General features: G+C 51.2%; 2 protein-coding genes and 2 long non-coding RNA genes across 4 annotated transcripts in view; all 4 read right to left on the reverse strand.

Annotated features, from left to right (window-relative positions):
* Positions 1 to 8,793: 8,793 nt before the first annotated feature.
* On the reverse strand, positions 8,794 to 16,251 carry LOC140599932 (uncharacterized). Its single transcript, XR_012003012.1, has 4 exons — positions 12,221 to 16,251; positions 11,337 to 11,442; positions 10,610 to 10,764; positions 8,794 to 9,258 (listed from the first exon to the last, which is right to left on the reverse strand). It is a non-coding gene; the product is annotated as an uncharacterized lncRNA (long non-coding RNA).
* An 11,649-nt stretch (positions 16,252 to 27,900) lies between these two features.
* Positions 27,901 to 34,524, reverse strand: LOC140593735 (double homeobox protein 4-like protein 4). The gene is made up of 6 exons (XM_072718807.1): positions 34,368 to 34,524; positions 33,278 to 33,343; positions 32,397 to 32,551; positions 31,513 to 31,618; positions 30,796 to 30,950; positions 27,901 to 29,443 (listed from the first exon to the last, which is right to left on the reverse strand). The coding sequence occupies exons 1-6, from the start codon at positions 34,522 to 34,524 to the stop codon at positions 28,556 to 28,558; spliced, it is 1,527 nt and encodes a 508-aa protein (XP_072574908.1). The 3' UTR covers positions 27,901 to 28,555.
* A 13,547-nt stretch (positions 34,525 to 48,071) lies between these two features.
* On the reverse strand, positions 48,072 to 52,760 carry LOC140599933 (double homeobox protein 4-like protein 4). The gene is made up of 4 exons (XM_072766431.1): positions 52,580 to 52,760; positions 51,696 to 51,801; positions 50,967 to 51,121; positions 48,072 to 49,614 (listed from the first exon to the last, which is right to left on the reverse strand). The coding sequence occupies exons 3-4, from the start codon at positions 51,015 to 51,017 to the stop codon at positions 48,727 to 48,729; spliced, it is 939 nt and encodes a 312-aa protein (XP_072622532.1). The 5' UTR covers positions 51,018 to 51,121; positions 51,696 to 51,801; positions 52,580 to 52,760; the 3' UTR covers positions 48,072 to 48,726.
* Positions 52,761 to 68,989: 16,229 nt separating this feature from the next.
* LOC140599934 (uncharacterized) overlaps positions 68,990 to 69,406 on the reverse strand; it is a 7,873-nt gene continuing 7,456 nt past the window's right edge. The window contains exon 4 of the long non-coding RNA XR_012003013.1: positions 68,990 to 69,406. This exon is cut by the window's right edge and continues 434 nt beyond it. This is a non-coding gene — a long non-coding RNA (uncharacterized lncRNA).

Genomic DNA, 69,406 nt, shown 5'->3' on the forward strand with positions numbered 1-69,406 from the left:
GTGCAATTGTAAATGGGATTGACTCCTTAATTTCTCTTTCTTCAATCTTATTGTTAGTGTATAGAAATGCCACTGACTTCTGGGCATTGATTCTGTATCCTGCCACGCTACCAAATTGCTGTATGAGTTCTAGCAACCTTGGGGTGGAGTCTTTTGGGTTTTCTATGTAGAGTATCATGTCATTGGCGAAGAGAGAGAGTTTGACTTCTTCTTTGCCAATTTGAATGCCTTTAATGTCTTTTTGTTGTCTGATTTCTGAGGCTAGGACTTCCAGTATTATGTTGAATAGCAGTGGTGAGAGTGGACATCCCTGTCTTGTTCCTGATCTTAGGGGTAAGGCTCCCAGTGCTTCCCCATTGAGAATGATATTTGCTGTGGGCTTTTTGTAGATGGATTTTAAGATGTTGAGGAATATTCCCTCTATCCCTACACTCTGAAGAGTGTTGATCAGGAATGCATGCTGTATTTTGTCAAATGCTTTCTCTGCATCCAATGAGAGGATCATATGGCTCTTGGTTTTTCTCTTGCTGATATGATGAATCACATTGATTGTTTTACGAGTGTTGAACCAGCCTTGTGTCCCAGGGATAAATCCTACTTGGTCATGGTGAATAATTTTCTTAATGTACTCTTGGATCCTATTGGCTACTATCTTGTTGAGGATTTTTGCATCGATGTTCTTCAGGGATATTGGTCTGTAATTCTCCTTTTTGCTGGGGTTTTTGTCTGGTTTTGGAATTAAGGTGATGCTGGCCTCATAGAATGAATTTGGAAGTACTCCCATCTCTTTCTATCTTTCCAAACAGCTTTAGTAGAATAGGTATGGTTTCTTCTTTAAACGTTTGATAAAATTCCCCTGGGAAGCCATCTGGCCCTGGACTTTTGTGTCTTGGGAGGTTTTTGATGACTGCTTCAATTTCCTCCCTGGTTATTGGCCTGTTCAGGTTTTCTATTTCTTCCTGTTCCACTTTTGGTAGTTTGTCGCTTTCCAGGAAAGCGTCCATTTCCTTTAGATTGCCTAATTTATTGGCGTATAGCTGTTCATAATATATTTTAAAAATCGTTTGTATTTCCTTGGTGTTGGTAGTGATCTCTCCTTTCTCATTCATGATTTTATTAATTCTAGTCTTCTCTCTCTTCGTTTTAATAAGGCTGGCTAATGGTTTATCTATCTTATTAATTCTTTCAAAGAACCAGCTCCTGGTTTTGTTGATCTATTCCACAGTTCTTTTGGTCTCGATTTCGTTGAGTTCTGCTCAAATCTTAATTAACTCTACTCTTCTGTTGTGTGTAGGATCTATTTGCTGTTCTTTCTCTGGCTCCTTTAGGTGTAAGGTTAGCTTTTGTATTTGAGTTCTTTCCAGTTTTTGAATGGTTGCTTGTATTGTGATGTATTTCCCCCTCAGGACTGCTTTTGCTGCATCCCAAAGATTTTGAACGGTTGTATCTTCATTCTCATTAGTTGCCATGAATCTTTTTAATTCTTCCTTAATTTCCTGGTTGACCCTCTCATCTTTTAGCAAGATGGTCCTTAACCTCCACGTGTTTGAGGTCCTTCCAAATTTCTTGCTGTGAATTAGTTCTAATTTCAAGGCATTATGGTCTGAGAATATGCAGGGGATGATCCCAATCTTTTGGTATCGGTTCAGACCCGATTTTGACCCAGTATGTGGTCTCTTCTGGAGAAAGTTCCATGTGCACTTGAGAAGAATGTGTATTCAGTTGAGTTTGGATGTAAAGTTCTGTAGATATCTGTGAAATCCATCTGGTCCAGTGTATCATTTAAAGCTCTTGTTTCTTTGGAGATGTTGTGCTTAGAAGACCTATCGAGTGTAGAAAACTCTAGATTGAAGTCACCAAGTGTAAGTGTATTATTATCTAAGTATTTCTTCACTTTGGTTATTATTTGATTGATATTTTTGGCAGCTCCCAGATTCGGGGCATATATATTGAGGATTGTTAAGTCCTCTTGTTGGACAGATCTTTTAAGTATGATATAATGTCCCTCTTCATCTCTCACTACAGCCGTCGGGGTAAATTTTAGTTTATCTGAGATAAGGATGGCTACCCCTGCTTTCTTTTGAGGACCATTTGAATGGTAAATGGTTATGCAACCTTTTATTTTCAGGCTGTAGGTGTTCTTCTTTCTAAAATGAGTCTCTTGTAGACAGCAAATAGATGGGTCCTGCTTTTTTATCCAGTCTGAAACCCTGCACCTTTTAATGGGGTCATTAAGCTCGTTCACGTTCAGAGTTACTATTGAAAGATATGATATCTATTCAGTCCTTGTTTTTGTGGATTGTTCCACTGGACTTTTATTTATTTATTTATTTATTTATTTATTTATTTATTTATTTAATTTATGATAGTCACAGAGAGACAGAGAGAGAGAGGGGCAGAGACATAGGCAGAGGGAGAAGCAGGCTCCATGCATTGGGAGCCCGACGTGGGATTCGATCCTGGGTCTCCAGGATCGCGCCCTGGACCAAAGGCAGGCGCTATACCGCTGCGCCACCCAGGGATCCCTGGACTTCTCTTTAAAGGGAAATTTTAAGAGTCCCCCTTAAAATTTCTTGCAGAGCTGGTTTGGAGGTCACATATTCTTTCAGTTCTTGCCTGTCTTGGAAGCTCTTTATCTCTCCTTCCATTCTGAATGAGAGCCTTGCTGGATAAAGTATTCTTGGTTGCATGTTCTTCTCATTTAGGACCCTGAATATATCCTGCCAGCCCTTTCTGGCCTGCCAGGTCTCTGTGGAGAGGTCTGCTGTTACCCTAATACTCCTCCCCATAAAAGTCAGGGATTTCTTGTCTCTTGCTGCTTTAAGGATCTTCTCTTTATCTTTGGAATTTGCAAGCTTAACTATTAAATGTCGAGGTGTTGAACGGTTTTTATTGATTTTGGGGGGGGGGGATCTCTCTATTTCCTGGATCTGAATGCCTGTTTCCCTTCCCAGATTAGGAAATTTTTCAGCTATGATTTGTTCAAATACATATTCTGGCCCTCTGTCCCTTTCGGTGCCCCCGGGAACCCCAATTAAACGTAGGTTTTTCTTCCTCAGGCTGTCGTTTATTTCCCTTAATTTATCTTCATGGTCTTTTAATTGTTTGTCTCTTTTCCTCAGTTTCCTTCTTTGACATCAACCTGTCTCTATGTCACTCATTCGTTTTTCCACCTCGTTAACTCTCGTCGTTAGAACTTCTATTTTGGATTGCATCTCATTCAATTGATTTTTAATTTCTGCCTGATTAGATCTAAATTCTGCAGTCATGAAGTCTCTTGAGTCCTTTATGCTTTTTCTAGAGACACCAGTAGCTTTGTAATAGTGTTTCTGAATTGGCTTTCTGACATTGAATTGTAATCCAGATTTTGTAGCTCTTTGGGAGAGAGGACTGTTTCTGATTCTTTCTTTTGAGGTCAGGTTTTCCTTCTAGTTATTTTCCTCTGTGTAGAGTGACCAGAAACACGTTTTATTGGGAAAAGGAGAAAAGGAGAGAAGAGAATGGAGAAAAGAAAAAGAATAAAAGAAAAAAGCAAAAAAGATAAAAACAGGAAAAAAGAAAAGAAAAAAAGGGGGGGTAAGTAAACAGAAATTAGAAAACAGAAAACAAGGGGTAGTATCCTGGATTCTGTGTACTGTAAATCCCTTGACTTCCTCTGGAACTTTCCAGTGTTGGTTGGTCAATAGTTTGTTTTTCCCCTGTTGGTCTAGGTGGTCTTCTGGGGGAGGGCCTGCTGTTCTGATTTTCAGGTGTTACCATTTGGGGGAGCTGCTCAGTCCCCTGCCTGGTGCAGGTCTCAGTGAAAGATGTGTAAGCCGTTTATCAGGTGAGGCCACTGTGAGGCTCAGTTGGGGCTGTTTATCCTGTGAGGCCCCAGGAGGAACAACAACAGTGGTGGCAGCCAGCTTTGGAGACCTGGATTTAGCTCCTGCAGTAACTATGGAGCTCCCTGTCTGCAGGGGCCTGGATGCTCTGGGGGCACGGTTGCTGATCTGCTCAGCTCAGGGCCGCACTGCGGTAGGAGTGTCCTTGCTGTCCTGGGCCCTTCCGGCTTCTGCCTGTTCCGGGGGGAGCGCCAGATCGTGGGCTGTGTCCCCCGCGCCCTGTCCTCCCGGGCCTGCACTGCTGGAATCACGCTTCCGGCCGCGCAGCTCCCTCTGCACGTAGCCTCTGCCTGTGCCGCCCCTGAGCTGCTCCCGGGGCCACACAGGCCCTTCCACGCGGAGCTGCCACCTGAGCCCCTTGGGAGCTGCGCCCGGGTCCAGCCGTGTGCACGCTGCAGCCCTTTAGGGAGCTTGGCGCACTCTCCCCGGGGCGCAGTTGTTGTGTTACTGTCCCAGGGAGCCTGAGGGTATCCCCGCCCTCCTGGGGTCCTGCTCTAACTCCCTGCGAGTGCCTTTGAGCCCGGGAAGATTGGTGCAGCTCCTGCTTCTCCAGGACGGAGCTTTTCTGTCCTGGGGGCGCTCGCCCCAGCCGTAGCCCGGCTCCTTGCGGGGTCCCTCCTCCTTGGATGCCTTTTTTTTCTTTAATTCTTTTTCCCCCGTCTTCCTACCTTGATAGAACCGCGAACTCTTCTCACTGTAGCATTCCAGCTGCTCTCTCTTAAATCTCAGGCCGAATTCGTAGATTTTCAGGATGATTTGAAGGTTATCTAGGTAATTTGGTGGGGTAGGTGATTTGGGGACCCTACTCTCCCGCCATCTTGCCCCTCCAGATTCTTGGCCTGCTTTTAAAAAGAATCTAGATCCCAAAATAAGAAGGAAATTTAAAGTACAAGGAAAGTAATCAAAATAAGAGACATACAAAATATGTACATAACAATTAAAATTAGGAGTTTATAAAGAAGAAAATTAATAAAAAATAATAAAGAACAAAGTGCAAAGGAAGCTAGATCCTACTTTCCCGTAGAGCTGAAGCTTTGCAGGCTTCTGTGATCAGTACTCTTGGTGGGAGCCAGTGGTCTGTGCCAGTCTTCTGGGGGAGGACCCGTTCCCCTGATTGTCAGGTGCCCACTTGCCTTAGTGGAGATACCCCTGCAGGGCTCGGAGGCAGGGCTCAGTGTAAGCGTCTCTCGTCTCCACCAGGCGGCGACAAGCTGCTCGCTGAGAGCTCTCAGTGCTGATGGGTGGGATGAGTTTGGGGGCCCTGGTTTCCTTTCCTGGAGATGAACATCCCGCTCCCCAGATGCAGTGAGCCTTCACAGAAGAGCCATCAAGCCCTCTTGTCTCTGCAGTTTGTGTCAGAACCCTGCATTCACCCTCCCTGTGTCCGAGGTTTTTTTCTTTTTTCTTTTAATTTAATCTCAGACGCAGGACTGAGTTTCAAAACCCCAAAATATAGGGCCTCCCCTGTTGGAGACCTGTGCTCTTGCTGCCCGGGAGTGTCTCCTCCACTTCCGCATTAGGTGAAGCACAAGGGGACAGGGGCGGCCGGGAGGAACGTGTGCTGAAGGGACCCGTCTGGCCGGGCGGATGGCCGTTCATGGACATCTGGTCACGGTGGGCGGGAGCGCGTGTGTGTCAGGTGCGTGCGGGTGGTGCCTGTGTGTCGGTCCTGGGAGCCCCAGGGCTGTAGCTGAAGGGCACCTCATCTGCAGAGACGGAGGGAAGGCGTCTCCTGGGATCCCTAAGGATGACCCCGTGCATGGCAGCGGGCAGCTCTCCGACGTCCGTCTCCTGCCGGGCTCGTCTGCTTGGGGCTGCAGTGCAAGGAGCTGGGAGGGCGGGGGGCCCCCACCGAGGGCACCGCAGACTTTCCTGCGGGTGGTGTCCTAAATGCAGAGCCTTTCAGGAGTGGGTGCGCCCCCGAGGGAGCTCCAGGGGCCAAAACCTGATTGGAGCTGATGGCGGCAAAGGGCCACGGGCGTCGCTAAGTGCCCTTGCAGGGACTTTGTTCTGACTACGTTGTGGGTGGTCGGTTGCCAGGCAGTGCCCGCGGAGGTCTAGCACCAGGACGGGGAGCAGCCCTCCAGCAGCCCCGGGAGGATGTCTACCAGCCCCGTGGACCCTGGCCCCTAGTTCTCAGGCTGGGCCGGAACCATAGGATCATTTGGAGGATTCCCATTTGGGTGGACAGTGGGGGTGAGGTGGACCTTACCAGTTCAAGGCCCTTGGTCCCTGCCTCCAAGGCCACGACCCTCAGCCATCCTGCCAGCTCCCACCTGGACACCTTCTCCTCCAGGCTCGTTCCCAGCGTGGTGGCTATGGTTTGCATGGATGCCAGGGCCCCTGGAAAGCTCAGGGATAGGGATGGCCCAGGCCACCCGTGGGCGGGACAGCCTCCAGGGCTGACGTGTGGCCTTGAGACCCAGTGTGAGTGTAACCCCGGTCGTACCTCCGCGACATGGGTGTAGACGTGCCATGGCCGAGGGTCCAGGGACCTCTCCTCAACACACTGAGAGAGCAGTCCTCCCACCTCAGCAAGGGGGCCATGCTTCCCCGGGGTTTCCCTAGACCTAGTGAAAGCCCCATCTGTCCTGAGGCCACCCTCGTCAGACACCATGGATTCCGACGTCGCAACCCATTCCCTTCTGGGAAGCGGCCGGACCCACCCACTGTGTCTATGGAAACTATGAGTGGAGGGCGTCTAGCATCGGCTCTACCTATGGACAGGTCCACACAATCCCTTCCATGGAGCCAGATGCACATAGAAAGGGACATCTCGAGTGCCTGTGCAGCCCCGTCGCTTGGGTGTCCACCTGGGCTCAGGTCATGATCACAGGGTCCAGGATGGAGCCTCAAGTGGGGCTCCCTGCTCAGTGGGGTCCTGCTTCTCTCCTGCCAGTGCACGAGCTCTCTCGCTCGCTCTCTCTCACCATGCACCCCCATAAATCTCTAAAGCATTTCACAGAAAAGGAAATGCAGATACAGATAATGGTGGACACGTATATGTGCACAGAGGTGACTAGGGGAGGCAGAGAGGTTGGGGTATAAGGGCCACCTCTCAGAACTCCGCTTCCTCGCAAACGCTGAAACTTACGTGTTGGATCCGGAGGCCTCAGACGAGGATGTCAGCTCTCATCTCCAAGGCGTGAGGGCCATGTCAGGGGCATAGTAAACCCGAAGGGACCGACCCCGCCCCCACTCCCCTATTCTTCCAAATTTTCCACCGACATTCCTTTCCTGAGGTTCAATGACCAGACAATAAGTTGCAAAGGAAGCTCCCGTGACAGTGTGACCTCTGTGTGTGTCTACCTGTGAGAGAAAATGAGGTAGAGGGGTCAGGAGACAGAGATAGACAGAGAGACAGAGAGAGACAGAGAGACAGAGAGACAGAGTGAGAGACAGAGGAGAGAAAGAGAGAGAGATTTAGAGAAATAGAGGGAGACAAGGCTAGAGGGAGGAGGCGACCATGAGGGAGGAGTGGGGAGATTCACTGCCCGCCCAAGAGGATCGGGGTTAGGGGTGAATCAGGCCTCAGCTGACACCACCATGGCAAGATTGCGTGCGTGGAGTGTGTGTCCCTGGGCGTCCCCGTCGACCCCTTGGAGGAGTGCTCACACAAGCAGCGCCTCCATCCAGTGTGGTGGCTGTGTGTGGGGAGGGTGAGTGAGGCCTGTGCGTGTGTCTGTGCCAAGTTGGGAGCTGTAGGTGGGCGTCATAGTGTCTCCACAGCCCGTTTCGGGCACAAGCACGGGAAGCATTGCGAATGTTGCAAGACAGGCAGGAATGAAGGGAGACCGAAGGCCCAGGGGACAAATGACACCACGAAATGGCTCGGGGGAGGCAGAGAGATGTTTATTGTAGCCATGGGTCATCCCATGGAGCTTGAACAGCCGGGATGAGGTTTCCTCAAGTGACTCTTGGCAGGGAAGAGGGGTGACCCGGCTGAGGGAAGACCTGTGACAGGCTGACCGCTAACGTCTGCTGCTTCCTGAAGAGCCAGGGATCCTTAAGGATCCAGGGTCCTGCTGATGGGTCCCACAGAAGGAAAACACATGCACATGCACAAAGGCACACACACGGCTGAGGTTCTGGAACGCACCCCCGTGGGACCGTCTCACACTGACCGCCCCGAGTGCCTGTGGCCACCCCTCTGGCTGCCACTTGCTGACCGTTGGCAGTGCTCTGGCAAGATGCCAGGCCAAGGCCCCAGGACATTCCCGCTGTAGCCTGGGACAGGAGGCTGACGGGGGAGACCCCAGGCTTTGCCCCTTAGGCCATTCCCACCCTGACAGCCTAGATGCATCCGTGTCCCTGGGCAACACAGTCCAGACCTGGAGCATGATGGCTGCTCCTCCTGGCCTCAGGCTCCATCGGGCCCCTGGCTGAACTGTGGGTTCCCCCTCCTCTGAGTCACGCTAGGGCCCCATGTTCCCCTGGATGCCTGAATGAATGGGTTGGGCGTGGGGAGGACAGGGCCTCCCTGATCCTAGGCCTGAGGCCACAAGGAGTCCTGTAGCATTTCCAGCAGAGCGTGATAATCGTCCTCGCTGAGGGATGCTTCCAGGGGTCCTGGAGGTTCTTCCTCCCGCAGAGGCCCCACCCACAAGGGGTGTACATCTTCTTCCATCTCATCGGCTGAGAGAAGCTCTTGCAGGAAACTGGAGGTGTCCGTACACAGCTGGTGTTGTGGGGGCAGCGGGACACATGGCCCTGCAGGAGGGGGAGGCTGTTGCCACCAAGCGGGGCTCTCCCCGGGGGCGGGCTGCTGCCCTGTCCCATCCTGGGACCCTGCTGTGCCCATGACTGCCTGGGAACTTTGGCCCCTCCTCGGCATGGCCTGATCGGTGCCCGAGGGACCTGCATGACCCCAGTGTTGAGGGGGATCAGCAGGTGAAGGCCGCGGGCCAACTTGTAAGAGCAGGGGCGCCTTGCTGGGGTGCTCTTTCGGCTGCTGGCATCTCCCAGGGGAGGGGAGGCCAAGGTCAGCGTGACCTGGTGAGAGGCCCCCTCCTCGAGTCAGTCCTGGGCAGGATCGGCTCCCCAGGTCTCTGGGAGCAGCAGTGTTTCCTCCTTGCCCACCTAAGGTGGGTGGGACCAGGCTGGCCCCCGGAATCAGGCGCCCAAAGCCCCCACAGGAAACTGGAGGGACAACATCCACGGAGGAGACAGGAGGTGTCCCTGCAGCCTGCGTCTGCATGCTTGCCAAAGGATCAAAGGGAGCCAGATTTGGAGAGCTCCTGGGGACCCTCCACAGGTGGCTTTGGTCCAATGGGACCGTCCCGCGAGGACTGGGTTTGTGGTTTGCCGCCAAAGCATTCTCGGGCCCACTTGGGCTCTGCCCTGGGTGCCGAGCTCTTCTGTTCTGAAACCAAACCTGGGACAGACAATAGGGGTTGTGGCCATCAGAAGGAGGACGGGATGCCAAGTCGGCTTGCCCGTGACCTGCCCTGTCCCACCTCACCCACCGCACACACCCACCCCACCCTGTGCTCTCTCCAGGAAAGACGCAGTGAATGGTTGGGGCTGAACCTCAGGCCACGGCTGTCCCTACCTTTCCATGGGCCCTCGAAAACCATGTGCATGCCCTGGGCAACCTTGGCTACCTAGCCGGGAGCATACTGGGCCTGTGTCACTTTGCCTGGCAAGTGCTTCTGCCGCTCTTCGCTCCCTGCCCTGCCCTCGCCTTCTTTGCCAATTGCGGCCTGGGGATCAGCCGTGCCCTGAGTCCTGGGACCGAGACTCATCCGACGGCCTGCCCCACTTTACCCAGGATAGTCCACGTCCTGAGGTCTGCTCCCGGCTGCCTCAACACCTCTGCCCCCATCTACTCTTGGGTGTGAACGTGTGGAAAACCACATCCTCTGCCTCAGAGCCTTGGACTCATGGCTACGTGGTCGGACTGCAGGCACATCTGTGATGGGCCGAGCGAAAGGCGTGGGCAGCCAGTCTTCCACATCCAGAACAGCTACGTTTGCATCGGCCCTCCCTCCCGTCCTGGCTGGAGGAAAAGAGGAGCTCAGGTGAGCTCCTGGAGTTTCCCTTCTGATCCTGGAAAAGACGCGTCAGAGGAAAGCCAAGGCGTGCCCCCTGAAGCAGCCTCCTCACGCTCTTGCACCAACCAAGAGTCTTTCAGAGAATCTGCCTATATCTCCCTGAAGCTGCCTCACACCTCCCATCCCGTAAAGCGCTGTGTGCAGAACTAAGGCAGAAGAGCCGCACACAGCTGGGCTCCCTGAATCCTCTCCCTCACCTGGATTAGGGCCTGTAATCCCGGCTGATTAGGTTATCCACACAAGGTGTGGCTCCTGGGCAGGATCCGTTTTAGCCCCATGGTCCTGAGGCCCAGGGCAGCATCACACCGGTCTCCACACAAAGGACGGCAAGCCCACGCACACTAATGGCATCTTGGGGGCATACTCCATGGATAATTGGGCTGAGTTTGAAGCCGCTGAGACTATGGCTTCTCTCGAGAGGGGCCAACTTGGACATATTCCCACTTTGGTCCGGTCACCATTTCTACAAGCATGTGTGCTAACCAACATTGAGTTTGGAAATTCTTCCTTTGGACGGGTTCTTCCAGGCTTGGTCAACACTCTGCCCTTGGTGTCTCTGCCACACACCCCGCGGGTAGCCCCTCCCCAGGAGCCCACGTCTCTCCAGCACCATGGAAGGGATACCTTCCCTTCCACAGGGAACAACGCCCGTGACACTCTGTAAAAACTCACCTGAATTCTGGCTTCTGGAATGCCTGTTTTTCTGGCCAGGCTTTCCCTCATACCAATGCCAGGAAACCGCTCCTCCTCAAAGGCTTGAAGGAGGATACTGGTTTGGGATGCAGAAATGGATGTCCGTTTTCTCCTGCCTTCCTTCGGGACACGTCCTAAAGAGAGAACAAGGTTGGAGAGGAGGGCTCGGACGCCAATAGCACAGCCAGTGTGGAGACAGAAGTGGGTGTCAGGGTGTGTGTGATGGTGTGTGACGGTGTCTGAATTCATATGACTGCGTGTGTGTGTGTGTGTGTGTGTGTGTGTGTGTGTGTGTGAGATAGAGAGAGAGAGAGAGAGAGAGAGAGAGAGAGAGCTTTTCTCCATGTTCTCTGTCTTCATAGGCTCTCCTTCCCTGAGGCCAAGGAGACAGAGCCTGGAGTGAGTCCCAGAGCCAGCCTTTGAATAACAATGGTGAGCTGATGGAAGAAGAGGCCTGTGTCCTGGCTAGCAGGTTCAGGACAGGAAGATGCAGATACTTCCTGACCCAGAAACAGCCCGCCTGCTGCCTGCCCAGGAATGGCAGGCGGGGTGTCGCCATCTGGGGTCACAAGGGTGGCTAGAGCCTGAGAGCAGAGCTTGGGGTCCTTCCTGAGGCTTCTGCCACAGCCAGGTCAGCACACAGGTCACACTCCCTGTGTCAAGGAGTGGCTCAGGAGGGGACCCTTCTTGGGTGCCGGGGAGTCACCTGGAGGCTGTCCCTTTCCATTCGGTGGCCCTTCTCCTTGGGGAATTCTGGAGTCCAGTCGGCGGCTCTGCCTTAGCTGTCTCGTTCTCTGGTTTTGGACCCAGACCTAAGGGGCAAAAGAAGAAGCAACGTTCAGGTAACGCGGGAGGGCAGGAAACCCCACACATGTGGCAGGGACACGAGGCCCCAAGACCAACCAACAACCCAGGGAAAGCCAGAGCTGGCTTGGTGCCTCCAGTGGCACGTGCTATTTGCATGGCCCTCTGGTGTACGAGGAAGTAGGCGTTGGTCTAACCTGAGGAACGGGAACTGTAGGGAAACCTACAACAGATGGCATGGGGACAAGAGTCATTTCTTCTTTGGTCATCCGCATGGGCAGAGGATGGAGCTCCTGCTGAAGTCCCCTGTAGGGAGCTGAGGACACTTTGACTGACCAAGAAGACACTGGAAACGGGTGTCATTCTCCTCACCAATGGACCCGTGCGCAGGCTAGGCTTCCTCTCCACTGGAGGGAAAAGACAGGTGTGCCGTCATGGATAGGCATACGTGCGTCTCTATGTGTCTCTTCCCCACCCCTGTAGGAGGACTCACAGTGTTTCATGTGGGAAAGTGATTGGTCAGGACACAGGATCTCTGGGGACACTCAGCCCATGGGCATGGACCTGTCGTCAGGCCTCAGGCCTTGGGCCCCAGTGTTCCCTCGTCCCTTGAGTGAAGGTCTTGGAAGGACCTCCAAGGGCAAGGTCTCCTAGGGCCCGCACAGCCCAGGCCATAGGTTCTGAGCTCCCCAGCTGACCACGCAGAAGGACGGGCAATCACCTAGCCCCATGTGTGTGCATTCTTCCTCCCCCAGAGTCCATGAGAAAAGCACTGGGGCTGCCTACCTGGATTCTAGACTCGGAGATGGCCAGCTCTCGGGCCAGGTGTTCTCTGGCAGTGATGCCGGGGTAAGGGTTCTCCTGGAAGAATGCCTGCAGGGCCCCCTTCTGGCTTGCCGTCAACACGAGCCTCCTTCGTCGGGGTGCTCGTGGGAGTGGGCCTGTGTGGGGAAGAGAGCAGCGACGGGAGGAAGGCTTTCAGAGGAGCATCGACCGGCGATGTGCTCTCAGAGCCTCTGTGTCTGGGATGTCGAAAACGTCCCCATCCAGGGGCACCCATCCCTTTGCCACTCATGGACCCACCTAAGCCTGAGGGGGTTGTTCCACTGGACAACGGCAGGCCGTTCCGCATCTGCCCTTGGGAATGGGTGATTGTCAAGGATCTAGGGAAAGGGCAGCCTTGAGCTAGGTATGTGATTCCAGGCCAAGGTATGGAGAAGACCCTGGGTGGGGGTTCCGGTGGGCGTCGGGTTTGAAGAGGTGGTGGGGCGGGGTGGAAAGCCCGTCGGGAAAACCAAAGAGGACCATATGTCCACCAGGAAACCTCAAGGGAACATGCGAAAACCCATGCCCACCGTGGGTCCCTCGAGGTGAAAGTTCTACAGTGGTCAACTCGTCTAAGAAGTGATCCACCTTGACCCAATTTCTGCGCCCCGAGATCCAGCTGGCAGCCTTACAGAAGCGGGACTCCTGCTGGGAATCTCGGCCCAGTCCAGGGTTCCCTCCGCCGGCAGCCCTATGCAAGCCTCTCTCCAGCCCCTTTGCCCAGACCCCAGGGGAGCCCCGCCCTCCCACGGGCGTCCCAGCGATCCGGGTGGTGACTTCTCTTGTGCTTAAGCCTGGAAAGTCGTCAGAGCCCCTGGGGCATCCCCGCGATGGCCACTCACCGCCGGGGGTGCCGCTGGAAGCCATATGCTGCAGGAGGAGCTCGCTCTCAGGCGCCCGCAGGTCGACTGGGCAGGATGCGGCAGCGCGGGACTTCCCACGGCCTGGGTGGCCCCGCCCCAGGATGGCCCACCCCTCGGCCTTCCCACAGCTTCCTGGGTGGCCCTGCCCTCCGTGGGGCGGACCTCGGGGGGACCAGGGAGGTCTTCCGGGACGGGGGCCTCGGGACCACCCGAAGCAAGAGTTGGAGCTTGGCTTGCGTCGGATGGGTCCGCCCCCTGCCCTTGGGCTGACGGGCGCCTTCCCGGCACCCTCAGGCCGCTCGGGATCTCAGCTCTGACACAGAGACGCGCCCTGGAGGCCCTGTGCACCGTGTCTCTGCCCGGACCCCTTCGTGGCCCTCGTACAATCGCTCAGGATTCCGGCCCGAGGTTGTGGAACTCTGGCCGCCTTGGCCGCCCGGCACCAGCCTCCTGCTTCGCCTCCCTGGAAAGCCGTTTTAATTTTTTTCCTTTATTTTTTACTTGTTCCAGTTAAACTTGTGTGGTTTATTTCTTTTCACTTTGGTCATTTTTCATTGGGAGTGTTCCACTTTTCCTTTTTAGGTGTATTTGTAGCAATGACTTTGTAATTTCGAGATACATATGTATATATTTCTCCAAATTATATACATACATTCATATATATATATATGGATGTATTTTTTTAACAAACATGTACTTTGAGGTCCCCGTGGGTTTTGAACCCTGGGCCCGCCAATCTGGACTGGTCAGCCTCTCAGTTTGGTCTGGAGGCAGCCTCGGAATCTGGGGAAGCAGTTTCCAATGACACCCAGGCGCCTCCCAGGCGGCTCCCCGGCGGCTCCCCGGCAGCTCCTGTGAAGCCGCACTGGCCAGCCAGGCAGGAGACGGAAATCAGACCCCTTAGATAGGAGGCCTATGAGCGGGACCTTGGGCGCCAGCCATCGTCCTCCGTGTGCGGATGGGTGGCACCTCGATGGTTAGCCTGTGGGCACGAATGAGCAACAACCTTGAAGGAAAGAACGCAGAGCACCCGTGGACGTGGACCATTCGGGGCAAGTGCGTGTGTTACCACGTCCTTGGGCCACGGAGGCAATGCCCTCCGCAGCCTCGTACGGATTCAGGCCTACCCCGGGGAGAAGAATGCGGGCTCCGTCAGAGCTCCTCCTGTTGTGCTCAGACCGGCTCCAGCGGCTTCCCCTCGCTCTTGACCGCCCTCTGCTGGGCATGTCCGCAGGGACATGAGTGTCCAAGGAGAGCGTGGCTTAGTGACCTGGGAGACCCGGGAAGACGGGTCCAATCACCTGCAAAGCTCATGAAGAAAATCATATCCCCCTTCGAATGTGTACTTTTGTATCCTTCGCGTAAATACGTAGTTGTGCATTTCTGGTCTTGGGGTAGTTCTATTTTTAACCTGAGGAACCTCCATACTATTTTTGTATCGTGGCTGCATCTGTTTGCTTTCCCACCAGTAGTGTAGGAGGGTTCTCCTTTCTCCCCATCCTCACCAATAGCTGTTGTCTCCTGTGCTGTTTCTTTTAGCCATTATGGCAAGTGTCAGGTGATATCTCATTGTGGTTTTGATTTTGCGTTTCCCTGATGATGGGTGACATTGAGTGTCTTTCCATGTGTCTGGTGGCCATCTGAATGTCATGTTAGAGAAAATGTCCATTCGTGTCTTCTGCCCATGTTCAGTTGGATAATTCAGGTTTTGAATGTGGAGCTTTACATTTTGGATACTAAACCTTTATTGGATCTGTCTTTTAGAAATATCTTTTCTCATTCTGTAAGTTGCCTCTTAGCTTTGGTTGTTTCCTTCACTGTGCAGAGCTTTTTGTCTTGATGAAGTCCCAACAGTTTATTTTTGCTTCTGTTTCCCTTGTCTCAGGGGCATATCTAGAAAGAAGATCCTATGGCCAAGTCAAAGATGTCACTGCCTATCTTTTCTTCCTTTTATGGTTTCAGGTCTCACATTTAGGTCTTCAATCCCTTTTGAATTTATTTTTTTTATCCATGGTGTGGGAAAGTGTTCCAATCCCATTCTCCTGCATGTGGCTGTCTAGTATTCCCAACATCATTTGCTGAAGAGACTGTCATTTAACCATTGGATATTCTTTCCTGCTTTGTCAAGTATTAATTCAGCCCAGAGTTACAGGTTTGTATCTTGTTTCGGGTTTTCCATTCTCTTCTATTGATCTAGGTGTCTTCTTCTTGTGCCCGCACTATACTCTTTGGATCACTAGAAAACTGTAATATAACTTGAAGTCTGAATTTGTGGTGCCCCCAGCCTTGATTTTCTCTTTCTACGTATCTTTGGCTATTTTCAGTCTTTTGTGGTTCCATAAAAATTTTAGGGCTATTTGTTCCGGCTCTGTGAAAAATGCTGTTGCTATGTTGATAGCAATTGCATTGAATGTGCAGATTGCTTTGAGTAGTATAACCTTATTTGCAATATTTGTTCTTCCAGTCCTTGAACATGTAATGTTTTTGCATTTTGTGTCTGTCATCTTCAATTTCTTTCATCAATATTTTATAGTTTTCACAGCACAGGGCATTCACCTCTTTGGTTAGGCTGAATCTTATGTATCTTATTGCTTTTGGTGTTATTGTGAAGGAGATTGAATCCTCAATTTCTCTTTCCAATGACACCCAGGCGCCTCCCAGGCGGCTCCCGGCAGCTCCTGTGAAGCCGCATAGAAATTATTGTTGCATAGAAATGCAACACATTTCTCCACATTAATTTCATATCCTGCAAGTATTCCAAATTCGTGTTCATTTCTTGCAGTTTTTTTTACTTCTCGCAATTTTCTTGGTGATGTCTTTTGGTTTTCTATTTACAGGATAATGTTTTTGCCCCCTGAGCATGATATTGTTGTGGATATTTGGTATATGGCCTTTATGATGCTGAGGTATGTCCCTTCTATCCCTACCTTGCTGAGAGTTTTTTGTTTTCAAGAAAAAATGCTGTATTTTGTCAAATGTTTTTTTCTGCATCTATTGACAGATCATACGGTTCTTATCCCTTCTTTTATTAATATGGCGTATCATGTTTATTGAATTGTGAAAATTGAACCAGCCTCGCAACCCACGAATAAATCCCACCAGATTGTGGTGAATAATTCTTTTAATATACTGCTGAATTTGATTTGCTAGTATTTTACTGAGAATTTTCGCATCCATGTTTCTTTGGGAGTATTGGTCTGTCATTCTCCTTTTTCGTGTTTTTCTTTTTTTCTTTTTTTTCTGGTTTGGACCGACGTAATGCTGGCCTCATAGAACAAGTTTGGATGTATTCCTTCAATTTCTATGTTTTGGAAATGTTTGAGAAGAATAGGTATTAATTCTTCTTTAAATGTCCAGTAGATGCCCTGGGAAACCATCCTGTCCTGGACCTCCATTTTCTTAGGTCTAAAGTTAGGGTATGTAGACATCATATCGATGGATTGGTTTTTTTTTTTAAAGATTTTATTTATGTATTCATGAGAGAGAGGGGGAGAGCCAGAGACCGAGAGAGAGAGAGAGAGCAAGAGAGAGAGACAGAGACAGAGAGAGGCAGAGATATAGGCAGAGGGAGAAGCAGGCCGCACACAAAGAATTCCAAACTAATCTGAAGGCAGACACTCAATCTCTGAACCACCCAGACATTCCGGATCTTGTGTTTTAATCCACTCTGGTACCTTAGATCTTTTAATTGGGGCCTTTAGTCCATGTACATTCTGAGAGATTATTGAAACATGAATTGAGTGCCTTGGGGTGACCAGTAGTGTTGGTGTTTCTGGTGATGTTCTCTGGTCCTTTCTAGTCTTTGTTGCTTTTGGCATTCCCCCCCGCCCCACTAAAAGAGTCCCCCTTAAAAATTTCTTGCCGGACTGGTTTAGTGGTCATGAACTCCTTTATTTGTCGTCTCTCTGGGAAATTCTTAATCTCTCCTTCTATCCTGAATGACTGACAGCCTTGTTGTATAACGAAAGTGTGTGGCTGCATACTTTTCCCATTCAGTACATTGAATATTTCCTTCCAGAACTTTCTGGCCTGCCAAGTTTATATGGACAGATCTGCCCCCCTCATTGCCCGTCACCCTGTCACCAGCACCCCCCACCCTCCTCCCCTTCCACCACCCCTAGTTCTTTTCCCAGAGTTAGGAGTCATCTTACTTTTGCCTCTGTATTAGTTTGGAATTTACACACATCCGTTTCCCTTTTCTTCAAATTGGTTACTCAGATCTAAAATTAATCGAGAGCTCTCTTCTAGCCCAAGAAACACAAGAACCCAAAGGTTATTTTAATGTTGATCTTCTCTTTCTATAGTATCTTTGATTAATATTTAGATCCAAGTGGTTTTAAAACCGTAAATTTGAACATTTTTAACAGATTGATAAAGCTATTCATACATCCATTTTGCTCACCATTGTGTCTTGAATCTTCTGGTTTATATTTTTCACACTGTACTATCTGTATTTAAAATGTATATATTTTAAAAATATATGTATTTTATAATTAATCCAGATTATTTCTAGTTCTGTAAGCACAGGCAGGGGCAAGAGGGAGAAGCAGGCTCCCGCTGAACAGAGAGCCCCACATGAGGCTCCTTCCTGGACCCTGGGAACATGACCTGAGTCCAGGCTAACACCCAAGCAACTAGGCCACCCAACCACCTCAGGATGTCCCTTCCTATGTGCATCTGGCTCCATGGAGTGGGGAATGTGTGGACCTAGCTGTAGGTAGAGCGGATTCTAGACTCCCTCCACCAATAGTTTCCATAGACACAGTGGGTAGGTCCAGTTCCCTCCCCGGAACAGAATGGGTTGCAACGCCAGAATCCATGGTGTCTGGCCAGGGTCGCCTCGGGACAGATATGGCTTCAGCTAGGTCTAGGGAAACCCCAGGGAAGCATGGCCCACTTGCTGATGTGGGAGGACTGCTATCTTAGACTGTTGGGGAGAGGTCCCTGGACCCTCAGCTATGACACATCTACACCCACGTTGGGGAGGTACGACCGGGGTTGCAGCCACACTGGGTCTCAAGGCCACACATCAGCCCTGGAGCCTGTCCTGCTCTTGGGTGGCCTGAGCCATCCCTATGCCTGAGCTTTCCAGGGGCCCTGGCATCTGCACAAACCATAGCCGCCATGCTTGGAATGAGCCTGGAGGAGAAAGTGTCCGGGTAGAGCTGGCAGGATGGCTGTGGGTTGTGGCCTTGGAGTCAGGGACCAAGTGCCTTGAATCGGTACGGACCACCTCACCCCACCGACCACCCAAGTAGAAATTCTCCAAATGATCCTATGGTTCCAGCCCAGCCTGAGAACTAGGGACCAGGTCCACGGGGCTGGTAGACATCCTCCAGGGGCTGGAGGGCTGCTCCCGGTCCTGGTGCTAGTCCTCTGCAGGCACTGCCTGGTGACCGACCATCTGCAATGTAGGAAGAACAAAGTCCCTGCAAGGTGCACCTAGCGATGCCCATGGGCCTTTTCCGCCATCAGCTCCAATAAGGACTTGGCCCCTGGAGCTCACTTTGGGGGTGCACCCACTCCTGAAATGCTCTGCATTTAGGACGCTGACCACAGGGAAGTCTGCGGCCCTCAGTGGGGGTGCCCCGCCTTCCCAGGTCCTTGAGCTCCAGCCCCACAGGTAGGAGCCAGGCAGGAGGCAGACATTGGAGAGCCGCCCAATACCCTGCACGGGGTCACCCCTAGGGATTCCAGGAGACGCCTTCCCTCAGTCTCTGCAGATGAGGTGCTCTTGAGCTTCAGCTCTGGGGCTCCCAGGGCCGACATACAGGTGACACCAGCACGCACCTGACACACAAGCGTTCCCACCCACCATGACCAGATGCCCATGAAGGGCCTTCCGCCTGGCCAGTCGGGTCCCTTCAGCACACATTCCTCCTGGCTGCCCCTTGTCCCCTAATGCTACACCTACTGGAGAAGTGGATAATCCTTCCCAGGCCAGAAGAACACAGGTCTCCACCAGGGGCACCCCTAAATTTTGAAACTCAGTCCTGCGTCTTAGGTGAATTAAAAAAAAAAGTTTGGACACAGGCAGGGTGAACGCAGAGTTCTGACACAAACTGCAGAGACAAGAGGTCTTGATGGCTCTTCTGTGAAGGCTCACTGTAGATTGGGGGGCGGGATCTTCAGCTCCAGGGACAAGGAACCCAGGGCCCTTACACTCATCTTTCCCATCAGCACTGAGAGTCCTCAGGGAGCAGCAAAGTGCCACGTGGTGGAGGCCAGAGGTGCTTACACCGAGCCCAGCCTCTGAGCCCTGCAGGTGCATCTCCACTAAGGCAAGTTTGCACCTGACAATCAAGGACACGGGCCCTCCTTCAGAAGACCCACACAGACCACTGGATCCCACCAAGAGTGCTGGTCACAGAGGCTGGCAAAACTCAGCTCTACGGGGAAAGTAGCATCTAGCTTCCTTTGTATTTTGTTCTTTCTTCATTATATTTTATTTTCTCTTTTATAAAGCGATAATTTTATTTGTTATGTATATACTTTATATATTTCTTATTTTGATTACTTTCCTTGCACTTTAAGTTTCTTTCTTATTTTGGGATCTAGATTTTTTTTAAAGCAGGCCAAAATACACCCAGGATCTTGTTTTTTAGGGGGTTTGCTGTTATGGTCATTTTTGCTTCACATTTTGTTTTTTGTTTTCATTGAATTTCAATATAAGGACATTTAGTATAACACACAGTGCTCAACCCATCAACTGTCCTCCTCAGTGCCCATCACCCAGTTATTGCAAACCCTGCCCACCTCTCCTTCCACTACCCTTTGTTCATTTCGCTATTCGGGGTCTTTTTTGATTCCACACAAATCTTAAAATAATTTGTTCTAACTCTCTGAAGAAAGTCCATGGTATTTTGATAGGGATTGCATTATGTGTAAATTGCCCTGGGTAACATTGACATTTTCACAATATTAATTCTTCCAATCCATGAACATGGAATATTTTTCCATCTCTTTGTGTCTTCCTCAATTTCTTTCAGAAGTGTTCCATAGTTTTTAGGGTATAGATCCTTTACCTCTTTGGTTAGGTGTATTCCTAGGTATCTTATGCATTTGGGTGCAATTGTAAATGGGATTGACTCCTTAATTTCTCTTTCTTCAATCTTATTGTTAGTGTATAGAAATGCCACTGACTTCTGGGCATTGATTCTGTATCCTGCCACGCTACCAAATTGCTGTATGAGTTCTAGCAACCTTGGGGTGGAGTCTTTTGGGTTTTCTATGTAGAGTATCATGTCATTGGCGAAGAGAGAGAGTTTGACTTCTTCTTTGCCAATTTGAATGCCTTTAATGTCTTTTTGTTGTCTGATTTCTGAGGCTAGGACTTCCAGTATTATGTTGAATAGCAGTGGTGAGAGTGGACATCCCCGTCTTGTTCCTGATCTTAGGGGTAAGGCTCCCAGTGCTTCCCCATTGAGAATGATATTTGCTGTGGGCTTTTTGTAGATGGATTTTAAGATGTTGAGGAATATTCCCTCTATCCCTACACTCTGAAGAGTGTTGATCAGGAATGCATGCTGTATTTTGTCAAATGCTTTCTCTGCATCCAATGAGAGGATCATATGGCTCTTGGTTTTTCTCTTGCTGATATGATGAATCACATTGATTGTTTTACGAGTGTTGAACCAGCCTTGTGTCCCAGGGATAAATCCTACTTGGTCATGGTGAATAATTTTCTTAATGTACTCTTGGATCCTATTGGCTACTATCTTGTTGAGGATTTTTGCATCGATGTTCTTCAGGGATATTGGTCTGTAATTCTCCTTTTTGCTGGGGTTTTTGTCTGGTTTTGGAATTAAGGTGATGCTGGCCTCATAGAATGAATTTGGAAGTACTCCCATCTCTTTCTATCTTTCCAAACAGCTTTAGTAGAATAGGTATGGTTTCTTCTTTAAACGTTTGATAAAATTCCCCTGGGAAGCCATCTGGCCCTGGACTTTTGTGTCTTGGGAGGTTTTTGATGACTGCTTCAATTTCCTCCCTGGTTATTGGCCTGTTCAGGTTTTCTATTTCTTCCTGTTCCACTTTTGGTAGTTTGTCGCTTTCCAGGAAAGCGTCCATTTCCTTTAGATTGCCTAATTTATTGGCGTATAGCTGTTCATAATATATTTTAAAAATCGTTTGTATTTCCTTGGTGTTGGTAGTGATTTCTCCTTTCTCATTCATGATTTTATTAATTCTAGTCTTCTCTCTCTTCGTTTTAATAAGGCTGGCTAATGGTTTATCTATCTTATTAATTCTTTCAAAGAACCAGCTCCTGGTTTTGTTGATCTATTCCACAGTTCTTTTGGTCTCGATTTCGTTGAGTTCTGCTCAAATCTTAATTAACTCTACTCTTCTGTTGTGTGTAGGATCTATTTGCTGTTCTTTCTCTGGCTCCTTTAGGTGTAAGGTTAGCTTTTGTATTTGAGTTCTTTCCAGTTTTTGAATGGTTGCTTGTATTGTGATGTATTTCCCCCTCAGGACTGCTTTTGCTGCATCCCAAAGATTTTGAACGGTTGTATCTTCATTCTCATTAGTTGCCATGAATCTTTTTAATTCTTCCTTAATTTCCTGGTTGACCCTCTCATCTTTTAGCAAGATGGTCCTTAACCTCCACGTGTTTGAGGTCCTTCCAAATTTCTTGCTGTGAATTAGTTCTAATTTCAAGGCATTATGGTCTGAGAATATGCAGGGGATGATCCCAATCTTTTGGTATCGGTTCAGACCCGATTTTGACCCAGTATGTGGTCTCTTCTGGAGAAAGTTCCATGTGCACTTGAGAAGAATGTGTATTCAGTTGAGTTTGGATGTAAAGTTCTGTAGATATCTGTGAAATCCATCTGGTCCAGTGTATCATTTAAAGCTCTTGTTTCTTTGGAGATGTTGTGCTTAGAAGACCTATCGAGTGTAGAAAACTCTAGATTGAAGTCACCAAGTGTAAGTGTATTATTATCTAAGTATTTCTTCACTTTGGTTATTATTTGATTGATATTTTTGGCAGCTCCCAGATTCGGGGCATATATATTGAGGATTGTTAAGTCCTCTTGTTGGACAGATCTTTTAAGTATGATATAATGTCCCTCTTCATCTCTCACTACAGCCGTCGGGGTAAATTTTAGTTTATCTGAGATAAGGATGGCTACCCCTGCTTTCTTTTGAGGACCATTTGAATGGTAAATGGTTATGCAACCTTTTATTTTCAGGCTGTAGGTGTTCTTCTGTCTAAAATGAGTCTCTTGTAGACAGCAAATAGATGGGTCCTGCTTTTTTATCCAGTCTGAAACCCTGCACCTTTTAATGGGGTCATTAAGCTCGTTCACGTTCAGAGTTACTATTGAAAGATATGATATCTATTCAGTCCTTGTTTTTGTGGATTGTTCCACTGGACTTTTATTTATTTATTTATTTATTTATTTATTTATTTATTTATTTAATTTATGATAGTCACAGAGAGACAGAGAGAGAGAGGGGCAGAGACATAGGCAGAGGGAGAAGCAGGCTCCATGCATTGGGAGCCCGACATGGGATTCGATCCTGGGTCTCCAGGATCGCGCCCTGGACCAAAGGCAGGCGCTATACCGCTGCGCCACCCAGGGATCCCTGGACTTCTCTTTAAAGGGAAATTTTAAGAGTCCCCCTTAAAATTTCTTGCAGAGCTGGTTTGGAGGTCACATATTCTTTCAGTTCTTGCCTGTCTTGGAAGCTCTTTATCTCTCCTTCCATTCTGAATGAGAGCCTTGCTGGATAAAGTATTCTTGGTTGCATGTTCTTCTCATTTAGGACCCTGAATATATCCTGCCAGCCCTTTCTGGCCTGCCAGGTCTCTGTGGAGAGGTCTGCTGTTACCCTAATACTCCTCCCCATAAAAGTCAGGGATTTCTTGTCTCTTGCTGCTTTAAGGATCTTCTCTTTATCTTTGGAATTTGCAAGCTTAACTATTAAATGTCGAGGTGTTGAACGGTTTTTATTGATTTTGGGGGGGGGGGATCTCTCTATTTCCTGGATCTGAATGCCTGTTTCCCTTCCCAGATTAGGAAATTTTTCAGCTATGATTTGTTCAAATACATATTCTGGCCCTCTGTCCCTTTCGGTGCCCCCGGGAACCCCAATTAAACGTAGGTTTTTCTTCCTCAGGCTGTCGTTTATTTCCCTTAATTTATCTTCATGGTCTTTTAATTGTTTGTCTCTTTTCCTCAGTTTCCTTCTTTGACATCAACCTGTCTCTATGTCACTCATTCGTTTTTCCACCTCGTTAACTCTCGTCGTTAGAACTTCTATTTTGGATTGCATCTCATTCAATTGATTTTTAATTTCTGCCTGATTAGATCTAAATTCTGCAGTCATGAAGTCTCTTGAGTCCTTTATGCTTTTTCTAGAGACACCAGTAGCTTTGTAATAGTGTTTCTGAATTGGCTTTCTGACATTGAATTGTAATCCAGATTTTGTAGCTCTTTGGGAGAGAGGACTGTTTCTGATTCTTTCTTTTGAGGTCAGGTTTTCCTTCTAGTTATTTTCCTCTGTGTAGAGTGACCAGAAACACGTTTTATTGGGAAAAGGAGAAAAGGAGAGAAGAGAACGGAGAAAAGAAAAAGAATAAAAGAAAAAAGCAAAAAAGATAAAAACAGGAAAAAAGAAAAGAAAAAAAGGGGGGGTAAGTAAACAGAAATTAGAAAACAGAAAACAAGGGGTAGTATCCTGGATTCTGTGTACTGTAAATCCCTTGACTTCCTCTGGAACTTTCCAGTGTTGGTTGGTCAATAGTTTGTTTTTCCCCTGTTGGTCTAGGTGGTCTTCTGGGGGAGGGCCTGCTGTTCTGATTTTCAGGTGTTACCATTTGGGGGAGCTGCTCAGTCCCCTGCCTGGTGCAGGTCTCAGTGAAAGATGTGTAAGCCGTTTATCAGGTGAGGCCACTGTGAGGCTCAGTTGGGGCTGTTTATCCTGTGAGGCCCCAGGAGGAACAACAACAGTGGTGGCAGCCAGCTTTGGAGACCTGGATTTAGCTCCTGCAGTAACTATGGAGCTCCCTGTCTGCAGGGGCCTGGATGCTCTGGGGGCACGGTTGCTGATCTGCTCAGCTCAGGGCCGCACTGCGGTAGGAGTGTCCTTGCTGTCCTGGGCCCTTCCGGCTTCTGCCTGTTCCGGGGGGAGCGCCAGATCGTGGGCTGTGTCCCCCGCGCCCTGTCCTCCCGGGCCTGCACTGCTGGAATCACGCTTCCGGCCGCGCAGCTCCCTCTGCACGTAGCCTCTGCCTGTGCCGCCCCTGAGCTGCTCCCGGGGCCACACAGGCCCTTCCACGCGGAGCTGCCACCTGAGCCCCTTGGGAGCTGCGCCCGGGTCCAGCCGTGTGCACGCTGCAGCCCTTTAGGGAGCTTGGCGCACTCTCCCCGGGGCGCAGTTGTTGTGTTACTGTCCCAGGGAGCCTGAGGGTATCCCCGCCCTCCTGGGGTCCTGCTCTAACTCCCTGCGAGTGCCTTTGAGCCCGGGAAGATTGGTGCAGCTCCTGCTTCTCCAGGACGGAGCTTTTCTGTCCTGGGGGCGCTCGCCCCAGCCGTAGCCCGGCTCCTTGCGGGGTCCCTCCTCCTTGGATGCCTTTTTTTTCTTTAATTCTTTTTCCCCCGTCTTCCTACCTTGATAGAACCGCGAACTCTTCTCACTGTAGCATTCCAGCTGCTCTCTCTTAAATCTCAGGCCGAATTCGTAGATTTTCAGGATGATTTGAAGGTTATCTAGGTAATTTGGTGGGGTAGGTGATTTGGGGACCCTACTCTCCCGCCATCTTGCCCCTCCAGATTCTTGGCCTGCTTTTAAAAAGAATCTAGATCCCAAAATAAGAAGGAAACTTAAAGTACAAGGAAAGTAATCAAAATAAGAGACATACAAAATATGTACATAACAATTAAAATTAGGAGTTTATAAAGAAGAAAATTAATAAAAAATAATAAAGAACAAAGTGCAAAGGAAGCTAGATCCTACTTTCCCATAGAGCTGAAGCTTTGCAGGCTTCTGTGATCAGTACTCTTGGTGGGAGCCAGTGGTCTGTGCCAGTCTTCTGGGGGAGGACCCGTTCCCCTGATTGTCAGGTGCCCACTTGCCTTAGTGGAGATACCCCTGCAGGGCTCGGAGGCAGGGCTCAGTGTAAGCGTCTCTCGTCTCCACCAGGCGGCGACAAGCTGCTCGCTGAGAGCTCTCAGTGCTGATGGGTGGGATGAGTTTGGGGGCCCTGGTTTCCTTTCCTGGAGATGAACATCCCGCTCCCCAGATGCAGTGAGCCTTCACAGAAGAGCCATCAAGCCCTCTTGTCTCTGCAGTTTGTGTCAGAACCCTGCATTCACCCTCCCTGTGTCCGAGGTTTTTTTCTTTTTTCTTTTAATTTAATCTCAGACGCAGGACTGAGTTTCAAAACCCCAAAATATAGGGCCTCCCCTGTTGGAGACCTGTGCTCTTGCTGCCCGGGAGTGTCTCCTCCACTTCCGCATTAGGTGAAGCACAAGGGGACAGGGGCAGCCGGGAGGAACGTGTGCTGAAGGGACCCGTCTGGCCGGGCGGATGGCCGTTCATGGGCATCTGGTCACGGTGGGCGGGAGCGCGTGTGTGTCAGGTGCGTGCGGGTGGTGCCTGTGTGTCGGTCCTGGGAGCCCCAGGGCTGTAGCTGAAGGGCACCTCATCTGCAGAGACGGAGGGAAGGCGTCTCCTGGGATCCCTAAGGATGACCCCGTGCATGGCAGCGGGCAGCTCTCCGACGTCCGTCTCCTGCCGGGCTCGTCTGCTTGGGGCTGCAGTGCAAGGAGCTGGGAGGGCGGGGGGCCCCCACCGAGGGCACCGCAGACTTTCCTGCGGGTGGTGTCCTAAATGCAGAGCCTTTCAGGAGTGGGTGCGCCCCCGAGGGAGCTCCAGGGGCCAAAACCTGATTGGAGCTGATGGCGGCAAAGGGCCACGGGCGTCGCTAAGTGCCCTTGCAGGGACTTTGTTCTGACTACGTTGTGGGTGGTCGGTTGCCAGGCAGTGCCCGCGGAGGTCTAGCACCAGGACGGGGAGCAGCCCTCCAGCAGCCCCTGGAGGATGTCTACCAGCCCCGTGGACCCTGGCCCCTAGTTCTCAGGCTGGGCCGGAACCATAGGATCATTTGGAGGATTCCCATTTGGGTGGACAGTGGGGGTGAGGTGGTCCTTACCAGTTCAAGGCCCTTGGTCCCTGCCTCCAAGGCCACGACCCTCAGCCATCCTGCCAGCTCCCACCTGGACACCTTCTCCTCCAGGCTCGTTCTCAGCGTGGTGGCTATGGTTTGCATGGATGCCAGGGCCCCTGGAAAGCTCAGGGATAGGGATGGCCCAGGCCACCCGTGGGCGGGACAGCCTCCAGGGCTGACGTGTGGCCTTGAGACCCAGTGTGAGTGTAACCCCGGTCGTACCTCTGCGACATGGGTGTAGACGTGCCATGGCCGAGGGTCCAGGGACCTCTCCTCAACACACTGAGAGAGCAGTCCTCCCACCTCAGCAAGGGGGCCATGCTTCCCCGGGGTTTCCCTAGACCTAGTGAAAGCCCCATCTGTCCTGAGGCCACCCTCGTCAGAACCATGGATTCCGACGTCGCAACCCATTCCCTTCTGGGAAGCGGCCGGACCCACCCACTGTGTCTATGGAAACTATGAGTGGAGGGCGTCTAGCATCGGCTCTACCTATGGACAGGTCCACACAATCCCTTCCATGGAGCCAGATGCACATAGAAAGGGACATCTCGAGTGCCTGTGCAGCCCCGTCGCTTGGGTGTCCACCTGGGCTCAGGTCATGATCCCAGGGTCCAGGATGGAGCCTCAAGTGGGGCTCCCTGCTCAGTGGGGTCCTGCTTCTCTCCTGCCAGTGCACGAGCTCTCTTGCTCGCTCTCTCTCACCATGCACCCCCATAAATCTCTAAAGCATTTCACAGAAAAGGAAATGCAGATACAGATAATGGTGGACACGTATATGTGCACAGAGGTGACTAGGGGAGGCAGAGAGGTTGGGGTATAAGGGCCACCTCTCAGAACTCCACTTCCTCGCAAACGCTGAAACTTACGTGTTGGATCCGGAGGCCTCAGACGAGGATGTCAGCTCTCATCTCCAAGGCGTGAGGGCCATGTCAGGGGCATAGTAAACCCGAAGGGACCGACCCCGCCCCCACTCCTCTATTCTTCCAAATTTTCCACCGACATTCCTTTCCTGAGGTTCAATGACCAGACAATAAGTTGCAAAGGAAGCTCCCGTGACAGTGTGACCTCTGTGTGTGTCTACCTGTGAGAGAAAATGAGGTAGAGGGGTCAGGAGACAGAGATAGACAGAGAGACAGAGAGAGACAGAGAGACAGAGAGACAGAGTGAGAGACAGAGGAGAGAAAGAGAGAGAGATTTAGAGAAATAGAGGGAGACAAGGCTAGAGGGAGGAGGCGACCATGAGGGAGGAGTGGGGAGATTCACTGCCCGCCCAAGAGGATCGGGGTTAGGGGTGAATCAGGCCTCAGCTGACACCACCATGGCAAGATTGCGTGCGTGGAGTGTGTGTCCCTGGGCGTCCCCGTCGACCCCTTGGAGGAGTGCTCACACAAGCAGCGCCTCCATCCAGTGTGGTGGCTGTGTGTGGGGAGGGTGAGTGAGGCCTGTGCGTGTGTGTGCCAAGTTGGGAGCTGTAGGTGGGCGTCATAGTGTCTCCACAGCCGGTTTCGGGCACAAGCACGGGAAGCATTGCGAATGTTGCAAGACAGGCAGGAATGAAGGGAGACCGAAGGCCCAGGGGACAAATGACACCACGAAATGGCTCGGGGGAGGCAGAGAGATGTTTATTGTAGCCATGGGTCATCCCATGGAGCTTGAACAGCCGGGATGAGGTTTCCTCAAGTGACTCTTGGCAGGGAAGAGGGGTGACCCGGCTGAGGGAAGACCTGTGACAGGCTGACCGCTAACGTCTGCTGCTTCCTGAAGAGCCAGGGATCCTTGAGGATCCAGGGTCCTGCTGATGGGTCCCACAGAAGGAAAACACATGCACATGCACAAAGGCACACACACGGCTGAGGTTCTGGAACGCACCCCCGTGGGACCGTCTCACACTGACCGCCCCGAGTGCCTGTGGCCACCCCTCTGGCTGCCACTTGCTGACCGTTGGCAGTGCTCTGGCAAGATGCCAGGCCAAGGCCCCAGGACATTCCCGCTGTAGCCTGGGACAGGAGGCTGACGGGGGAGACCCCAGGCTTTGCCCCTTAGGCCATTCCCACCCTGACAGCCTAGATGCATCCGTGTCCCTGGGCAACACAGTCCAGACCTGGAGCATGATGGCTGCTCCTCCTGGCCTCAGGCTCCATCGGGCCCCTGGCTGAACTGTGGGTTCCCCCTCCTCTGAGTCACGCTAGGGCCCCATGTTCCCCTGGATGCCTGAATGAATGGGTTGGGCGTGGGGAGGACAGGGCCTCCCTGATCCTAGGCCTGAGGCCACAAGGAGTCCTGTAGCATTTCCAGCAGAGCGTGATAATCGTCCTCGCTGAGGGGTGCTTCCAGGGGTCCTGGAGGTTCTTCCTCCCGCAGAGGCCCCACCCACAAGGGGTGTACATCTTCTTCCATCTCATCGGCTGAGAGAAGCTCTTGCAGGAAACTGGAGGTGTCCGTACACAGCTGGTGTTGTGGGGGCAGCGGGACACATGGCCCTGCAGGAGGGGGAGGCTGTTGCCACCAAGCGGGGCTCTCCCCGGGGGCGGGCTGCTGCCCTGTCCCATCCTGGGACCCTGCTGTGCCCATGACTGCCTGGGAACTTTGGCCCCTCCTCGGCATGGCCTGATCGGTGCCCGAGGGACCTGCATGACCCCAGTGTTGAGGGGGATCAGCAGGTGGAGGCCGCGGGCCAACTTGTAAGAGCAGGGGCGCCTTGCTGGGGTGCTCTTTCGGCTGCTGGCATCTCCCAGGGGAGGGGAGGCCAAGGTCAGCGTGACCTGGTGAGAGGCCCCCTCCTCGAGTCAGTCCTGGGCAGGATCGGCTCCCCAGGTCTCTGGGAGCAGCAGCGTTTCCTCCTTGCCCACCTAAGGTGGGTGGGACCAGGCTGGCCCCCGGAATCAGGCGCCCAAAGCCCCCACAGGAAACTGGAGGGACAACATCCACGGAGGAGACAGGAGGTGTCCCTGCAGCCTGCGTCTGCATGCTTGCCAAAGGATCAAAGGGAGCCAGATTTGGAGAGCTCCTGGGGACCCTCCACAGGTGGCTTTGGTCCAATGGGACCGTCCCGCGAGGACTGGGTTTGTGGTTTGCCGCCAAAGCATTCTCGGGCCCACTTGGGCTCTGCCCTGGGTGCCGAGCTCTTCTGTTCTGAAACCAAACCTGGGACAGACAATAGGGGTTGTGGCCATCAGAAGGAGGACGGGATGCCAAGTCGGCTTACCCGTGACCTGCCCTGTCCCACCTCACCCACCGCACACACCCACCCCACCCTGTGCTCTCTCCAGGAAAGACGCAGTGAATGGTTGGGGCTGAACCTCAGGCCACGGCTGTCCCTACCTTTCCATGGGCCCTCGAAAACCATGTGCATGCCCTGGGCAACCTTGGCTACCTAGCCGGGAGCATACTGGGCCTGTGTCACTTTGCCTGGCAAGTGCTTCTGCCGCTCTTCGCTCCCTGCCCTGCCCTCGCCTTCTTTGCCAATTGCGGCCTGGGGATCAGCCGTGCCCTGAGTCCTGGGACCGAGACTCATCCGACGGCCTGCCCCACTTTACCCAGGATAGTCCACGTCCTGAGGTCTGCTCCCGGCTGCCCTCAACACCTCTGCCCCCATCTACTCTTGGGTGTGAACGTGTGGAAAACCACATCCTCTGCCTCAGAGCCTTGGACTCATGGCTACGTGGTCGGACTGCAGGCACATCTGTGATGGGCCGAGCGAAAGGCGTGGGCAGCCAGTCTTCCACATCCAGAACAGCTACGTTTGCATCGGCCCTCCCTCCCGTCCTGGCTGGAGGAAAAGAGGAGCTCAGGTGAGCTCCTGGAGTTTCCCTTCTGATCCTGGAAAAGACGCGTCAGAGGAAAGCCAAGGCGTGCCCCCTGAAGCAGCCTCCTCACGCTCTTGCACCAACCAAGAGTCTTTCAGAGAATCTGCCTATATCTCCCTGAAGCTGCCTCACACCTCCCATCCCGTAAAGCGCTGTGTGCAGAACTAAGGCAGAAGAGCCGCACACAGCTGGGCTCCCTGAATCCTCTCCCTCACCTGGATTAGGGCCTGTAATCCCGGCTGATTAGGTTATCCACACAAGGTGTGGCTCCTGGGCAGGATCCGTTTTAGCCCCATGGTCCTGAGGCCCAGGGCAGCATCACACCGGTCTCCACACAAAGGACGGCAAGCCCACGCACACTAATGGCATCTTGGGGGCATACTCCATGGATAATTGGGCTGAGTTTGAAGCCGCTGAGACTATGGCTTCTCTCGAGAGGGGCCAACTTGGACATATTCCCACTTTGGTCCGGTCACCATTTCTACAAGCATGTGTGCTAACCAACATTGAGTTTGGAAATTCTTCCTTTGGACGGGTTCTTCCAGGCTTGGTCAACACTCTGCCCTTGGTGTCTCTGCCACACACCCCGCGGGTAGCCCCTCCCCAGGAGCCCACGTCTCTCCAGCACCATGGAAGGGATACCTTCCCTTCCACAGGGAACAACGCCCGTGACACTCTGTAAAAACTCACCTGAATTCTGGCTTCTGGAATGCCTGTTTTTCTGGCCAGGCTTTCCCTCATACCAATGCCAGGAAACCGCTCCTCCTCAAAGGCTTGAAGGAGGATACTGGTTTGGGATGCAGAAATGGATGTCCGTTTTCTCCTGCCTTCCTTCGGGACACGTCCTAAAGAGAGAACAAGGTTGGAGAGGAGGGCTCGGACGCCAATAGCACAGCCAGTGTGGAGACAGAAGTGGGTGTCAGGGTGTGTGTGATGGTGTGTGACGGTGTCTGAATTCATATGACTGCGTGTGTGTGTGTGTGTGTGTGTGTGTGTGTGTGAGATAGAGAGAGAGAGAGAGAGAGAGAGAGAGAGCTTTTCTCCATGTTCTCTGTCTTCATAGGCTCTCCTTCCCTGAGGCCAAGGAGACAGAGCCTGGAGTGAGTCCCAGAGCCAGCCTTTGAATAACAATGGTGAGCTGATGGAAGAAGAGGCCTGTGTCCTGGCTAGCAGGTTCAGGACAGGAAGATGCAGATACTTCCTGACCCAGAAACAGCCCGCCTGCTGCCTGCCCAGGAATGGCAGGCGGGGTGTCGCCATCTGGGGTCACAAGGGTGGCTAGAGCCTGAGAGCAGAGCTTGGGGTCCTTCCTGAGGCTTCTGCCACAGCCAGGTCAGCACACAGGTCACACTCCCTGTGTCAAGGAGTGGCTCAGGAGGGGACCCTTCTTGGGTGCCGGGGAGTCACCTGGAGGCTGTCCCTTTCCATTCGGTGGCCCTTCTCCTTGGGGAATTCTGGAGTCCAGTCGGCGGCTCTGCCTTAGCTGTCTCGTTCTCTGGTTTTGGACCCAGACCTAAGGGGCAAAAGAAGAAGCAACGTTCAGGTAACGCGGGAGGGCAGGAAACCCCACACATGTGGCAGGGACACGAGGCCCCAAGACCAACCAACAACCCAGGGAAAGCCAGAGCTGGCTTGGTGCCTCCAGTGGCACGTGCTATTTGCATGGCCCTCTGGTGTACGAGGAAGTAGGCGTTGGTCTAACCTGAGGAACGGGAACTGTAGGGAAACCTACAACAGATGGCATGGGGACAAGAGTCATTTCTTCTTTGGTCATCCGCATGGGCAGAGGATGGAGCTCCTGCTGAAGTCCCCTGTAGGGAGCTGAGGACACTTTGACTGACCAAGAAGACACTGGAAACGGGTGTCATTCTCCTCACCAATGGACCCGTGCGCAGGCTAGGCTTCCTCTCCACTGGAGGGAAAAGACAGGTGTGCCGTCATGGATAGGCATACGTGCGTCTCTATGTGTCTCTTCCCCACCCCTGTAGGAGGACTCACAGTGTTTCATGTGGGAAAGTGATTGGTCAGGACACAGGATCTCTGGGGACACTCAGCCCATGGGCATGGACCTGTCGTCAGGCCTCAGGCCTTGGGCCCCAGTGTTCCCTCGTCCCTTGAGTGAAGGTCTTGGAAGGACCTCCAAGGGCAAGGTCTCCTAGGGCCCGCACAGCCCAGGCCATAGGTTCTGAGCTCCCCAGCTGACCACGCAGAAGGACGGGCAATCACCTAGCCCCATGTGTGTGCATTCTTCCTCCCCCAGAGTCCATGAGAAAAGCACTGGGGCTGCCTACCTGGATTCTAGACTCGGAGATGGCCAGCTCTCGGGCCAGGTGTTCTCTGGCAGTGATGCCGGGGTAAGGGTTCTCCTGGAAGAATGCCTGCAGGGCCCCCTTCTGGCTTGCCGTCAACACGAGCCTCCTTCGTCGGGGTGCTCGTGGGAGTGGGCCTGTGTGGGGAAGAGAGCAGCGACGGGAGGAAGGCTTTCAGAGGAGCATCGACCGGCGATGTGCTCTCAGAGCCTCTGTGTCTGGGATGTCGAAAACGTCCCCATCCAGGGGCACCCATCCCTTTGCCACTCATGGACCCACCTAAGCCTGAGGGGGTTGTTCCACTGGACAACGGCAGGCCGTTCCGCATCTGCCCTTGGGAATGGGTGATTGTCAAGGATCTAGGGAAAGGGCAGCCTTGAGCTAGGTATGTGATTCCAGGCCAAGGTATGGAGAAGACCCTGGGTGGGGGTTCCGGTGGGCGTCGGGTTTGAAGAGGTGGTGGGGCGGGGTGGAAAGCCCGTCGGGAAAACCAAAGAGGACCATATGTCCACCAGGAAACCTCAAGGGAACATGCGAAAACCCATGCCCACCGTGGGTCCCTCGAGGTGAAAGTTCTACAGTGGTCAACTCGTCTAAGAAGTGATCCACCTTGACCCAATTTCTGCGCCCCGAGATCCAGCTGGCAGCCTTACAGAAGCGGGACTCCTGCTGGGAATCTCGGCCCAGTCCAGGGTTCCCTCCGCCGGCAGCCCTATGCAAGCCTCTCTCCAGCCCCTTTGCCCAGACCCCAGGGGAGCCCCGCCCTCCCACGGGCGTCCCAGCGATCCGGGTGGTGACTTCTCTTGTGCTTAAGCCTGGAAAGTCGTCAGAGCCCCTGGGGCATCCCCGCGATGGCCACTCACCGCCGGGGGTGCCGCTGGAAGCCATATGCTGCAGGAGGAGCTCGCTCTCAGGCGCCCGCAGGTCGACTGGGCAGGATGCGGCAGCGCGGGACTTCCCACGGCCTGGGTGGCCCCGCCCCAGGATGGCCCACCCCTCGGCCTTCCCACAGCTTCCTGGGTGGCCCTGCCCTCCGTGGGGCGGACCTCGGGGGGACCAGGGAGGTCTTCCGGGACGGGGGCCTCGGGACCACCCGAAGCAAGAGTTGGAGCTTGGCTTGCGTCGGATGGGTCCGCCCCCTGCCCTTGGGCTGACGGGCGCCTTCCCGGCACCCTCAGGCCGCTCGGGATCTCAGCTCTGACACAGAGACGCGCCCTGGAGGCCCTGTGCACCGTGTCTCTGCCCGGACCCCTTCGTGGCCCTCGTACAATCGCTCAGGATTCCGGCCCGAGGTTGTGGAACTCTGGCCGCCTTGGCCGCCCGGCACCAGCCTCCTGCTTCGCCTCCCTGGAAAGCCGTTTTAATTTTTTTCCTTTATTTTTTACTTGTTCCAGTTAAACTTGTGTGGTTTATTTCTTTTCACTTTGGTCATTTTTCATTGGGAGTGTTCCACTTTTCCTTTTTAGGTGTATTTGTAGCAATGACTTTGTAATTTCGAGATACATATGTATATATTTCTCCAAATTATATACATACATTCATATATATATATATGGATGTATTTTTTTAACAAACATGTACTTTGAGGTCCCCGTGGGTTTTGAACCCTGGGCCCGCCAATCTGGACTGGTCAGCCTCTCAGTTTGGTCTGGAGGCAGCCTCGGAATCTGGGGAAGCAGTTTCCAATGACACCCAGGCGCCTCCCAGGCGGCTCCCCGGCGGCTCCCCGGCAGCTCCTGTGAAGCCGCACTGGCCAGCCAGGCAGGAGACGGAAATCAGACCCCTTAGATAGGAGGCCTATGAGCGGGACCTTGGGCGCCAGCCATCGTCCTCCGTGTGCGGATGGGTGGCACCTCGATGGTTAGCCTGTGGGCACGAATGAGCAACAACCTTGAAGGAAAGAACGCAGAGCACCCGTGGACGTGGACCATTCGGGGCAAGTGCGTGTGTTACCACGTCCTTGGGCCACGGAGGCAATGCCCTCCGCAGCCTCGTACGGATTCAGGCCTACCCCGGGGAGAAGAATGCGGGCTCCGTCAGAGCTCCTCCTGTTGTGCTCAGACCGGCTCCAGCGGCTTCCCCTCGCTCTTGACCGCCCTCTGCTGGGCATGTCCGCAGGGACATGAGTGTCCAAGGAGAGCGTGGCTTAGTGACCTGGGAGACCCGGGAAGACGGGTCCAATCACCTGCAAAGCTCATGAAGAAAATCATATCCCCCTTCGAATGTGTACTTTTGTATCCTTCGCGTAAATACGTAGTTGTGCATTTCTGGTCTTGGGGTAGTTCTATTTTTAACCTGAGGAACCTCCATACTATTTTTGTATCGTGGCTGCATCTGTTTGCTTTCCCACCAGTAGTGTAGGAGGGTTCTCCTTTCTCCCCATCCTCACCAATAGCTGTTGTCTCCTGTGCTGTTTCTTTTAGCCATTATGGCAAGTGTCAGGTGATATCTCATTGTGGTTTTGATTTTGCGTTTCCCTGATGATGGGTGACATTGAGTGTCTTTCCATGTGTCTGGTGGCCATCTGAATGTCATGTTAGAGAAAATGTCCATTCGTGTCTTCTGCCCATGTTCAGTTGGATAATTCAGGTTTTGAATGTGGAGCTTTACATTTTGGATACTAAACCTTTATTGGATCTGTCTTTTAGAAATATCTTTTCTCATTCTGTAAGTTGCCTCTTAGCTTTGGTTGTTTCCTTCACTGTGCAGAGCTTTTTGTCTTGATGAAGTCCCAACAGTTTATTTTTGCTTCTGTTTCCCTTGTCTCAGGGGCATATCTAGAAAGAAGATCCTATGGCCAAGTCAAAGATGTCACTGCCTATCTTTTCTTCCTTTTATGGTTTCAGGTCTCACATTTAGGTCTTCAATCCCTTTTGAATTTATTTTTTTTATCCATGGTGTGGGAAAGTGTTCCAATCCCATTCTCCTGCATGTGGCTGTCTAGTATTCCCAACATCATTTGCTGAAGAGACTGTCATTTAACCATTGGATATTCTTTCCTGCTTTGTCAAGTATTAATTCAGCCCAGAGTTACAGGTTTGTATCTTGTTTCGGGTTTTCCATTCTCTTCTATTGATCTAGGTGTCTTCTTCTTGTGCCCGCACTATACTCTTTGGATCACTAGAAAACTGTAATATAACTTGAAGTCTGAATTTGTGGTGCCCCCAGCCTTGATTTTCTCTTTCTACGTATCTTTGGCTATTTTCAGTCTTTTGTGGTTCCATAAAAATTTTAGGGCTATTTGTTCCGGCTCTGTGAAAAATGCTGTTGCTATGTTGATAGCAATTGCATTGAATGTGCAGATTGCTTTGAGTAGTATAACCTTATTTGCAATATTTGTTCTTCCAGTCCTTGAACATGTAATGTTTTTGCATTTTGTGTCTGTCATCTTCAATTTCTTTCATCAATATTTTATAGTTTTCACAGCACAGGGCATTCACCTCTTTGGTTAGGCTGAATCTTATGTATCTTATTGCTTTTGGTGTTATTGTGAAGGAGATTGAATCCTCAATTTCTCTTTCCAATGACACCCAGGCGCCTCCCAGGCGGCTCCCGGCAGCTCCTGTGAAGCCGCATAGAAATTATTGTTGCATAGAAATGCAACACATTTCTCCACATTAATTTCATATCCTGCAAGTATTCCAAATTCGTGTTCATTTCTTGCAGTTTTTTTTACTTCTCGCAATTTTCTTGGTGATGTCTTTTGGTTTTCTATTTACAGGATAATGTTTTTGCCCCCTGAGCATGATATTGTTGTGGATATTTGGTATATGGCCTTTATGATGCTGAGGTATGTCCCTTCTATCCCTACCTTGCTGAGAGTTTTTTGTTTTCAAGAAAAAATGCTGTATTTTGTCAAATGTTTTTTTCTGCATCTATTGACAGATCATACGGTTCTTATCCCTTCTTTTATTAATATGGCGTATCATGTTTATTGAATTGTGAAAATTGAACCAGCTTCGCAACCCACGAATAAATCCCACCAGATTGTGGTGAATAATTCTTTTAATATACTGCTGAATTTGATTTGCTAGTATTTTACTGAGAATTTTCGCATCCATGTTTCTTTGGGAGTATTGGTCTGTCATTCTCCTTTTTCGTGTTTTTTTTTTTTTTTCTTTTTTTTCTGGTTTGGACCGACGTAATGCTGGCCTCATAGAACAAGTTTGGATGTATTCCTTCAATTTCTATGTTTTGGAAATGTTTGAGAAGAATAGGTATTAATTCTTCTTTAAATGTCCAGTAGATGCCCTGGGAAACCATCCTGTCCTGGACCTCCATTTTCTTAGGTCTAAAGTTAGGGTATGTAGACATCATATCGATGGATTGGTTTTTTTTTTTAAAGATTTTATTTATGTATTCATGAGAGAGAGGGGGAGAGCCAGAGACCGAGAGAGAGAGAGAGAGCAAGAGAGAGAGACAGAGACAGAGAGAGGCAGAGATATAGGCAGAGGGAGAAGCAGGCCGCACACAAAGAATTCCAAACTAATCTGAAGGCAGACACTCAATCTCTGAACCACCCAGACATTCCAGATCTTGTGTTTTAATCCACTCTGGTACCTTAGATCTTTTAATTGGGGCCTTTAGTCCATGTACATTCTGAGAGATTATTGAAACATGAATTGAGTGCCTTGGGGTGACCAGTAGTGTTGGTGTTTCTGGTGATGTTCTCTGGTCCTTTCTAGTCTTTGTTGCTTTTGGCATTCCCCCCCGCCCCACTAAAAGAGTCCCCCTTAAAAATTTCTTGCCGGACTGGTTTAGTGGTCATGAACTCCTTTATTTGTCGTCTCTCTGGGAAATTCTTAATCTCTCCTTCTATCCTGAATGACTGACAGCCTTGTTGTATAACGAAAGTTTGTGGCTGCATACTTTTCCCATTCAGTACATCGAATATTTCCGTCCAGAACTTTCTGGCCTGCCAAGTTTATATGGACAGATCTGCCCCCCTCATTGCCCGTCACCCTGTCACCAGCACCCCCCACCCTCCTCCCCTTCCACCACCCCTAGTTCTTTTCCCAGAGTTAGGAGTCATCTTACTTTTGCCTCTGTATTAGTTTGGAATTTACACACATCCGTTTCCCTTTTCTTCAAATTGGTTACTCAGATCTAAAATTAATCAAGAGCTCTCTTCTAGCCCAAGAAACACAAGAACCCAAAGGTTATTTTAATGTTGATCTTCTCTTTCTATAGTATCTTTGATTAATATTTAGATCCAAGTGGTTTTAAAACCGTAAATTTGAACATTTTTAACAGATTGATAAAGCTATTCATACATCCATTTTGCTCACCATTGTGTCTTGAATCTTCTGGTTTATATTTTTCACACTGTACTATCTGTATTTAAAATGTATATATTTTAAAAATATATGTATTTTATAATTAATCCAGATTATTTCTAGTTCTGTAAGCACAGGCAGGGGCAAGAGGGAGAAGCAGGCTCCCGCTGAACAGAGAGCCCCACATGAGGCTCCTTCCTGGACCCTGGGAACATGACCTGAGTCCAGGCTAACACCCAAGCAACTAGGCCACCCAACCACCTCAGGATGTCCCTTCCTATGTGCATCTGGCTCCATGGAGTGGGGAATGTGTGGACCTAGCTGTAGGTAGAGCGGATTCTAGACTCCCTCCACCAATAGTTTCCATAGACACAGTGGGTAGGTCCAGTTCCCTCCCCGGAACAGAATGGGTTGCAACGCCAGAATCCATGGTGTCTGGCCAGGGTCGCCTCGGGACAGATATGGCTTCAGCTAGGTCTAGGGAAACCCCAGGGAAGCATGGCCCACTTGCTGATGTGGGAGGACTGCTATCTTAGACTGTTGGGGAGAGGTCCCTGGACCCTCAGCTATGACACATCTACACCCACGTTGGGGAGGTACGACTGGGGTTGCAGCCACACTGGGTCTCAAGGCCACACATCAGCCCTGGAGCCTGTCCTGCTCTTGGGTGGCCTGAGCCATCCCTATGCCTGAGCTTTCCAGGGGCCCTGGCATCTGCACAAACCATAGCCGCCATGCTTGGAATGAGCCTGGAGGAGAAAGTGTCCGGGTAGAGCTGGCAGGATGGCTGTGGGTTGTGGCCTTGGAGTCAGGGACCAAGTGCCTTGAATCGGTACGCACCACCTCACCCCACCGACCACCCAAGTAGAAATTCTCCAAATGATCCTATGGTTCCAGCCCAGCCTGAGAACTAGGGACCAGGTCCACGGGGCTGGTAGACATCCTCCAGGGGCTGGAGGGCTGCTCCCGGTCCTGGTGCTAGTCCTCTGCAGGCACTGCCTGGTGACCGACCATCTGCAATGTAGGAAGAACAAAGTCCCTGCAAGGTGCACCTAGCGATGCCCATGGGCCTTTTCCGCCATCAGCTCCAATAAGGACTTGGCCCCTGGAGCTCACTTTGGGGGTGCACCCGCTCCTGAAATGCTCTGCATTTAGGACGCTGACCACAGGGAAGTCTGCGGCCCTCAGTGGGGGTGCCCCGCCTTCCCAGGTCCTTGAGCTCCAGCCCCACAGGTAGGAGCCAGGCAGGAGGCAGACATTGGAGAGCCGCCCAATACCCTGCACGGGGTCACCCCTAGGGATTCCAGGAGACGCCTTCCCTCAGTCTCTGCAGATGAGGTGCTCTTGAGCTTCAGCTCTGGGGCTCCCAGGGCCGACATACAGGTGACACCAGCACGCACCTGACACACAAACGTTCCCACCCACCATGACCAGATGCCCATGAAGGGCCTTCCGCCTGGCCAGTCGGGTCCCTTCAGCACACATTCCTCCTGGCTGCCCCTTGTCCCCTAATGCTACACCTACTGGAGAAGTGGATAATCCTTCCCAGGCCAGAAGAACACAGGTCTCCACCAGGGGCACCCCTAAATTTTGAAACTCAGTCCTGCGTCTTAGGTGAATTAAAAAAAAAAGTTTGGACACAGGCAGGGTGAACGCAGAGTTCTGACACAAACTGCAGAGACAAGAGGTCTTGATGGCTCTTCTGTGAAGGCTCACTGTAGATTGGGGGGCGGGATCTTCAGCTCCAGGGACAAGGAACCCAGGGCCCTTACACTCATCTTTCCCATCAGCACTGAGAGTCCTCAGGGAGCAGCAAAGTGCCACGTGGTGGAGGCCAGAGGTGCTTACACCGAGCCCAGCCTCTGAGCCCTGCAGGTGCATCTCCACTAAGGCAAGTTTGCACCTGACAATCAAGGACACGGGCCCTCCTTCAGAAGACCCACACAGACCACTGGATCCCACCAAGAGTGCTGGTCACAGAGGCTGGCAAAACTCAGCTCTACGGGGAAAGTAGCATCTAGCTTCCTTTGTATTTTGTTCTTTCTTCATTATATTTTATTTTCTCTTTTATAAAGCGATAATTTTATTTGTTATGTATATACTTTATATATTTCTTATTTTGATTACTTTCCTTGCACTTTAAGTTTCTTTCTTATTTTGGGATCTAGATTTTTTTTAAAGCAGGCCAAAATACACCCAGGATCTTGTTTTTTAGGGGGTTTGCTGTTATGGTCATTTTTGCTTCACATTTTGTTTTTTGTTTTCATTGAATTTCAATATAAGGACATTTAGTATAACACACAGTGCTCAACCCATCAACTGTCCTCCTCAGTGCCCATCACCCAGTTATTGCAAACCCTGCCCACCTCTCCTTCCACTACCCTTTGTTCATTTCGCTATTCGGGGTCTTTTTTGATTCCACACAAATCTTAAAATAATTTGTTCTAACTCTCTGAAGAAAGTCCATGGTATTTTGATAGGGATTGCATTATGTGTAAATTGCCCTGGGTAACATTGACATTTTCACAATATTAATTCTTCCAATCCATGAACATGGAATATTTTTCCATCTCTTTGTGTCTTCCTCAATTTCTTTCAGAAGTGTTCCATAGTTTTTAGGGTATAGATCCTTTACCTCTTTGGTTAGGTGTATTCCTAGGTATCTTATGCATTTGGGTGCAATTGTAAATGGGATTGACTCCTTAATTTCTCTTTCTTCAATCTTATTGTTAGTGTATAGAAATGCCACTGACTTCTGGGCATTGATTCTGTATCCTGCCACGCTACCAAATTGCTGTATGAGTTCTAGCAACCTTGGGGTGGAGTCTTTTGGGTTTTCTATGTAGAGTATCATGTCATTGGCGAAGAGAGAGAGTTTGACTTCTTCTTTGCCAATTTGAATGCCTTTAATGTCTTTTTGTTGTCTGATTTCTGAGGCTAGGACTTCCAGTATTATGTTGAATAGCAGTGGTGAGAGTGGACATCCCTGTCTTGTTCCCGATCTTAGGGGTAAGGCTCCCAGTGCTTCCCCATTGAGAATGATATTTGCTGTGGGCTTTTTGTAGATGGATTTTAAGATGTTGAGGAATATTCCCTCTATCCCTACACTCTGAAGAGTGTTGATCAGGAATGCATGCTGTATTTTGTCAAATGCTTTCTCTGCATCCAATGAGAGGATCATATGGCTCTTGGTTTTTCTCTTGCTGATATGATGAATCACATTGATTGTTTTACGAGTGTTGAACCAGCCTTGTGTCCCAGGGATAAATCCTACTTGGTCATGGTGAATAATTTTCTTAATGTACTCTTGGATCCTATTGGCTACTATCTTGTTGAGGATTTTTGCATCGATGTTCTTCAGGGATATTGGTCTGTAATTCTCCTTTTTGCTGGGGTTTTTGTCTGGTTTTGGAATTAAGGTGATGCTGGCCTCATAGAATGAATTTGGAAGTACTCCCATCTCTTTCTATCTTTCCAAACAGCTTTAGTAGAATAGGTATGGTTTCTTCTTTAAACGTTTGATAAAATTCCCCTGGGAAGCCATCTGGCCCTGGACTTTTGTGTCTTGGGAGGTTTTTGATGACTGCTTCAATTTCCTCCCTGGTTATTGGCCTGTTCAGGTTTTCTATTTCTTCCTGTTCCACTTTTGGTAGTTTGTCGCTTTCCAGGAAAGCGTCCATTTCCTTTAGATTGCCTAATTTATTGGCGTATAGCTGTTCATAATATATTTTAAAAATCGTTTGTATTTCCTTGGTGTTGGTAGTGATCTCTCCTTTCTCATTCATGATTTTATTAATTCTAGTCTTCTCTCTCTTCGTTTTAATAAGGCTGGCTAATGGTTTATCTATCTTATTAATTCTTTCAAAGAACCAGCTCCTGGTTTTGTTGATCTATTCCACAGTTCTTTTGGTCTCGATTTCGTTGAGTTCTGCTCAAATCTTAATTAACTCTACTCTTCTGTTGTGTGTAGGATCTATTTGCTGTTCTTTCTCTGGCTCCTTTAGGTGTAAGGTTAGCTTTTGTATTTGAGTTCTTTCCAGTTTTTGAATGGTTGCTTGTATTGTGATGTATTTCCCCCTCAGGACTGCTTTTGCTGCATCCCAAAGATTTTGAACGGTTGTATCTTCATTCTCATTAGTTGCCATGAATCTTTTTAATTCTTCCTTAATTTCCTGGTTGACCCTCTCATCTTTTAGCAAGATGGTCCTTAACCTCCACGTGTTTGAGGTCCTTCCAAATTTCTTGCTGTGAATTAGTTCTAATTTCAAGGCATTATGGTCTGAGAATATGCAGGGGATGATCCCAATCTTTTGGTATCGGTTCAGACCCGATTTTGACCCAGTATGTGGTCTCTTCTGGAGAAAGTTCCATGTGCACTTGAGAAGAATGTGTATTCAGTTGAGTTTGGATGTAAAGTTCTGTAGATATCTGTGAAATCCATCTGGTCCAGTGTATCATTTAAAGCTCTTGTTTCTTTGGAGATGTTGTGCTTAGAAGACCTATCGAGTGTAGAAAACTCTAGATTGAAGTCACCAAGTGTAAGTGTATTATTATCTAAGTATTTCTTCACTTTGGTTATTATTTGATTGATATTTTTGGCAGCTCCCAGATTCGGGGCATATATATTGAGGATTGTTAAGTCCTCTTGTTGGACAGATCTTTTAAGTATGATATAATGTCCCTCTTCATCTCTCACTACAGCCGTCGGGGTAAATTTTAGTTTATCTGAGATAAGGATGGCTACCCCTGCTTTCTTTTGAGGACCATTTGAATGGTAAATGGTTATGCAACCTTTTATTTTCAGGCTGTAGGTGTTCTTCTGTCTAAAATGAGTCTCTTGTAGACAGCAAATAGATGGGTCCTGCTTTTTTATCCAGTCTGAAACCCTGCACCTTTTAATGGGGTCATTAAGCTCGTTCACGTTCAGAGTTACTATTGAAAGATATGATATCTATTCAGTCCTTGTTTTTGTGGATTGTTCCACTGGACTTTTATTTATTTATTTATTTATTTATTTATTTATTTATTTAATTTATGATAGTCACAGAGAGACAGAGAGAGAGAGGGGCAGAGACATAGGCAGAGGGAGAAGCAGGCTCCATGCATTGGGAGCCCGACATGGGATTCGATCCTGGGTCTCCAGGATCGCGCCCTGGACCAAAGGCAGGCGCTATACCGCTGCGCCACCCAGGGATCCCTGGACTTCTCTTTAAAGGGAAATTTTAAGAGTCCCCCTTAAAATTTCTTGCAGAGCTGGTTTGGAGGTCACATATTCTTTCAGTTCTTGCCTGTCTTGGAAGCTCTTTATCTCTCCTTCCATTCTGAATGAGAGCCTTGCTGGATAAAGTATTCTTGGTTGCATGTTCTTCTCATTTAGGACCCTGAATATATCCTGCCAGCCCTTTCTGGCCTGCCAGGTCTCTGTGGAGAGGTCTGCTGTTACCCTAATACTCCTCCCCATAAAAGTCAGGGATTTCTTGTCTCTTGCTGCTTTAAGGATCTTCTCTTTATCTTTGGAATTTGCAAGCTTAACTATTAAATGTCGAGGTGTTGAACGGTTTTTATTGATTTTGGGGGGGGGGGGGATCTCTCTATTTCCTGGATCTGAATGCCTGTTTCCCTTCCCAGATTAGGAAATTTTTCAGCTATGATTTGTTCAAATACATATTCTGGCCCTCTGTCCCTTTCGGTGCCCCCGGGAACCCCAATTAAACGTAGGTTTTTCTTCCTCAGGCTGTCGTTTATTTCCCTTAATTTATCTTCATGGTCTTTTAATTGTTTGTCTCTTTTCCTCAGTTTCCTTCTTTGACATCAACCTGTCTCTATGTCACTCATTCGTTTTTCCACCTCGTTAACTCTCGTCGTTAGAACTTCTATTTTGGATTGCATCTCATTCAATTGATTTTTAATTTCTGCCTGATTAGATCTAAATTCTGCAGTCATGAAGTCTCTTGAGTCCTTTATGCTTTTTCTAGAGACACCAGTAGCTTTGTAATAGTGTTTCTGAATTGGCTTTCTGACATTGAATTGTAATCCAGATTTTGTAGCTCTTTGGGAGAGAGGACTGTTTCTGATTCTTTCTTTTGAGGTCAGGTTTTCCTTCTAGTTATTTTCCTCTGTGTAGAGTGACCAGAAACACGTTTTATTGGGAAAAGGAGAAAAGGAGAGAAGAGAACGGAGAAAAGAAAAAGAATAAAAGAAAAAAGCAAAAAAGATAAAAACAGGAAAAAAGAAAAGAAAAAAAGGGGGGGTAAGTAAACAGAAATTAGAAAACAGAAAACAAGGGGTAGTATCCTGGATTTTGTGTACTGTAAATCCCTTGACTTCCTCTGGAACTTTCCAGTGTTGGTTGGTCAATAGTTTGTTTTTCCCCTGTTGGTCTAGGTGGTCTTCTGGGGGAGGGCCTGCTGTTCTGATTTTCAGGTGTTACCATTTGGGGGAGCTGCTCAGTCCCCTGCCTGGTGCAGGTCTCAGTGAAAGATGTGTAAGCCGTTTATCAGGTGAGGCCACTGTGAGGCTCAGTTGGGGCTGTTTATCCTGTGAGGCCCCAGGAGGAACAACAACAGTGGTGGCAGCCAGCTTTGGAGACCTGGATTTAGCTCCTGCAGTAACTATGGAGCTCCCTGTCTGCAGGGGCCTGGATGCTCTGGGGGCACGGTTGCTGATCTGCTCAGCTCAGGGCCGCACTGCGGTAGGAGTGTCCTTGCTGTCCTGGGCCCTTCCGGCTTCTGCCTGTTCCGGGGGGAGCGCCAGATCGTGGGCTGTGTCCCCCGCGCCCTGTCCTCCCGGGCCTGCACTGCTGGAATCACGCTTCCGGCCGCGCAGCTCCCTCTGCACGTAGCCTCTGCCTGTGCCGCCCCTGAGCTGCTCCCGGGGCCACACAGGCCCTTCCACGCGGAGCTGCCACCTGAGCCCCTTGGGAGCTGCGCCCGGGTCCAGCCGTGTGCACGCTGCAGCCCTTTAGGGAGCTTGGCGCACTCTCCCCGGGGCGCAGTTGTTGTGTTACTGTCCCAGGGAGCCTGAGGGTATCCCCGCCCTCCTGGGGTCCTGCTCTAACTCCCTGCGAGTGCCTTTGAGCCCGGGAAGATTGGTGCAGCTCCTGCTTCTCCAGGACGGAGCTTTTCTGTCCTGGGGGCGCTCGCCCCAGCCGTAGCCCGGCTCCTTGCGGGGTCCCTCCTCCTTGGATGCCTTTTTTTTCTTTAATTCTTTTTCCCCCGTCTTCCTACCTTGATAGAACCGCGAACTCTTCTCACTGTAGCATTCCAGCTGCTCTCTCTTAAATCTCAGGCCGAATTCGTAGATTTTCAGGATGATTTGAAGGTTATCTAGGTAATTTGGTGGGGTAGGTGATTTGGGGACCCTACTCTCCCGCCATCTTGCCCCTCCAGATTCTTGGCCTGCTTTTAAAAAGAATCTAGATCCCAAAATAAGAAGGAAACTTAAAGTACAAGGAAAGTAATCAAAATAAGAGACATACAAAATATGTACATAACAATTAAAATTAGGAGTTTATAAAGAAGAAAATTAATAAAAAATAATAAAGAACAAAGTGCAAAGGAAGCTAGATCCTACTTTCCCGTAGAGCTGAAGCTTTGCAGGCTTCTGTGATCAGTACTCTTGGTGGGAGCCAGTGGTCTGTGCCAGTCTTCTGGGGGAGGACCCGTTCCCCTGATTGTCAGGTGCCCACTTGCCTTAGTGGAGATACCCCTGCAGGGCTCGGAGGCAGGGCTCAGTGTAAGCGTCTCTCGTCTCCACCAGGCGGCGACAAGCTGCTCGCTGAGAGCTCTCAGTGCTGATGGGTGGGATGAGTTTGGGGGCCCTGGTTTCCTTTCCTGGAGATGAACATCCCGCTCCCCAGATGCAGTGAGCCTTCACAGAAGAGCCATCAAGCCCTCTTGTCTCTGCAGTTTGTGTCAGAACCCTGCATTCACCCTCCCTGTGTCCGAGGTTTTTTTCTTTTTTCTTTTAATTTAATCTCAGACGCAGGACTGAGTTTCAAAACCCCAAAATATAGGGCCTCCCCTGTTGGAGACCTGTGCTCTTGCTGCCCGGGAGTGTCTCCTCCACTTCCGCATTAGGTGAAGCACAAGGGGACAGGGGCAGCCGGGAGGAACGTGTGCTGAAGGGACCCGTCTGGCCGGGCGGATGGCCGTTCATGGGCATCTGGTCACGGTGGGCGGGAGCGCGTGTGTGTCAGGTGCGTGCGGGTGGTGCCTGTGTGTCGGTCCTGGGAGCCCCAGGGCTGTAGCTGAAGGGCACCTCATCTGCAGAGACGGAGGGAAGGCGTCTCCTGGGATCCCTAAGGATGACCCCGTGCATGGCAGCGGGCAGCTCTCCGACGTCCATCTCCTGCCGGGCTCGTCTGCTTGGGGCTGCAGTGCAAGGAGCTGGGAGGGCGGGGGGCCCCCACCGAGGGCACCGCAGACTTTCCTGCGGGTGGTGTCCTAAATGCAGAGCCTTTCAGGAGTGGGTGCGCCCCCGAGGGAGCTCCAGGGGCCAAAACCTGATTGGAGCTGATGGCGGCAAAGGGCCACGGGCGTCGCTAAGTGCCCTTGCAGGGACTTTGTTCTGACTACGTTGTGGGTGGTCGGTTGCCAGGCAGTGCCCGCGGAGGTCTAGCACCAGGACGGGGAGCAGCCCTCCAGCAGCCCCTGGAGGATGTCTACCAGCCCCGTGGACCCTGGCCCCTAGTTCTCAGGCTGGGCCGGAACCATAGGATCATTTGGAGGATTCCCATTTGGGTGGACAGTGGGGGTGAGGTGGTCCTTACCAGTTCAAGGCCCTTGGTCCCTGCCTCCAAGGCCACGACCCTCAGCCATCCTGCCAGCTCCCACCTGGACACCTTCTCCTCCAGGCTCGTTCCCAGCGTGGTGGCTATGGTTTGCATGGATGCCAGGGCCCCTGGAAAGCTCAGGGATAGGGATGGCCCAGGCCACCCGTGGGCGGGACAGCCTCCAGGGCTGACGTGTGGCCTTGAGACCCAGTGTGAGTGTAACCCCGGTCGTACCTCCGCGACATGGGTGTAGACGTGCCATGGCCGAGGGTCCAGGGACCTCTCCTCAACACACTGAGAGAGCAGTCCTCCCACCTCAGCAAGGGGGCCATGCTTCCCCGGGGTTTCCCTAGACCTAGTGAAAGCCCCATCTGTCCTGAGGCCACCCTCGCCAGACACCATGGATTCCGACGTCGCAACCCATTCCCTTCTGGGAAGCGGCCGGACCCACCCACTGTGTCTATGGAAACTATGAGTGGAGGGCGTCTAGCATCGGCTCTACCTATGGACAGGTCCACACAATCCCTTCCATGGAGCCAGATGCACATAGAAAGGGACATCTCGAGTGCCTGTGCAGCCCCGTCGCTTGGGTGTCCACCTGGGCTCAGGTCATGATCCCAGGGTCCAGGATGGAGCCTCAAGTGGGGCTCCCTGCTCAGTGGGGTCCTGCTTCTCTCCTGCCAGTGCACGAGCTCTCTCGCTCGCTCTCTCTCACCATGCACCCCCATAAATCTCTAAAGCATTTCACAGAAAAGGAAATGCAGATACAGATAATGGTGGACACGTATGTGTGCACAGAGGTGACTAGGGGAGGCAGAGAGGTTGGGGTATAAGGGCCACCTCTCAGAACTCCGCTTCCTCGCAAACGCTGAAACTTACGTGTTGGATCCGGAGGCCTCAGACGAGGATGTCAGCTCTCATCTCCAAGGCGTGAGGGCCATGTCAGGGGCATAGTAAACCCGAAGGGACCGACCCCACCCCCACTCCCCTATTCTTCCAAATTTTCCACCGACATTCCTTTCCTGAGGTTCAATGACCAGACAATAAGTTGCAAAGGAAGCTCCCGTGACAGTGTGACCTCTGTGTGTGTCTACCTGTGAGAGAAAATGAGGTAGAGGGGTCAGGAGACAGAGATAGACAGAGAGACAGAGAGAGACAGAGAGACAGAGTGAGAGACAGAGGAGAGAAAGAGAGAGAGATTTAGAGAAATAGAGGGAGACAAGGCTAGAGGGAGGAGGCGACCATGAGGGAGGAGTGGGGAGATTCACTGCCCGCCCAAGAGGATCGGGGTTAGGGGTGAATCAGGCCTCAGCTGACACCACCATGGCAAGATTGCGTGCGTGGAGTGTGTGTCCCTGGGCGTCCCCGTCGACCCCTTGGAGGAGTGCTCACACAAGCAGCGCCTCCATCCAGTGTGGTGGCTGTGTGTGGGGAGGGTGAGTGAGGCCTGTGCGTGTGTCTGTGCCAAGTTGGGAGCTGCAGGTGGGCGTCTTGGTGTCTCCACAGCCCGTTTCGGGCACAAGCACGGGAAGCATTGCGAATGTTGCAAGACAGGCAGGAATGAAGGGAGACCGAAGGCCCAGGGGACAAATGACACCACGAAATGGCTCGGGGGAGGCAGAGAGATGTTTATTGTAGCCATGGGTCATCCCATGGAGCTTGAACAGCCGGGATGAGGTTTCCTCAAGTGACTCTTGGCAGGGAAGAGGGGTGACCCGGCTGAGGGAAGACCTGTGACAGGCTGACCGCTAACGTCTGCTGCTTCCTGAATAGCCAGGGATCCTTGAGGGTCCAGGGGCCTGCTGATGGGTCCCACAGAAGGAAAACACATGCACATGCACAAAGGCACACACACGGCTGAGGTTCTGGAACGCACCCCCGTGGGACCGTCTCACACTGACCGCCCCGAGTGCCTGTGGCCACCCCTCTGGCTGCCACTTGCTGACCGTTGGCAGTGCTCTGGCAAGATGCCAGGCCAAGGCCCCAGGACATTCCCGCTGTAGCCTGGGACAGGAGGCTGACGGGGGAGACCCCAGGCTTTGCCCCTTAGGCCATTCCCACCCTGACAGCCTAGATGCATCCGTGTCCCTGGGCAACACAGTCCAGACCTGGAGCATGATGGCTGCTCCTCCTGGCCTCAGGCTCCATCGGGCCCCTGGCTGAACTGTGGGTTCCCCCTCCTCTGAGTCACGCTAGGGCCCCATGTTCCCCTGGATGCCTGAATGAATGGGTTGGGCGTGGGGAGGACAGGGCCTCCCTGATCCTAGGCCTGAGGCCACAAGGAGTCCTGTAGCATTTCCAGCAGAGCGTGATAATCGTCCTCGCTGAGGGGTGCTTCCAGGGGTCCTGGAGGTTCTTCCTCCCGCAGAGGCCCCACCCACAAGGGGTGTACATCTTCTTCCATCTCATCGGCTGAGAGAAGCTCTTGCAGGAAACTGGAGGTGTCCGTACACAGCTGGTGTTGTGGGGGCAGCGGGACACATGGCCCTGCAGGAGGGGGAGGCTGTTGCCACCAAGCGGGGCTCTCCCCGGGGGCGGGCTGCTGCCCTGTCCCATCCTGGGACCCTGCTGTGCCCATGACTGCCTGGGAACTTTGGCCCCTCCTCGGCATGGCCTGATCGGTGCCCGAGGGACCTGCATGACCCCAGTGTTGAGGGGGATCAGCAGGTGGAGGCCGCGGGCCAACTTGTAAGAGCAGGGGCGCCTTGCTGGGGTGCTCTTTCGGCTGCTGGCATCTCCCAGGGGAGGGGAGGCCAAGGTCAGCGTGACCTGGTGAGAGGCCCCCTCCTCGAGTCAGTCCTGGGCAGGATCGGCTCCCCAGGTCTCTGGGAGCAGCAGCGTTTCCTCCTTGCCCACCTAAGGTGGGTGGGACCAGGCTGGCCCCCGGAATCAGGCGCCCAAAGCCCCCACAGGAAACTGGAGGGACAACATCCACGGAGGAGACAGGAGGTGTCCCTGCAGCCTGCGTCTGCATGCTTGCCAAAGGATCAAAGGGAGCCAGATTTGGAGAGCTCCTGGGGACCCTCCACAGGTGGCTTTGGTCCAATGGGACCGTCCCGCGAGGACTGGGTTTGTGGTTTGCCGCCAAAGCATTCTCGGGCCCACTTGGGCTCTGCCCTGGGTGCCGAGCTCTTCTGTTCTGAAACCAAACCTGGGACAGACAATAGGGGTTGTGGCCATCAGAAGGAGGACGGGATGCCAAGTCGGCTTACCCGTGACCTGCCCTGTCCCACCTCACCCACCGCACACACCCACCCCACCCTGTGCTCTCTCCAGGAAAGACGCAGTGAATGGTTGGGGCTGAACCTCAGGCCACGGCTGTCCCTACCTTTCCATGGGCCCTCGAAAACCATGTGCATGCCCTGGGCAACCTTGGCTACCTAGCCGGGAGCATACTGGGCCTGTGTCACTTTGCCTGGCAAGTGCTTCTGCCGCTCTTCGCTCCCTGCCCTGCCCTCGCCTTCTTTGCCAATTGCGGCCTGGGGATCAGCCGTGCCCTGAGTCCTGGGACCGAGACTCATCCGACGGCCTGCCCCACTTTACCCAGGATAGTCCACGTCCTGAGGTCTGCTCCCGGCTGCCCTCAACACCTCTGCCCCCATCTACTCTTGGGTGTGAACGTGTGGAAAACCACATCCTCTGCCTCAGAGCCTTGGACTCATGGCTACGTGGTCGGACTGCAGGCACATCTGTGATGGGCCGAGCGAAAGGCGTGGGCAGCCAGTCTTCCACATCCAGAACAGCTACGTTTGCATCGGCCCTCCCTCCCGTCCTGGCTGGAGGAAAAGAGGAGCTCAGGTGAGCTCCTGGAGTTTCCCTTCTGATCCTGGAAAAGACGCGTCAGAGGAAAGCCAAGGCGTGCCCCCTGAAGCAGCCTCCTCACGCTCTTGCACCAACCAAGAGTCTTTCAGAGAATCTGCCTATATCTCCCTGAAGCTGCCTCACACCTCCCATCCCGTAAAGCGCTGTGTGCAGAACTAAGGCAGAAGAGCCGCACACAGCTGGGCTCCCTGAATCCTCTCCCTCACCTGGATTAGGGCCTGTAATCCCGGCTGATTAGGTTATCCACACAAGGTGTGGCTCCTGGGCAGGATCCGTTTTAGCCCCATGGTCCTGAGGCCCAGGGCAGCATCACACCGGTCTCCACACAAAGGACGGCAAGCCCACGCACACTAATGGCATCTTGGGGGCATACTCCATGGATAATTGGGCTGAGTTTGAAGCCGCTGAGACTATGGCTTCTCTCGAGAGGGGCCAACTTGGACATATTCCCACTTTGGTCCGGTCACCATTTCTACAAGCATGTGTGCTAACCAACATTGAGTTTGGAAATTCTTCCTTTGGACGGGTTCTTCCAGGCTTGGTCAACACTCTGCCCTTGGTGTCTCTGCCACACACCCCGCGGGTAGCCCCTCCCCAGGAGCCCACGTCTCTCCAGCACCATGGAAGGGATACCTTCCCTTCCACAGGGAACAACGCCCGTGACACTCTGTAAAAACTCACCTGAATTCTGGCTTCTGGAATGCCTGTTTTTCTGGCCAGGCTTTCCCTCATACCAATGCCAGGAAACCGCTCCTCCTCAAAGGCTTGAAGGAGGATACTGGTTTGGGATGCAGAAATGGATGTCCGTTTTCTCCTGCCTTCCTTCGGGACACGTCCTAAAGAGAGAACAAGGTTGGAGAGGAGGGCTCGGACGCCAATAGCACAGCCAGTGTGGAGACAGAAGTGGGTGTCAGGGTGTGTGTGATGGTGTGTGACGGTGTCTGAATTCATATGACTGCGTGTGTGTGTGTGTGTGTGTGTGTGTGTGTGTGTGTGTGAGATAGAGAGAGAGAGAGAGAGAGAGAGAGAGAGAGAGAGCTTTTCTCCATGTTCTCTGTCTTCATAGGCTCTCCTTCCCTGAGGCCAAGGAGACAGAGCCTGGAGTGAGTCCCAGAGCCAGCCTTTGAATAACAATGGTGAGCTGATGGAAGAAGAGGCCTGTGTCCTGGCTAGCAGGTTCAGGACAGGAAGATGCAGATACTTCCTGACCCAGAAACAGCCCGCCTGCTGCCTGCCCAGGAATGGCAGGCGGGGTGTCGCCATCTGGGGTCACAAGGGTGGCTAGAGCCTGAGAGCAGAGCTTGGGGTCCTTCCTGAGGCTTCTGCCACAGCCAGGTCAGCACACAGGTCACACTCCCTGTGTCAAGGAGTGGCTCAGGAGGGGACCCTTCTTGGGTGCCGGGGAGTCACCTGGAGGCTGTCCCTTTCCATTCGGTGGCCCTTCTCCTTGGGGAATTCTGGAGTCCAGTCGGCGGCTCTGCCTTAGCTGTCTCGTTCTCTGGTTTTGGACCCAGACCTAAGGGGCAAAAGAAGAAGCAACGTTCAGGTAACGCGGGAGGGCAGGAAACCCCACACATGTGGCAGGGACACGAGGCCCCAAGACCAACCAACAACCCAGGGAAAGCCAGAGCTGGCTTGGTGCCTCCAGTGGCACGTGCTATTTGCATGGCCCTCTGGTGTACGAGGAAGTAGGCGTTGGTCTAACCTGAGGAACGGGAACTGTAGGGAAACCTACAACAGATGGCATGGGGACAAGAGTCATTTCTTCTTTGGTCATCCGCATGGGCAGAGGATGGAGCTCCTGCTGAAGTCCCCTGTAGGGAGCTGAGGACACTTTGACTGACCAAGAAGACACTGGAAACGGGTGTCATTCTCCTCACCAATGGACCCGTGCGCAGGCTAGGCTTCCTCTCCACTGGAGGGAAAAGACAGGTGTGCCGTCATGGATAGGCATACGTGCGTCTCTATGTGTCTCTTCCCCACCCCTGTAGGAGGACTCACAGTGTTTCATGTGGGAAAGTGATTGGTCAGGACACAGGATCTCTGGGGACACTCAGCCCATGGGCATGGACCTGTCGTCAGGCCTCAGGCCTTGGGCCCCAGTGTTCCCTCGTCCCTTGAGTGAAGGTCTTGGAAGGACCTCCAAGGGCAAGGTCTCCTAGGGCCCGCACAGCCCAGGCCATAGGTTCTGAGCTCCCCAGCTGACCACGCAGAAGGACGGGCAATCACCTAGCCCCATGTGTGTGCATTCTTCCTCCCCCAGAGTCCATGAGAAAAGCACTGGGGCTGCCTACCTGGATTCTAGACTCGGAGATGGCCAGCTCTCGGGCCAGGTGTTCTCTGGCAGTGATGCCGGGGTAAGGGTTCTCCTGGAAGAATGCCTGCAGGGCCCCCTTCTGGCTTGCCGTCAACACGAGCCTCCTTCGTCGGGGTGCTCGTGGGAGTGGGCCTGTGTGGGGAAGAGAGCAGCGACGGGAGGAAGGCTTTCAGAGGAGCATCGACCGGCGATGTGCTCTCAGAGCCTCTGTGTCTGGGATGTCGAAAACGTCCCCATCCAGGGGCACCCATCCCTTTGCCACTCATGGACCCACCTAAGCCTGAGGGGGTTGTTCCACTGGACAACGGCAGGCCGTTCCGCATCTGCCCTTGGGAATGGGTGATTGTCAAGGATCTAGGGAAAGGGCAGCCTTGAGCTAGGTATGTGATTCCAGGCCAAGGTATGGAGAAGACCCTGGGTGGGGGTTCCGGTGGGCGTCGGGTTTGAAGAGGTGGTGGGGCGGGGTGGAAAGCCCGTCGGGAAAACCAAAGAGGACCATATGTCCACCAGGAAACCTCAAGGGAACATGCGAAAACCCATGCCCACCGTGGGTCCCTCGAGGTGAAAGTTCTACAGTGGTCAACTCGTCTAAGAAGTGATCCACCTTGACCCAATTTCTGCGCCCCGAGATCCAGCTGGCAGCCTTACAGAAGCGGGACTCCTGCTGGGAATCTCGGCCCAGTCCAGGGTTCCCTCCGCCGGCAGCCCTATGCAAGCCTCTCTCCAGCCCCTTTGCCCAGACCCCAGGGGAGCCCCGCCCTCCCACGGGCGTCCCAGCGATCCGGGTGGTGACTTCTCTTGTGCTTAAGCCTGGAAAGTCGTCAGAGCCCCTGGGGCATCCCCGCGATGGCCACTCACCGCCGGGGGTGCCGCTGGAAGCCATATGCTGCAGGAGGAGCTCGCTCTCAGGCGCCCGCAGGTCGACTGGGCAGGATGCGGCAGCGCGGGACTTCCCACGGCCTGGGTGGCCCCGCCCCAGGATGGCCCACCCCTCGGCCTTCCCACAGCTTCCTGGGTGGCCCTGCCCTCCGTGGGGCGGACCTCGGGGGGACCAGGGAGGTCTTCCGGGACGGGGGCCTCGGGACCACCCGAAGCAAGAGTTGGAGCTTGGCTTGCGTCGGATGGGTCCGCCCCCTGCCCTTGGGCTGACGGGCGCCTTCCCGGCACCCTCAGGCCGCTCGGGATCTCAGCTCTGACACAGAGACGCGCCCTGGAGGCCCTGTGCACCGTGTCTCTGCCCGGACCCCTTCGTGGCCCTCGTACAATCGCTCAGGATTCCGGCCCGAGGTTGTGGAACTCTGGCCGCCTTGGCCGCCCGGCACCAGCCTCCTGCTTCGCCTCCCTGGAAAGCCGTTTTAATTTTTTTCCTTTATTTTTTACTTGTTCCAGTTAAACTTGTGTGGTTTATTTCTTTTCACTTTGGTCATTTTTCATTGGGAGTGTTCCACTTTTCCTTTTTAGGTGTATTTGTAGCAATGACTTTGTAATTTCGAGATACATATGTATATATTTCTCCAAATTATATACATACATTCATATATATATATATGGATGTATTTTTTTAACAAACATGTACTTTGAGGTCCCCGTGGGTTTTGAACCCTGGGCCCGCCAATCTGGACTGGTCAGCCTCTCAGTTTGGTCTGGAGGCAGCCTCGGAATCTGGGGAAGCAGTTTCCAATGACACCCAGGCGCCTCCCAGGCGGCTCCCCGGCGGCTCCCCGGCAGCTCCTGTGAAGCCGCACTGGCCAGCCAGGCAGGAGACGGAAATCAGACCCCTTAGATAGGAGGCCTATGAGCGGGACCTTGGGCGCCAGCCATCGTCCTCCGTGTGCGGATGGGTGGCACCTCGATGGTTAGCCTGTGGGCACGAATGAGCAACAACCTTGAAGGAAAGAACGCAGAGCACCCGTGGACGTGGACCATTCGGGGCAAGTGCGTGTGTTACCACGTCCTTGGGCCACGGAGGCAATGCCCTCCGCAGCCTCGTACGGATTCAGGCCTACCCCGGGGAGAAGAATGCGGGCTCCGTCAGAGCTCCTCCTGTTGTGCTCAGACCGGCTCCAGCGGCTTCCCCTCGCTCTTGACCGCCCTCTGCTGGGCATGTCCGCAGGGACATGAGTGTCCAAGGAGAGCGTGGCTTAGTGACCTGGGAGACCCGGGAAGACGGGTCCAATCACCTGCAAAGCTCATGAAGAAAATCATATCCCCCTTCGAATGTGTACTTTTGTATCCTTCGCGTAAATACGTAGTTGTGCATTTCTGGTCTTGGGGTAGTTCTATTTTTAACCTGAGGAACCTCCATACTATTTTTGTATCGTGGCTGCATCTGTTTGCTTTCCCACCAGTAGTGTAGGAGGGTTCTCCTTTCTCCCCATCCTCACCAATAGCTGTTGTCTCCTGTGCTGTTTCTTTTAGCCATTATGGCAAGTGTCAGGTGATATCTCATTGTGGTTTTGATTTTGCGTTTCCCTGATGATGGGTGACATTGAGTGTCTTTCCATGTGTCTGGTGGCCATCTGAATGTCATGTTAGAGAAAATGTCCATTCGTGTCTTCTGCCCATGTTCAGTTGGATAATTCAGGTTTTGAATGTGGAGCTTTACATTTTGGATACTAAACCTTTATTGGATCTGTCTTTTAGAAATATCTTTTCTCATTCTGTAAGTTGCCTCTTAGCTTTGGTTGTTTCCTTCACTGTGCAGAGCTTTTTGTCTTGATGAAGTCCCAACAGTTTATTTTTGCTTCTGTTTCCCTTGTCTCAGGGGCATATCTAGAAAGAAGATCCTATGGCCAAGTCAAAGATGTCACTGCCTATCTTTTCTTCCTTTTATGGTTTCAGGTCTCACATTTAGGTCTTCAATCCCTTTTGAATTTATTTTTTTTATCCATGGTGTGGGAAAGTGTTCCAATCCCATTCTCCTGCATGTGGCTGTCTAGTATTCCCAACATCATTTGCTGAAGAGACTGTCATTTAACCATTGGATATTCTTTCCTGCTTTGTCAAGTATTAATTCAGCCCAGAGTTACAGGTTTGTATCTTGTTTCGGGTTTTCCATTCTCTTCTATTGATCTAGGTGTCTTCTTCTTGTGCCCGCACTATACTCTTTGGATCACTAGAAAACTGTAATATAACTTGAAGTCTGAATTTGTGGTGCCCCCAGCCTTGATTTTCTCTTTCTACGTATCTTTGGCTATTTTCAGTCTTTTGTGGTTCCATAAAAATTTTAGGGCTATTTGTTCCGGCTCTGTGAAAAATGCTGTTGCTATGTTGATAGCAATTGCATTGAATGTGCAGATTGCTTTGAGTAGTATAACCTTATTTGCAATATTTGTTCTTCCAGTCCTTGAACATGTAATGTTTTTGCATTTTGTGTCTGTCATCTTCAATTTCTTTCATCAATATTTTATAGTTTTCACAGCACAGGGCATTCACCTCTTTGGTTAGGCTGAATCTTATGTATCTTATTGCTTTTGGTGTTATTGTGAAGGAGATTGAATCCTCAATTTCTCTTTCCAATGACACCCAGGCGCCTCCCAGGCGGCTCCCGGCAGCTCCTGTGAAGCCGCATAGAAATTATTGTTGCATAGAAATGCAACACATTTCTCCACATTAATTTCATATCCTGCAAGTATTCCAAATTCGTGTTCATTTCTTGCAGTTTTTTTTACTTCTCGCAATTTTCTTGGTGATGTCTTTTGGTTTTCTATTTACAGGATAATGTTTTTGCCCCCTGAGCATGATATTGTTGTGGATATTTGGTATATGGCCTTTATGATGCTGAGGTATGTCCCTTCTATCCCTACCTTGCTGAGAGTTTTTTGTTTTCAAGAAAAAATGCTGTATTTTGTCAAATGTTTTTTTCTGCATCTATTGACAGATCATACGGTTCTTATCCCTTCTTTTATTAATATGGCGTATCATGTTTATTGAATTGTGAAAATTGAACCAGCCTCGCAACCCACGAATAAATCCCACCAGATTGTGGTGAATAATTCTTTTAATATACTGCTGAATTTGATTTGCTAGTATTTTACTGAGAATTTTCGCATCCATGTTTCTTTGGGAGTATTGGTCTGTCATTCTCCTTTTTCGTGTTTTTTTTTTTTTCTTTTTTTTCTGGTTTGGACCGACGTAATGCTGGCCTCATAGAACAAGTTTGGATGTATTCCTTCAATTTCTATGTTTTGGAAATGTTTGAGAAGAATAGGTATTAATTCTTCTTTAAATGTCCAGTAGATGCCCTGGGAAACCATCCTGTCCTGGACCTCCATTTTCTTAGGTCTAAAGTTAGGGTATGTAGACATCATATCGATGGATTGGTTTTTTTTTTTTTAAAGATTTTATTTATGTATTCATGAGAGAGAGGGGGAGAGCCAGAGACCGAGAGAGAGAGAGAGAGCAAGAGAGAGAGACAGAGACAGAGAGAGGCAGAGATATAGGCAGAGGGAGAAGCAGGCCGCACACAAAGAATTCCAAACTAATCTGAAGGCAGACACTCAATCTCTGAACCACCCAGACATTCCGGATCTTGTGTTTTAATCCACTCTGGTACCTTAGATCTTTTAATTGGGGCCTTTAGTCCATGTACATTCTGAGAGATTATTGAAACATGAATTGAGTGCCTTGGGGTGACCAGTAGTGTTGGTGTTTCTGGTGATGTTCTCTGGTCCTTTCTAGTCTTTGTTGCTTTTGGCATTCCCCCCCCGCCCCACTAAAAGAGTCCCCCTTAAAAATTTCTTGCCGGACTGGTTTAGTGGTCATGAACTCCTTTATTTGTCGTCTCTCTGGGAAATTCTTAATCTCTCCTTCTATCCTGAATGACTGACAGCCTTGTTGTATAACGAAAGTGTGTGGCTGCATACTTTTCCCATTCAGTACATTGAATATTTCCTTCCAGAACTTTCTGGCCTGCCAAGTTTATATGGACAGATCTGCCCCCCTCATTGCCCGTCACCCTGTCACCAGCACCCCCCACCCTCCTCCCCTTCCACCACCCCTAGTTCTTTTCCCAGAGTTAGGAGTCATCTTACTTTTGCCTCTGTATTAGTTTGGAATTTACACACATCCGTTTCCCTTTTCTTCAAATTGGTTACTCAGATCTAAAATTAATCGAGAGCTCTCTTCTAGCCCAAGAAACACAAGAACCCAAAGGTTATTTTTTTTTTTTTTTTTTTTTTTCCCAAAGGTTATTTTAATGTTGATCTTCTCTTTCTATAGTATCTTTGATTAATATTTAGATCCAAGTGGTTTTAAAACCGTAAATTTGAACATTTTTAACAGATTGATAAAGCTATTCATACATCCATTTTGCTCACCATTGTGTCTTGAATCTTCTGGTTTATATTTTTCACACTGTACTATCTGTATTTAAAATGTATATATTTTAAAAATATATGTATTTTATAATTAATCCAGATTATTTCTAGTTCTGTAAGCACAGGCAGGGGCAAGAGGGAGAAGCAGGCTCCCGCTGAACAGAGAGCCCCACATGAGGCTCCTTCCTGGACCCTGGGAACATGACCTGAGTCCAGGCTAACACCCAAGCAACTAGGCCACCCAACCACCTCAGGATGTCCCTTCCTATGTGCATCTGGCTCCATGGAGTGGGGAATGTGTGGACCTAGCTGTAGGTAGAGCGGATTCTAGACTCCCTCCACCAATAGTTTCCATAGACACAGTGGGTAGGTCCAGTTCCCTCCCCGGAACAGAATGGGTTGCAACGCCAGAATCCATGGTGTCTGGCCAGGGTCGCCTCGGGACAGATATGGCTTCAGCTAGGTCTAGGGAAACCCCAGGGAAGCATGGCCCACTTGCTGATGTGGGAGGACTGCTATCTTAGACTGTTGGGGAGAGGTCCCTGGACCCTCAGCTATGACACATCTACACCCACGTTGGGGAGGTACGACCGGGGTTGCAGCCACACTGGGTCTCAAGGCCACACATCAGCCCTGGAGCCTGTCCTGCTCTTGGGTGGCCTGAGCCATCCCTATGCCTGAGCTTTCCAGGGGCCCTGGCATCTGCACAAACCATAGCCGCCATGCTTGGAATGAGCCTGGAGGAGAAAGTGTCCGGGTAGAGCTGGCAGGATGGCTGTGGGTTGTGGCCTTGGAGTCAGGGACCAAGTGCCTTGAATCGGTACGGACCACCTCACCCCACCGACCACCCAAGTAGAAATTCTCCAAATGATCCTATGGTTCCAGCCCAGCCTGAGAACTAGGGACCAGGTCCACGGGGCTGGTAGACATCCTCCAGGGGCTGGAGGGCTGCTCCCGGTCCTGGTGCTAGTCCTCTGCAGGCACTGCCTGGTGACCGACCATCTGCAATGTAGGAAGAACAAAGTCCCTGCAAGGTGCACCTAGCGATGCCCATGGGCCTTTTCCGCCATCAGCTCCAATAAGGACTTGGCCCCTGGAGCTCACTTTGGGGGTGCACCCACTCCTGAAATGCTCTGCATTTAGGACGCTGACCACAGGGAAGTCTGCGGCCCTCAGTGGGGGTGCCCCGCCTTCCCAGGTCCTTGAGCTCCAGCCCCACAGGTAGGAGCCAGGCAGGAGGCAGACATTGGAGAGCCGCCCAATACCCTGCACGGGGTCACCCCTAGGGATTCCAGGAGACGCCTTCCCTCAGTCTCTGCAGATGAGGTGCTCTTGAGCTTCAGCTCTGGGGCTCCCAGGGCCGACATACAGGTGACACCAGCACGCACCTGACACACAAGCGTTCCCACCCACCATGACCAGATGCCCATGAAGGGCCTTCCGCCTGGCCAGTCGGGTCCCTTCAGCACACATTCCTCCTGGCTGCCCCTTGTCCCCTAATGCTACACCTACTGGAGAAGTGGATAATCCTTCCCAGGCCAGAAGAACACAGGTCTCCACCAGGGGCACCCCTAAATTTTGAAACTCAGTCCTGCGTCTTAGGTGAATTAAAAAAAAAAGTTTGGACACAGGCAGGGTGAACGCAGAGTTCTGACACAAACTGCAGAGACAAGAGGTCTTGATGGCTCTTCTGTGAAGGCTCACTGTAGATTGGGGGGCGGGATCTTCAGCTCCAGGGACAAGGAACCCAGGGCCCTTACACTCATCTTTCCCATCAGCACTGAGAGTCCTCAGGGAGCAGCAAAGTGCCACGTGGTGGAGGCCAGAGGTGCTTACACCGAGCCCAGCCTCTGAGCCCTGCAGGTGCATCTCCACTAAGGCAAGTTTGCACCTGACAATCAAGGACACGGGCCCTCCTTCAGAAGACCCACACAGACCACTGGATCCCACCAAGAGTGCTGGTCACAGAGGCTGGCAAAACTCAGCTCTACGGGGAAAGTAGCATCTAGCTTCCTTTGTATTTTGTTCTTTCTTCATTATATTTTATTTTCTCTTTTATAAAGCGATAATTTTATTTGTTATGTATATACTTTATATATTTCTTATTTTGATTACTTTCCTTGCACTTTAAGTTTCTTTCTTATTTTGGGATCTAGATTTTTTTTAAAGCAGGCCAAAATACACCCAGGATCTTGTTTTTTAGGGGGTTTGCTGTTATGGTCATTTTTGCTTCACATTTTGTTTTTTGTTTTCATTGAATTTCAATATAAGGACATTTAGTATAACACACAGTGCTCAACCCATCAACTGTCCTCCTCAGTGCCCATCACCCAGTTATTGCAAACCCTGCCCACCTCTCCTTCCACTACCCTTTGTTCATTTCGCTATTCGGGGTCTTTTTTGATTCCACACAAATCTTAAAATAATTTGTTCTAACTCTCTGAAGAAAGTCCATGGTATTTTGATAGGGATTGCATTATGTGTAAATTGCCCTGGGTAACATTGACATTTTCACAATATTAATTCTTCCAATCCATGAACATGGAATATTTTTCCATCTCTTTGTGTCTTCCTCAATTTCTTTCAGAAGTGTTCCATAGTTTTTAGGGTATAGATCCTTTACCTCTTTGGTTAGGTGTATTCCTAGGTATCTTATGCATTTGGGTGCAATTGTAAATGGGATTGACTCCTTAATTTCTCTTTCTTCAATCTTATTGTTAGTGTATAGAAATGCCACTGACTTCTGGGCATTGATTCTGTATCCTGCCACGCTACCAAATTGCTGTATGAGTTCTAGCAACCTTGGGGTGGAGTCTTTTGGGTTTTCTATGTAGAGTATCATGTCATTGGCGAAGAGAGAGAGTTTGACTTCTTCTTTGCCAATTTGAATGCCTTTAATGTCTTTTTGTTGTCTGATTTCTGAGGCTAGGACTTCCAGTATTATGTTGAATAGCAGTGGTGAGAGTGGACATCCCCGTCTTGTTCCTGATCTTAGGGGTAAGGCTCCCAGTGCTTCCCCATTGAGAATGATATTTGCTGTGGGCTTTTTGTAGATGGATTTTAAGATGTTGAGGAATATTCCCTCTATCCCTACACTCTGAAGAGTGTTGATCAGGAATGCATGCTGTATTTTGTCAAATGCTTTCTCTGCATCCAATGAGAGGATCATATGGCTCTTGGTTTTTCTCTTGCTGATATGATGAATCACATTGATTGTTTTACGAGTGTTGAACCAGCCTTGTGTCCCAGGGATAAATCCTACTTGGTCATGGTGAATAATTTTCTTAATGTACTCTTGGATCCTATTGGCTACTATCTTGTTGAGGATTTTTGCATCGATGTTCTTCAGGGATATTGGTCTGTAATTCTCCTTTTTGCTGGGGTTTTTGTCTGGTTTTGGAATTAAGGTGATGCTGGCCTCATAGAATGAATTTGGAAGTACTCCCATCTCTTTCTATCTTTCCAAACAGCTTTAGTAGAATAGGTATGGTTTCTTCTTTAAACGTTTGATAAAATTCCCCTGGGAAGCCATCTGGCCCTGGACTTTTGTGTCTTGGGAGGTTTTTGATGACTGCTTCAATTTCCTCCCTGGTTATTGGCCTGTTCAGGTTTTCTATTTCTTCCTGTTCCACTTTTGGTAGTTTGTCGCTTTCCAGGAAAGCGTCCATTTCCTTTAGATTGCCTAATTTATTGGCGTATAGCTGTTCATAATATATTTTAAAAATCGTTTGTATTTCCTTGGTGTTGGTAGTGATCTCTCCTTTCTCATTCATGATTTTATTAATTCTAGTCTTCTCTCTCTTCGTTTTAATAAGGCTGGCTAATGGTTTATCTATCTTATTAATTCTTTCAAAGAACCAGCTCCTGGTTTTGTTGATCTATTCCACAGTTCTTTTGGTCTCGATTTCGTTGAGTTCTGCTCAAATCTTAATTAACTCTACTCTTCTGTTGTGTGTAGGATCTATTTGCTGTTCTTTCTCTGGCTCCTTTAGGTGTAAGGTTAGCTTTTGTATTTGAGTTCTTTCCAGTTTTTGAATGGTTGCTTGTATTGTGATGTATTTCCCCCTCAGGACTGCTTTTGCTGCATCCCAAAGATTTTGAACGGTTGTATCTTCATTCTCATTAGTTGCCATGAATCTTTTTAATTCTTCCTTAATTTCCTGGTTGACCCTCTCATCTTTTAGCAAGATGGTCCTTAACCTCCACGTGTTTGAGGTCCTTCCAAATTTCTTGCTGTGAATTAGTTCTAATTTCAAGGCATTATGGTCTGAGAATATGCAGGGGATGATCCCAATCTTTTGGTATCGGTTCAGACCCGATTTTGACCCAGTATGTGGTCTCTTCTGGAGAAAGTTCCATGTGCACTTGAGAAGAATGTGTATTCAGTTGAGTTTGGATGTAAAGTTCTGTAGATATCTGTGAAATCCATCTGGTCCAGTGTATCATTTAAAGCTCTTGTTTCTTTGGAGATGTTGTGCTTAGAAGACCTATCGAGTGTAGAAAACTCTAGATTGAAGTCACCAAGTGTAAGTGTATTATTATCTAAGTATTTCTTCACTTTGGTTATTATTTGATTGATATTTTTGGCAGCTCCCAGATTCGGGGCATATATATTGAGGATTGTTAAGTCCTCTTGTTGGACAGATCTTTTAAGTATGATATAATGTCCCTCTTCATCTCTCACTACAGCCGTCGGGGTAAATTTTAGTTTATCTGAGATAAGGATGGCTACCCCTGCTTTCTTTTGAGGACCATTTGAATGGTAAATGGTTATGCAACCTTTTATTTTCAGGCTGTAGGTGTTCTTCTGTCTAAAATGAGTCTCTTGTAGACAGCAAATAGATGGGTCCTGCTTTTTTATCCAGTCTGAAACCCTGCACCTTTTAATGGGGTCATTAAGCTCGTTCACGTTCAGAGTTACTATTGAAAGATATGATATCTATTCAGTCCTTGTTTTTGTGGATTGTTCCACTGGACTTTTATTTATTTATTTATTTATTTATTTATTTATTTATTTAATTTATGATAGTCACAGAGAGACAGAGAGAGAGAGGGGCAGAGACATAGGCAGAGGGAGAAGCAGGCTCCATGCATTGGGAGCCCGACATGGGATTCGATCCTGGGTCTCCAGGATCGCGCCCTGGACCAAAGGCAGGCGCTATACCGCTGCGCCACCCAGGGATCCCTGGACTTCTCTTTAAAGGGAAATTTTAAGAGTCCCCCTTAAAATTTCTTGCAGAGCTGGTTTGGAGGTCACATATTCTTTCAGTTCTTGCCTGTCTTGGAAGCTCTTTATCTCTCCTTCCATTCTGAATGAGAGCCTTGCTGGATAAAGTATTCTTGGTTGCATGTTCTTCTCATTTAGGACCCTGAATATATCCTGCCAGCCCTTTCTGGCCTGCCAGGTCTCTGTGGAGAGGTCTGCTGTTACCCTAATACTCCTCCCCATAAAAGTCAGGGATTTCTTGTCTCTTGCTGCTTTAAGGATCTTCTCTTTATCTTTGGAATTTGCAAGCTTAACTATTAAATGTCGAGGTGTTGAACGGTTTTTATTGATTTTGGGGGGGGGGGGGGATCTCTCTATTTCCTGGATCTGAATGCCTGTTTCCCTTCCCAGATTAGGAAATTTTTCAGCTATGATTTGTTCAAATACATATTCTGGCCCTCTGTCCCTTTCGGTGCCCCCGGGAACCCCAATTAAACGTAGGTTTTTCTTCCTCAGGCTGTCGTTTATTTCCCTTAATTTATCTTCATGGTCTTTTAATTGTTTGTCTCTTTTCCTCAGTTTCCTTCTTTGACATCAACCTGTCTCTATGTCACTCATTCGTTTTTCCACCTCGTTAACTCTCGTCGTTAGAACTTCTATTTTGGATTGCATCTCATTCAATTGATTTTTAATTTCTGCCTGATTAGATCTAAATTCTGCAGTCATGAAGTCTCTTGAGTCCTTTATGCTTTTTCTAGAGACACCAGTAGCTTTGTAATAGTGTTTCTGAATTGGCTTTCTGACATTGAATTGTAATCCAGATTTTGTAGCTCTTTGGGAGAGAGGACTGTTTCTGATTCTTTCTTTTGAGGTCAGGTTTTCCTTCTAGTTATTTTCCTCTGTGTAGAGTGACCAGAAACACGTTTTATTGGGAAAAGGAGAAAAGGAGAGAAGAGAATGGAGAAAAGAAAAAGAATAAAAGAAAAAAGCAAAAAAGATAAAAACAGGAAAAAAGAAAAGAAAAAAAGGGGGGGTAAGTAAACAGAAATTAGAAAACAGAAAACAAGGGGTAGTATCCTGGATTCTGTGTACTGTAAATCCCTTGACTTCCTCTGGAACTTTCCAGTGTTGGTTGGTCAATAGTTTGTTTTTCCCCTGTTGGTCTAGGTGGTCTTCTGGGGGAGGGCCTGCTGTTCTGATTTTCAGGTGTTACCATTTGGGGGAGCTGCTCAGTCCCCTGCCTGGTGCAGGTCTCAGTGAAAGATGTGTAAGCCGTTTATCAGGTGAGGCCACTGTGAGGCTCAGTTGGGGCTGTTTATCCTGTGAGGCCCCAGGAGGAACAACAACAGTGGTGGCAGCCAGCTTTGGAGACCTGGATTTAGCTCCTGCAGTAACTATGGAGCTCCCTGTCTGCAGGGGCCTGGATGCTCTGGGGGCACGGTTGCTGATCTGCTCAGCTCAGGGCCGCACTGCGGTAGGAGTGTCCTTGCTGTCCTGGGCCCTTCCGGCTTCTGCCTGTTCCGGGGGGAGCGCCAGATCGTGGGCTGTGTCCCCCGCGCCCTGTCCTCCCGGGCCTGCACTGCTGGAATCACGCTTCCGGCCGCGCAGCTCCCTCTGCACGTAGCCTCTGCCTGTGCCGCCCCTGAGCTGCTCCCGGGGCCACACAGGCCCTTCCACGCGGAGCTGCCACCTGAGCCCCTTGGGAGCTGCGCCCGGGTCCAGCCGTGTGCACGCTGCAGCCCTTTAGGGAGCTTGGCGCACTCTCCCCGGGGCGCAGTTGTTGTGTTACTGTCCCAGGGAGCCTGAGGGTATCCCCGCCCTCCTGGGGTCCTGCTCTAACTCCCTGCGAGTGCCTTTGAGCCCGGGAAGATTGGTGCAGCTCCTGCTTCTCCAGGACGGAGCTTTTCTGTCCTGGGGGCGCTCGCCCCAGCCGTAGCCCGGCTCCTTGCGGGGTCCCTCCTCCTTGGATGCCTTTTTTTTCTTTAATTCTTTTTCCCCCGTCTTCCTACCTTGATAGAACCGCGAACTCTTCTCACTGTAGCATTCCAGCTGCTCTCTCTTAAATCTCAGGCCGAATTCGTAGATTTTCAGGATGATTTGAAGGTTATCTAGGTAATTTGGTGGGGTAGGTGATTTGGGGACCCTACTCTCCCGCCATCTTGCCCCTCCAGATTCTTGGCCTGCTTTTAAAAAGAATCTAGATCCCAAAATAAGAAGGAAACTTAAAGTACAAGGAAAGTAATCAAAATAAGAGACATACAAAATATGTACATAACAATTAAAATTAGGAGTTTATAAAGAAGAAAATTAATAAAAAATAATAAAGAACAAAGTGCAAAGGAAGCTAGATCCTACTTTCCCGTAGAGCTGAAGCTTTGCAGGCTTCTGTGATCAGTACTCTTGGTGGGAGCCAGTGGTCTGTGCCAGTCTTCTGGGGGAGGACCCGTTCCCCTGATTGTCAGGTGCCCACTTGCCTTAGTGGAGATACCCCTGCAGGGCTCGGAGGCAGGGCTCAGTGTAAGCGTCTCTCGTCTCCACCAGGCGGCGACAAGCTGCTCGCTGAGAGCTCTCAGTGCTGATGGGTGGGATGAGTTTGGGGGCCCTGGTTTCCTTTCCTGGAGATGAACATCCCGCTCCCCAGATGCAGTGAGCCTTCACAGAAGAGCCATCAAGCCCTCTTGTCTCTGCAGTTTGTGTCAGAACCCTGCATTCACCCTCCCTGTGTCCGAGGTTTTTTTCTTTTTTCTTTTAATTTAATCTCAGACGCAGGACTGAGTTTCAAAACCCCAAAATATAGGGCCTCCCCTGTTGGAGACCTGTGCTCTTGCTGCCCGGGAGTGTCTCCTCCACTTCCGCATTAGGTGAAGCACAAGGGGACAGGGGCAGCCGGGAGGAACGTGTGCTGAAGGGACCCGTCTGGCCGGGCGGATGGCCGTTCATGGGCATCTGGTCACGGTGGGCGGGAGCGCGTGTGTGTCAGGTGCGTGCGGGTGGTGCCTGTGTGTCGGTCCTGGGAGCCCCAGGGCTGTAGCTGAAGGGCACCTCATCTGCAGAGACGGAGGGAAGGCGTCTCCTGGGATCCCTAAGGATGACCCCGTGCATGGCAGCGGGCAGCTCTCCGACGTCCGTCTCCTGCCGGGCTCGTCTGCTTGGGGCTGCAGTGCAAGGAGCTGGGAGGGCGGGGGGCCCCCACCGAGGGCACCGCAGACTTTCCTGCGGGTGGTGTCCTAAATGCAGAGCCTTTCAGGAGTGGGTGCGCCCCCGAGGGAGCTCCAGGGGCCAAAACCTGATTGGAGCTGATGGCGGCAAAGGGCCACGGGCGTCGCTAAGTGCCCTTGCAGGGACTTTGTTCTGACTACGTTGTGGGTGGTCGGTTGCCAGGCAGTGCCCGCGGAGGTCTAGCACCAGGACGGGGAGCAGCCCTCCAGCAGCCCCTGGAGGATGTCTACCAGCCCCGTGGACCCTGGCCCCTAGTTCTCAGGCTGGGCCGGAACCATAGGATCATTTGGAGGATTCCCATTTGGGTGGACAGTGGGGGTGAGGTGGTCCTTACCAGTTCAAGGCCCTTGGTCCCTGCCTCCAAGGCCACGACCCTCAGCCATCCTGCCAGCTCCCACCTGGACACCTTCTCCTCCAGGCTCGTTCCCAGCGTGGTGGCTATGGTTTGCATGGATGCCAGGGCCCCTGGAAAGCTCAGGGATAGGGATGGCCCAGGCCACCCGTGGGCGGGACAGCCTCCAGGGCTGACGTGTGGCCTTGAGACCCAGTGTGAGTGTAACCCCGGTCGTACCTCCGCGACATGGGTGTAGACGTGCCATGGCCGAGGGTCCAGGGACCTCTCCTCAACACACTGAGAGAGCAGTCCTCCCACCTCAGCAAGGGGGCCATGCTTCCCCGGGGTTTCCCTAGACCTAGTGAAAGCCCCATCTGTCCTGAGGCCACCCTCGCCAGACACCATGGATTCCGACGTCGCAACCCATTCCCTTCTGGGAAGCGGCCGGACCCACCCACTGTGTCTATGGAAACTATGAGTGGAGGGCATCTAGCATCGGCTCTACCTATGGACAGGTCCACACAATCCCTTCCATGGAGCCAGATGCACATAGAAAGGGACATCTCGAGTGCCTGTGCAGCCCCGTCGCTTGGGTGTCCACCTGGGCTCAGGTCATGATCCCAGGGTCCAGGATGGAGCCTCAAGTGGGGCTCCCTGCTCAGTGGGGTCCTGCTTCTCTCCTGCCAGTGCACGAGCTCTCTCGCTCGCTCTCTCTCACCATGCACCCCCATAAATCTCTAAAGCATTTCACAGAAAAGGAAATGCAGATACAGATAATGGTGGACACGTATGTGTGCACAGAGGTGACTAGGGGAGGCAGAGAGGTTGGGGTATAAGGGCCACCTCTCAGAACTCCGCTTCCTCGCAAACGCTGAAACTTACGTGTTGGATCCGGAGGCCTCAGACGAGGATGTCAGCTCTCATCTCCAAGGCGTGAGGGCCATGTCAGGGGCATAGTAAACCCGAAGGGACCGACCCCACCCCCACTCCCCTATTCTTCCAAATTTTCCACCGACATTCCTTTCCTGAGGTTCAATGACCAGACAATAAGTTGCAAAGGAAGCTCCCGTGACAGTGTGACCTCTGTGTGTGTCTACCTGTGAGAGAAAATGAGGTAGAGGGGTCAGGAGACAGAGATAGACAGAGAGACAGAGAGAGACAGAGAGACAGAGAGACAGAGTGAGAGACAGAGGAGAGAAAGAGAGAGAGATTTAGAGAAATAGAGGGAGACAAGGCTAGAGGGAGGAGGCGACCATGAGGGAGGAGTGGGGAGATTCACTGCCCGCCCAAGAGGATCGGGGTTAGGGGTGAATCAGGCCTCAGCTGACACCACCATGGCAAGATTGCATGCGTGGAGTGTGTGTCCCTGGGCGTCCCCGTCGACCCCTTGGAGGAGTGCTCACACAAGCAGCGCCTCCATCCAGTGTGGTGGCTGTGTGTGGGGAGGGTGAGTGAGGCCTGTGCGTGTGTCTGTGCCAAGTTGGGAGCTGCAGGTGGGCGTCTTGGTGTCTCCACAGCCCGTTTCGGGCACAAGCACGGGAAGCATTGCGAATGTTGCAAGACAGGCAGGAATGAAGGGAGACCGAAGGCCCAGGGGACAAATGACACCACGAAATGGCTCGGGGGAGGCAGAGAGATGTTTATTGTAGCCATGGGTCATCCCATGGAGCTTGAACAGCCGGGATGAGGTTTCCTCAAGTGACTCTTGGCAGGGAAGAGGGGTGACCCGGCTGAGGGAAGACCTGTGACAGGCTGACCGCTAACGTCTGCTGCTTCCTGAATAGCCAGGGATCCTTGAGGGTCCAGGGGCCTGCTGATGGGTCCCACAGAAGGAAAACACATGCACATGCACAAAGGCACACACACGGCTGAGGTTCTGGAACGCACCCCCGTGGGACCGTCTCACACTGACCGCCCCGAGTGCCTGTGGCCACCCCTCTGGCTGCCACTTGCTGACCGTTGGCAGTGCTCTGGCAAGATGCCAGGCAAGGCCCCAGGACATTCCCGCCGTAGCCTGGGACAGGAGGCTGACGGGGGAGACCCCAGGCTTTGCCCCTTAGGCCATTCCCACCCTGACAGCCTAGATGCATCCGTGTCCCTGGGCAACACAGTCCAGACCTGGAGCATGATGGCTGCTCCTCCTGGCCTCAGGCTCCATCGGGCCCCTGGCTGAACTGTGGGTTCCCCCTCCTCTGAGTCACGCTAGGGCCCCATGTTCCCCTGGATGCCTGAATGAATGGGTTGGGCGTGGGGAGGACAGGGCCTCCCTGATCCTAGGCCTGAGGTCACAAGGAGTCCTGTAGCATTTCCAGCAGAGCGTGATAATCGTCCTCGCTGAGGGGTGCTTCCAGGGGTCCTGGAGGTTCTTCCTCCCGCAGAGGCCCCACCCACAAGGGGTGTACATCTTCTTCCATCTCATCGGCTGAGAGAAGCTCTTGCAGGAAACTGGAGGTGTCCGTACACAGCTGGTGTTGTGGGGGCAGCGGGACACATGGCCCTGCAGGAGGGGGAGGCTGTTGCCACCAAGCGGGGCTCTCCCCGGGGGCGGGCTGCTGCCCTGTCCCATCCTGGGACCCTGCTGTGCCCATGACTGCCTGGGAACTTTGGCCCCTCCTCGGCATGGCCTGATCGGTGCCCGAGGGACCTGCATGACCCCAGTGTTGAGGGGGATCAGCAGGTGGAGGCCGCGGGCCAACTTGTAAGAGCAGGGGCGCCTTGCTGGGGTGC

This window comes from Vulpes vulpes, chromosome 8, assembly GCF_048418805.1.
Source record: "Vulpes vulpes isolate BD-2025 chromosome 8, VulVul3, whole genome shotgun sequence".
Lineage (NCBI taxonomy): Eukaryota > Metazoa > Chordata > Mammalia > Carnivora > Canidae > Vulpes > Vulpes vulpes.

Coding starts and splice junctions, on each gene's coding strand:
- LOC140593735 (XM_072718807.1), bottom strand. CDS start 34,524: ATGCCCAGCAGAGGGCGGTCAAGAGCGAGGGGAAGCCGCTGGAGCCGG. Junction 33,344..34,367: donor CTCCGTGGCCCAAGGACGTG/GTAACACACGCA, acceptor CATCCTGCCCAG/TCGACCTGCGGGCGCCTGAG. Junction 31,619..32,396: donor TCTCCGAGTCTAGAATCCAG/GTAGGCAGCCCC, acceptor TTTGCCCCTTAG/GTCTGGGTCCAAAACCAGAG.
- LOC140599933 (XM_072766431.1), bottom strand. CDS start 51,017: ATGAGGGAAAGCCTGGCCAGAAAAACAGGCATTCCAGAAGCCAGAATT. Junction 49,615..50,966: donor TTCCAGAAGCCAGAATTCAG/GTGAGTTTTTAC, acceptor TGTCTGTCCCAG/GTTTGGTTTCAGAACAGAAG.